At 43.6% G+C, this 72,089-nt stretch overlaps 1 long non-coding RNA gene across 1 annotated transcript; it reads right to left on the reverse strand.

The window, feature by feature from the left end:
- Positions 1–2,267: 2,267 nt before the first annotated feature.
- On the reverse strand, positions 2,268–13,456 carry LOC140691547 (uncharacterized). Its single transcript, XR_012067263.1, has 2 exons — positions 13,010–13,456; positions 2,268–2,983 (listed from the first exon to the last, which is right to left on the reverse strand). It is a non-coding gene; the product is annotated as an uncharacterized lncRNA (long non-coding RNA).
- Between the last annotated feature and the right edge of the window lie 58,633 nt (positions 13,457–72,089).

The following is a 72,089-nucleotide window of genomic DNA, read 5'->3' on the forward strand; positions in this document are numbered from 1 at the left end:
ATGGGGATTGGGTAAAATTACAGGACAAGGGTCGTCAAGCTCACATAATCTTGAAATGTTTACTAGATGACTGGAAGCTTAAAGGGCCACAGAAGCTCGGGTCTGGGTGATTTATGCCCAGTCCAAAGAGGCACATTTTAACTGAAGTTTACATGAGACAGTTTTCCTCCCAACACAGCATCTTCCTTTCCTTTCTAGTCTCCGTCCTGTCCTCTGTGGGTCTGGGAGAGAACGTTAAGTGCTCACAAACATTCAGTGCAAGACAATTCAAGCTTTTCTTCCCCATTTCCTGGCACTGGGATCCTAACTCTGAGTCTACGTGTGCAGGAGAGCTCGGCAATGTTCCAGGAATTGTAACGGTCATGTTCCTGTCTGCGTATCTGGGACAATTAAAAGCAGACTGAAAGCTCTTCTCAGACCAGTCTTTCTCCATTTCAGGGTTCCAGTATTTTTAGAGATTTTTAAATAAAATATCATTTGACGATGGGCTTTATAGATGATGAGAAATGTGTAATACTTTCAAAGTTACTGTGTCTTTAATAATAAATCTTACACTCTTTGCAAACTCATGTTTTGACTTACATAAATTAATGCCTTGCATTTTCCATAATGCTTCCTTCCAGAATTGCATTTACTACTCAATGACTAGGCTTACTTGAAGATTCAGCACTTCAGTGTGAGGACGACTGAATTTCTAAATGGAGTATCTGGCAGCTTTTCATGAAGTTCGCCTTGCCTGTGCTCGGGTGACCATGAATCAACCAGGATGTGATAATCGATAAAAAACAGATTTGCGACTAAAGTTTTATATCGAAGACTGTTTGGTTCTGTTGGAAACCCTGGAATATTACGTGGCCTTTGCTGAGAGGGAGTTGAGGTCCCAGCTCTGGAGTAAACTTTCTGGGGTGGAATCTCATCTCTGTGCCTAGAAGCCATGTGACTTTGGGGAAGTAACTTAATACTTACATCCCTCAGTATTTTCATCCGTAAAACTGAGATAATATTAGTATCGACCTTATTTAGTTCTCATGGGGCTGAAGGTGTAAATGTACACAAATCACCCGGATGCAGAATTTGACCCTGTGCACCATACTCCATCCCTAACTGCCATCAGTGGGTCTGGATGAGTTTTCACATCTTTCTTGGGGTCCTTCCCCAACTTGCCTCATGAGCAGAACTTCCTGGGGAACTTGTTACACATAGTGATTCCTGAATCTCTCATCTGCAGGTCTGGAATGTGGTGCTTCAGGATCTATATTTTTAATAAGCACCTCAGACATTTTAATGACTAGCTCAGTTGGAAAAATATTGGTCTAAAATAGGCATATTAATTAACGTACGGTCAGTATAGTCAGTTTCTGGGGTACAGCATCATGTTTCAGTCATACATGTACATATATATTCCTTTTCACTATAGGTTACTATAAGATATTGACTACAGTTCCCCTGATTTGTGGAAGCTAAAAACAATAAGACACAAATGAACGTATTTACAAAACAGAAAGACTCAGAGACATAGAAAATAAACTAATGGGAAGGGATAAACTGGGGCTTTGAGACTTGCAGGTACTAACCACTTTGTAAAAAGCCGGACGCACATTGAGTGACAGGCACTGAAGGCAGCGGGCTTTTAGCTGGAGCAGGTATGGTCATCGGGCTGTGGGGGCTGGGGCTGAGTGTGCCTGGGGAGCCGGACAGCTCCAGGGTCCTTGCTTCTGTCTCCGCTTTGGCGCTGGGCTTCCCTCATTCACCCCTTCCAGCTCCGTCAGGTGAAACGCGCTGTCAGTGCAGAGGAACCCTGCACTCTGGTGGGCACCCACGGGGAAGGACAAACAGGCTACAGTCTTCGGGCTAAATCTCGGGGTCCTGCAGGGCTGTGTCTCTGGGCTGTGACCTCCACACGCGTTTTTCCCTCAGTGGAGAATTTCCTCCCCCATCCTCCCCTCCCTTCTGGACTAGACCGTCTAGTTCCCTGACGCTCTAACCTCCTATGGTTTTGTTTTTGTTTTATCCCCTTGAGTGAGACGTAAATGTTAGAAGGGGTGGAGGAAAGACCGTCCCCCAGCCTAGCTGGGTGAGGCCAGCGAAGTCTCTTCTGGATTGACTGGTCTCCAGATCCCGGAGTGGCAGCGTGCCCTGCAGCCTCAGGTCTCTGGTGGGTCCAAGAAAGACATTTATTTTCAGTTTGTCCAGCTTTGTTGTTGTAAAAATGGGAGTAATAGCTTCTAAACTCATTACAGGTCGAAATTGAAACGAGGAGTCCTGCATTCATTTCTTACAGAAGTTTTATCAAAAGTCATTTACCTTTAAAGGAGCACAGGTTTGCCCGGGACGCCGCCTGAGCAGCGAATGCCGACAGGGACATTCTCAGGACTATGGGGACACGCAGCGGTGTGTTACATGACTAACGGCTAAAACAGCTCGGGGTGTTTATCCAGGGGGGAGAGGAAACGTGCAAAGGAAGGGCTGGAACATTCCAGCTGTCCTCGAATATCTGAGGGGCCCCTTGTGAAAGCACAGGCAGGTAGGTTTCTTTGATAAACGGATTAGCATCACGTGGCCAGCAGATCACCAAAGAGCACCCTGCTCTCCCAAGTTTATTTAGAACGACAAAGGTCAAGTGTGCGCACACACACAGTGCCCCTGCTCAGGCCGATACAGCACCCGGACCGCGCACACTCCTCTGTCAGCACTGCTGCCGGAGCTTCTCGGCTGACAAGCTCAGTCGGGGCTGCTCGGCGCCGGTGCACACCCGGCTCAGCTGGGACTTCAGGGTCACTGCCAACGCCTTCTGCATCTCTCTTCTCTACCGCGATGCTCCCTCTGTTTTCTGCAGGCAGCGTTTCGTTCCTGGGGAGTCAGCGTCTCTCACTTTATAGCCTTGACCACACATGTAGCTGCTTTGAGGGGGGGCTTGTCAGATGTGCAGTCACACGCAAAGGGCTGAGACGTTCCATCGAGAAGGTTCTGGCAGGGCTGAGACCTTGAGTGAACACAGGCGTAAATGTGAAACATCAGACATCAGAAGGGGATGTCAGATGCCCCCTAAGAGGAAACTGGGCTGCGGGGGAGTCAGAATATGTTCTCCTGACACACCATTTTCCCCTTTTCCAGCCTCGACACTGTCTAGTGGGACTCCCCCTCCGTGGCCCGCTGGACGCGCGGCCCTGAGTTTACTCCCCTTGGCTGTTGCCTGTCCCACACTGTGTTTCAGGAGGCAGCGCCTGAGCTGGGCGCCACCCCGATCAGGTGCATGCAGCTGGGCATCGACTGTGTCAAGCTGCGGCTCCACAGCCACCCTCCCTCCACGGAGTCTTCTGTTTAAAGATTGAGGTCAAGTTGATTTATAATTTTCTATTAGTCTCAGGTGTACAACATAGAGATTCAGTATTTTTATAGAATATACTCCATTTACAGTTATTATAACCTATTGACTACATTTCCTCGTGCTGGACGATATATCCTTGTAGCTTATTTATTGTACACAGAGTACTTTGTACCTGTTAACCCCCTACCCTGCCCTGCCCCTCCTTCCTTCCTTCTCCCGCTGGTAGCCACTGGTTTGTTCTCTGTTCTGTGCGTCTGTTTCTGTTTTGTTACATACATTTGTTTTATGGTTTAGATTCCACGGATAAGTGATAACGTAGAGTATTTGTCTTTCTCCGTCTGACTTACTTCACTTGGTACGACAATCTCCAGGCCCACCCGTGTTGTTACAAATGGCGTTACTTTATTCTTGTTTATGGCTGAATGGTATGTATATACACTACATCAGCGCCTCGGTAATGAGCCACATCGCCCACCTATCACTTTCCTTTCTTCTCGTGAACATTCTCAGCCGGGAGCATCGTTTGTCAGAAGCAAAAACAATCTTCGTATTGGGGTGAGTGCCGGAGAACGCTGTTCACAAAGAATGTCTTCCTTCCTGCTTCCTGTAGGGGGAGCTGGGTCCCCGAGCACACGGTACGTGTTTGCACACCTTCCACATTCCTGGGAAGGACGTCTTCAAAAGACAATACTCGTGTCTCCTTGTTTCTTTTTTTCTGTGAGGAGAGCTGCAATGCGCAAGACTTGGCGCTAAAGGGAAAAACGGTTTTTTAAGATGCGAGTCCTGCGTCTCCCTTGTCTTTGCAGGGAGCCTGTTTTCCATGAACAGTGGCCAGCCTGTTGTTACTATTTTATAGTTTGTCTAAGATCATGTCTGACTTCCGTATCCTGTAAAAATTAAACTGCGGAACTGCCCATGATCCATTGTCCTTTTCCACGGGTGTTCCCTGCGCACCGATCTCTCTCCCTGTGACCAAACGGCCGTGTGTGACAAATGGTGACGATGCTCAGTATTTCTCTCCATCAGCTGGTAAACGCTGCCTGTCTGTGGACAGTAGGATGCCCTTTATTACTTCCTCATGTGGCTTCTAAGGGACGTGAGGACACAATGTATCAGGGCAACAGGAAACTTAAAGAGAAAACAGAAAAAAACACTGTTTTGAAGGATCTGATTGTGTTGGTACCAAGTTGCTCACGGCACTGTATTTGTTTACTGATTCCCAAACCAGGAAGAGAAACTTTAAACCTTAAAAGGAAAAGAAAAAGCCAAATAATACTTAAAGGATTTTAAACATCAGTATTAATATAGAAAATATTTTTCTTAAGTGAATTTTCCTATGTCTTAGACGCTTTTAGTTTACCCAACAGGGCATGGAACACATTTTACTTTGTGAAATAAGAAAAAAAGGACCCTTCAAAAAGTCCTTACGATGTTTCACTATTCTTTCTGATTAGCTCCCAGATTTGTAGCTCGGATAAATCAGAGGCAGAAGAAAAATGAACCAATGATTTTTAATTATAACCTAAAATGTTATCTTGATCTTAAGACGTCATAATTATTTTGAATTTCCAGAAGGTGCCGACAGCAGAGTAAACGCCATGCCCCACATTTTTGAGCTGTGTGTTGGAATCTTTACCACTCTCATGTACGTTTTAATTCTATAAAGCTAAGACATTATCAATAACCAAGCATATTGCTTTTTTATTTGGGGTAATATGTGAGTTTGCAGATTGGGTTAATGTGGCTAATATATGAATTTTAAATTTATGCTTAAAATAGTTTTCAAAATATTGGAATACCCAATTTCATGCATCGGTTAGCATTCAGATATATTGTTTCCTGTGTTTTAGGGTTTAGAAGATTAAGGAAAAGAAAAGTTGGTACTAAGGAGGTGCATTCTGAAACTAGTGGTTCTCAAAACAGCGTCCAGGATTATTCCTTTAAAAATGATATAATTAAATTTCCCCAAAGTTTTATTTACTATGACACAAACTAGCCTTTGTTTTGATCTATTAGGAAGCTATTAAAGGCATATTCTTTTCTCACGTATTTTTTCTTAAGATTAAAACGAATGGAAAGCTAATAAAACAAATGGCTTTCCGGTCTGCACCCCCTTCCAAGTCTGCTTGTGATTTTATATTGATTTGCAAAAGAGACTCCATTAGGAAAACCTTCTGTAATTATCTAAATTCCCTGTGTTTAGGAAGCTTTTGAGACATCCAGGAATAAGCCAATTTCCCTAATGGTGAGAGAGAATTGTAGGGTGTCTGTCTACTCAGGCTTGTGCATGAGTAAGTATATGATTTACTAATTAAAAAAGAATGAAAATAGTGCTACCCTTGAGTTGTACTGCTGTTTCCTACATTAAACAACAAACAAACAAACCCCAAATTTGCTGTCAACGGTAATCTGTTTCCCTGTGAGAATGCTGGGGACCCACTGAACTGAGGATGGAGCTGAGACACCAAGGGCCGATATTTCATAGGATGGAGAAACTCACATTGACTTTACATGCTATAAAGTTTATGGAAAGATCCTTAACAAGTAAGCAGCAGACTGGATTCCAAAACACTGAAAGCACGCCAGTTGAGAGATTTGTAAAGGTCATCGCAGACATTATCTTTGCACAGGTATCAACAGTAGATTTACTTTGTGAAATGGGCTTCAGAGTTTGGGGCGGAGGACGGGGGGAGGTGCTGGTGAAAGGGTACACATTTCCACCTAAAATGTGCGTCAGTTCTGGGGACCCGATATCTAACAGGGCGATGAAAGTTACTTGAAAGCTGCTTGTGTAACTTGAAAGTTGTGTGTGTTGAAAGTTGCTTGGAAGTTGCTAAGAATTCCACTGTATTTATCCACCACAATTTCTTTATCCAATCATCTGTCGATGGGCATTTAGGGGATCACTGTGCTGTGCCCCAGAGACTAACACAACATTGTAAATCGACTCTACTTCAGTAAAAAAATTAAAAATAAAACGAGGTTGCTAAGAGAGTAAATATTAAATGTTCTCACCACACACAGACGGTAATTTTGTGATATGATGAAGGTGTGATGGAGGAGTCAGCTGTTGCTGAGGTGGTCATCATTCTGCAATAGTCAAGTGTATCAGATCATCACGTTACACTCCTTCAGCTCACACAATGTTATCTGTCAGTTATATCTCAATAAAGCTGGGGGGAAGAGACCATTTCTTTACAAAGGGAAAGAATAATTTGCACATAACTTCTTATGGGCTAGGTGTCTTCCAGTTGCTCACACTCAAGTCTGTTGTCTCCAGTCCTCCCCTGGCTTAAGGCCCTCTGCAAGGAAAAGGGACTAACTGAGTTAGGGTAATGGGTTTCCAGGGTCCTCTTGGCTGTTCCCTTATTAAATAAGGCATGGCTTGCGCAGTCACCAGTCGGATTCAATTATGTCCCTTCCTGACATTTTCATTCATTTGATCGCCCACGTTGGGAAAGATGAGGTCTGGGGCCAGGATGACTGCCCTTTGAAACCATCAGTGCTGATCAGATTTAAATATTCTTTCTCCCCCACCCCGCTGGCTCCCAACCCCGCCACCTCATCTGTGTCTAAGTCAATCACATATTTCCCCATAAAATGTATAAAAGCCTCCAAACAATCAAGCAGGGCACACATTCAAACCAGCTGGCTCAGCTCTAGGTGGAGAAAGGACATGCAGATTTCACTGGATTGTCTGGGCACAGAAAGGTCTTTACTAACTCAGGAAGCATGGAAGGCGGTCCCAGGAAGGAACCCGTCCTGAGCCTAAGGGACCCCTTACTGAATTTCTCTCCATCCCTGATCTATCTCTTGGTTCCATAACCTTCCTGCATTTTGCCACTGTCCCCAGGCAGAGGTGGGGTGGAAGGAAGAAAGGAAAAGATAAAGCAAATCACAGGGAATCGGGGTGCAGCCAGTCTGAATTGCAGAGCCCTGCTAACCCTGATAAGGTCACATAAGCATGTGAAAACCTTGGCTCATGTTTCTGAGCCTCTCTTACCTCACCTGTGCTGCGACCATATCACAGACTCATGGCTGTGAAGGAGCTCAAGGCAGTGAGGTCGACATTCCAGTGGGAGCCCCTGAATCTTTTAGAAAAACTCAGCCACGGACATGAATGGTGTTACTGGCCCTTCAAGAGCTGAATTGAACATAGGTTTTCCATTTTAAACTTGTTTTCATGCCGTGCGCTGTTAGTACCATCGTGTTGATCAGCGATTCTGGTAATTAGCTGCCCAATCACTTCCAGGCATTACAATATGATTATATAACATTTATAAAATTCGAAGATCACCTGGTCCTTCTTTCCAAGAGAGAGTCAGAACCTAAAGATGCCTGCTTGGTTACCACCTTCAGCGTGTGCAACGTGCCCCGAGGTAGCACGTGTGCAGTTTCAGTAATCCACAAGCGGATGACTTTTCTAAAAGAGGTTCTGAAAGCCTTATGTGAAGGGTGACACGGAGGAATGCAGTTAACTTTCTAAATACAAGGACCATGAAAATGTCACTGGAGCAACAGTCCCTCTTTGTTTACTCTAAAAGGGACAAATATTCTGGCCTCTCTAGCAACTTAATTAGAGCATCTTCAAAGGCCCTCTAGGCTGTTGAAAGAGACATAATTTCGGGAACTTGTAAGTGGTTAAAAATAGAAGATGTTTTATTTGTCCCTTTGATGATTCTACCCAAAGTACATTTCCCCCGCTAGGAGGCAATTGCTTTGTTCTTTGTTTATTAACAAATCCTTATTCATGGTTCCTTGGCGTCCAGTTGCCCCTTTCGGGGAGCTGCTCGCGTCCCTGTCCTTGGCACAGTGAAGCCACTTGGGTGTAAGACGCCTCAGGAGTGTCGCCCTGGAGGGACGTCCTACTGGGCTGCGGGGAGAAACAGCGCTCGGGGGTGGAAGCCACGGGGCCACATTATGTCCTAGCCTTTACGGAGTCCAGAGATGAGGAAGACGTTTCATTTAAAACACTCTGCAGTTAGAGTTCAGGTGCCCCACTGTTTATATCAACACCTCTGATCTAAACCTCTTGTTTTAAAATGTATGTGTCAGTGCCTCTTTGGAGAAACATGCAAAAATGTATAAATAAATGCTCACAACTTTCCTTGCGGACCATCATAACTGTCTTGGCACTTATCTCTACTTCTTGCAGAGAGCAGAAAACATCTTGAAGGCTTTTGGGGGCAACAGAGGGAAAAGGGACCGGTACCCTTTACAGCAGGAGCGGCAACCTCAGAACGACCAGCAGATGGCACAACAACCCGCTTTATAGACGGAGGAAGCCGTTCACGTCAGAAAACGACCTAAAATGACATTTTTCTCTCTCTGCTGACTAATTCTTAATGCATTAAACATATAATGACTTTACTGACAATACGTATGGAACTACAACCACAGAAGCTGTAATAATCGTGTTAGGGTAATGATAGGACTGTCACACGTAACGTCTGACTCTTGGAACAGAAAGGGGCCGAGACCTTTCTGGCCCAGTTTCTCTGTTTAATGGCAGAGGAGCCTGGGGTTCTTAACCCTGAGCAGATGACAGCAGCTGGGGAGGGTCTGGATGAGAACCCTGGTCGCACGGCTGGGTCCAGGACTCACTGACTCAGAAACACTGCTCTTCATCCAAACAGCATTTTTATTTACCCCAATAATCACATTTTGGTGGGGGAAGGTATGGGATTGTGGAAGTTCAGACTACTTTTCAGCTGATGTTTATCTGTAGCGTCTCCTCCGTGCTTTTGTAAGAACATTCATATCTTCCGAGAAATGGCATTTTCATGGAGAAACTGTTATCCATCTGTCCACCTCCACCTTTTTCCTAAAACATCTCTGTTTCTAGCTGGGGGAAAAAATGAGTTCTTTTACAGAACTCTTCAAAAATTATTTTAAAATATGGTTTCCTTTTGAGAGAATCTGGAAATCAAATCGCCTGGATCATTACACATTTAGCTAAGTTTCAGTTTGACAGGGGCTCTCCGTTGGGATATATTTTTCAGAAGCAAAATGAAATGAGTAAACACAGACAGAGCACCTTGCCCTTTGCCAGGCTCCAAACACTTGTTACTATCATTTTCAAATTTTCCATTACAAGGCAGCAAAATGACCATCCCATTTCCGGCTTACGCGGCTTCAGAGGGGAAGGATTTTTAGCAAAGAACTGAATGTCCTTTCACTTTTCAAAGTAAGTGGGCTCATCAGATGCTCTTTTGGAGACTTCCAAGGTTTAACATTTGGTGATATTACCATCTTATTCCAAATGAAGGAAGCAAAGAAGCCTCTCTGATTTTACAGGGAGAGCCCTGTATGAACAGCTGTGTATAACAATTTGATGACATTATGGAGAAATCTGGTAAAAGAAATTTTATTTGTAGTACCTATTTGAATTGGAGATGATCTCTGAGGACATGACTTCCCTGATGCTTATTCACTGGAAAATATCCTGAACTAAATGCTGGCAAACTATTCCCTTGGGAGGTAGATCTGCATCATTTAAAAGGTCTGACAAGGTATCTTCATACCCAGATTTACACTCTTCTGCATTTCACGTGTCTCCCCTTTGGTTCATGTTTAATTTAGGCTTCTTTTTTTAAACGAATAGAAGATTAACAAATAGAAAACCTACTGATCACTTTATATAAACCAAGAAGACAGTTCAAACCTAGTAATAATTATAACAAAATACTGCTTACTAATTATTACCTTCTTTCTTTTCATGTCCGCCCTTGCTGAAAAGTTGCCAAGCTTTCAAATTTGTGGATTGTGACACAGGAAAATATGGGAAACCTAGCTGTGTGAACCACCTGGGGCCTGAGGTTCCCTGTTCAGAGCAGAAGGAGTTGGGCTAAGGGAGACGTCAGCTCCTTTCCCGGGTCTAGACCTGGACGGTGGGTGACCAGGTGAACAGCCTGCAGGGAAGGTGGACAGCTCCGGTGCTGAAGCAGCCAGGAGGGCAGGTCCCCAAACACACTGGCTCTCACGTGTTTCAAAAGTCAGATTTGGTTTTTTTCCTTTTGATTTCAGAAGGGAAATACATGGCAGATATGGCGCGTTAGACAGTGTTCCCACCAAGCTCTGGGGCTGCTCTCCAGAGTCGAGTGTATTAAGGACCCTGGTGGTAAATGGGGGCTGTGAATAGCTTCTCCTCCATTCAGGCCCCTGTCGTGCCTGTCGTGACTAAAGGAGTTAAAAGATTAAAAAAAATTTTTTAATGCAATTTGCACTTTGAATTGTGGATACAAGATTGTGAACCTGGACACATGTGAAACCTACTAACTAAATACAGACACTGAGAGTGTAAAGCTTGTGGTGCCCCTTCCCACAGCTGGGCAGAGATCGGATATGACATGACAGGCACTGGGCTCCGCCCTTCATGGAAGCCCGTTTTCAAGTGACGTCGGAGGGAAGTTCATACCTGAGGAGGGCATGTGCTTGGGTTGAGGGCGGGACATTCCCGTCCGAATTTGCTTTATTGATTCTGTACAATTTTCACTATCTTTTTGGTGGCAATACAAATGTACAAACTAACTGGAAAAAAAAACAAACAAAAAAACCCTAACTTTGATTAATTTTGCAGTTCAGTAATTTAAGGATTTTTATTAGGGAACCATTGGCATACCACAATTCTGCTCTAACGAAGTACACTAAGCAAATAATTTGCTTAGCAGGTCCCGGGGGAGTTACTGAGAAAATGATGTACTAGTAAGAAGGGGGAAAGAACAGAAAGATGGAAAAAATAGATGGGCCCGTGAACTTCTGAGTCACTTGAACAAAATCAAATGCTAAGTATGAAAATTAGCCATTAGTCAAACGACTTGATTTATAGGATGAACAGTCCTCACAGCATCAACGCAATGATACGAGGGGGCAGGACGGCTGCACTGGAGGCGACTGACGGGAAGGAGGCCCTGCAGTGAGCGGAGTCAGCGGCCTGCTCTGCCCTGCTGTCAGCTTTCTCTGTTCAGAATATGTGTGTCCCCTCTCTCTCTCCCCTCCATGGATTATTAATATCCATATCACACACCACAATAGAACAAAATTACGACGTGAATATTACTCCTATATTTTGAATACTCCCCGAAGTGCCTTTTGGGTGATTAAAGTGATTTTTCATTTAGAACATGAAGATTCTGATTTTTAAAATGAAGAATTTGGAATATACGCAGCGCCTAAATGCATAATTTCATTTTACGTTTTTGTAAAGATGCTCATCTGAGGCTGCTCCCAAAGCCCATGACTAATTTAAGTTTACTTTTATCTGAAGGCATGGATACAGTGTAGCTCCGTATCAGAACTGTCAAGGGCTGTGAAGGGGCTAAGGTTTCACCCAACTTGCAAACAACAAGTTAGGCTGTCAGTTTCATGGGTGGTCTCTGAAGACATGAGACTCCCGGGTCAGAGACAAAGGACTTCATGACTCATGGTGCAGCAGGTGGCTTGAGCAAACGTTTGCTGAGTTTGCACTGCTTGTCTCCCAAGGCCTACAGGGAAACCTGTGTGTGCAGTGGGAGAGGAACCCTGAATTTGGAGAGATTCATCTGTTATCATGCAAGCAGGTCTCCCCTTTGCTCTGGAAGGAGACGTTCTATCTTCCATGCTGTTGGCGATTCAAATACCCTGGAAGGGTAGTCAGAGAGACCCTCTGCTGTAAGGATATACCAAAATCCCAGAGACGCATGGAGAATGATCTTTCAACCACATGGTGAGTTTGCTGGCAAGCGTACATTCCATTGGCCACTATGATTAATGTGATCAGCAGGGGCGGGGCAAAATCTGTTCCCCTTGTCTCTCATGACATGTAATTTAGGCTTCTATCAACAAGACCCCAGTCCACAGCACATGCCAATCCATCCAGAGAACCCAGATGGTGGGCCAGAACCAAGTTTGAATCCCTAGGACCCTTTTGGCCAGGCTCCTACCCAAAGGCATGCCAATCAGACGGGTCCAGTGTGGCTGCTAGGGGGAGAAGGAAAAAGTTTCAGCAAAACCAGCAACCTTTCACTTCTTTCAACAGTCTAATATATTGAACACTTGAAAATGATTTTGTTTATACTGGACGAATTCTCGTGGCTTTAGATAAAACCCAAAAGCCCACATATGGGGACGACATTTGAGAGGCACTTTGCCGTTCTGTGTCCCTTCTTTGCTCCATGTCAAGAAGGGGTGGACATGTCTTCAAGGAGACATGAAGCTCTAGTTGAGTTACATTAATGTAAAAATTTGTTGCATATATTCCTTGGGGGCAGAACTAAGAATTTGGATAAGGGTACCTAAAAATTTTTTTTTTCTATCAACTTATTTCCTAACTTGCTTTTTCTCTATACACAGGTTGAATCTCTTTGCTTTATAGATCGTGTCAGGAAGGTTACATTGCCTGAAAAATGAATAAATAAATAAATAAATAAAATTTTCTTTTCTGTTTTTATGATTGTGGGAAAATATACGTCACATAAAACTTAGCATTTTAACCACGTTTAGGTGTACAGTTCAGTGGCATTCAGTACATTCTTCTTGTGACACCATCACCACCATCCACCTCCAAAGCTCTTTTCTTCATCCCAAACTGAAATTCGGTACCCATGGCACCAAAATCCCTCCTCCCCTCCTCCCCCACCCCCCAGTCACCACTGTTTCGACTTTCCATCTTTGTGAACTGGCTACTCAAGGTACCGCACACACTTGGACTCACACCGCCTTCGTCCTCTTGTGTCTGGCTTTTTCTCTGAGTGTAGGAGCTTCCAGGTTCACTCGTGTTGCAGCGCGGGCCAGAATCGCCTTCCTTTGTAAAGATGACTGTTCCTGAAATATACCTTAACGTGCACAGTTTCCACGGCCACGTGCAAGTTTGTCACAGCGTATCGTCCGGGTTATTCACGTTCTTTGGAGTGACGTCTTCCTCGGACAGTCTGGGAACTCTTGAGAAGGCGAACGGGAGAGGAGCAAACTATCTGAGATGTGAACCAGGCCACAGACGAGGAGACGGCGTGTTAGGGAGAAGGAACCTGACTGTGCTGACGGGGACACCGAAGCCTGACCCTGTGAGCTCTTCCTTAGTAACGCCAGAGCCGGGCGCGGCGCCGTGGCAACGGCCACTCGCGGCCCAGCAGGGCGCGCCGGACCCTGACCCTGGAGGGAGGTGTCCCCGCAGGCGCGCGGGCTGTCACGCCCGGCGGCGCGCACGTGGGATTCGGGGCGCAGCGCGGCTGCGAACCCGCAACCCCGAGCGGCTGCGGCCGCGCGCTGAGCCTGCCTCGGGAGCAGCACGGCCGGCGCGGGCGCGGGTGTGGGCGCGGGCGCGGGCGCGGGGCCCGGGCTCGCCCCGTCCCCGGCCGTTGACTCCAGCCGCAGCACCATATGTAAAATTACAACGCACAATACATTATACATGAAATTCTAACGCACCGACCCGTCTTTGCAAGCGGGCACAGCGGCTTTCTGACAACCCGCTCTCCCAGCAGAGGCGCCGTCAGGCTCCCTGTCCAGGCGTGTGGCCACAGGGGGCGTTTGTCAGGACCCGCTCACTGTGCGTGCCAGGGCGGGTGACCGAGTCTTCTGCTGCAACAGTTTTGCAAAACAAACAAACAAACACTTCACAGCAGCATAAAACCAAAGAGCCTCCAGGCCTTCCTCGTGGACCACAGGGGGGTGGCAGCGCCCCTGGCTGAGCAGACCGGAAGCGCGGCCTCACCGCGTCATCCTTTCCCAGGACTTAGGGTGCGTTTGGTAGAGGAAGGAGTGCAGCGGCCCTTGTTTTAAAAAAAATTTGAAAAGGAAGATAGTTGTGTTTCAACACTAAGGTCTTTATTTTTAAATTTATTTCAAAATTAGAATGCCAAAATGAGCTCTTGATACAGTTGCACATAATAAAATGCAGGAAGTAGATTTAACCTTATTCCTCAAAATACAGAAATAATACATAGGATTTTCAAATGTTTAAAAAAATAGTAATTCATGCTCTCCATTTTTTTATTTTCTGCATGTTTTAAAATTAGAAATGTCAAGTTGAGTTGAGTTTTGCAATTCCTGCTAAAAATAAAAGTTCTAAACCAGTCTTCAGAGTTTAGAAGTAAATTGTATGACTATTTTATTAATGTTTAAATATTTCTAAAAAATTCGCTGTTTCTAGCTATTCTTTCACTTCTAAGAGACGAAATTTTATGTGATTATTATCCTGAGATAGATTTCTTGTTGTTTTAACAAACAACTCACTCTTAGACTACGATTCATTCTTAAACTAGCTGGAAAATGCCTTAGTTCAGATAATATATATATTATTTTATATTTTTTTAATGGGAGTTTTTATAGTATAAGCTAGCAATTCCAAAATATGTTTAAAAGTGTGTTTCAAATAAAGTATGCTATTTGTTGAATACAAGCAACAGTTCAATAAATCAAATCCTATCCTTATCTTCTCAGAGTAAAAGGCAGATTTATGCAAACACATTTAACAAACAGTAGATTTCAACATCTTTAACTCATTTTTGAAGAGCGATTCTATGTGATTCAAGGACAATAATTTTAATATGAAATACTTTCCTTAACAACTTACATGCTCTCATCCAAAGAGTATGTTTGACATTTTCATCTCTTTTTTTACATAAATATTAGGAATAGTTAAGTAGAATTTGGAAAGACTTTAATTTTCTCCTATGCTTTGGCTTAAAATAAATGAAAACTCACAGAATCTGTGCTTCTGGCGGGGAGCAGAGCGGAAGGGAGGGGATGTAGGACTTGGCGGGAAGGGACCACTTAATGAGAGCTACAACACTGCTCGCTCTTGGGAAGAGAAGTGGTTTTAACTTTACTCCCAAATTAAAAAAAAAAAGTTCTCCTACGGAAACTGTGCAGTTATGTAAATAATTAACAAATAATAAGACCTGAGTTTTCTTTTTCAGGAACAGAAGAACATTATCTTGGTTATTCAAATGTATTAGTCAATTATTTAGGTTCTGCTTTTCCAATATGTTAATCTTGAGACTTCACTAATGCTAGAGGTCTTAACTTATTGGTAATTTAATAATATATTCTATTTAGTCTGCAAAAGTGAATAACAGGTTATCAATACACAGAGCTTATTAATGGTATAATAACTTCCTAATAATTTATCAAATGTGGTACACTGGGTGCCGTCCTACGTGCTTTTACGCATTAATTGAGGAGACCGTTGTATGAGGTGACCTGTGTCCCACTCCCAAGCCCTCCTTCCAGGACCGTGGTGTTCACTCGCACGACTGTCAGGAGAATGAGTTTTGACTGATCACTGCTGAGTCTGTCTCTGTGAAGCGCCCACAGCCAGACAAAGCAGCCCTGTCCCCACTGAGGACGTCTCTGAAGGGTCATGGACCACCCCAGGTCCAGAGGCTCCAGACGTTAGCAGCTTGCTTAACTCTGGTGTTTATGTTGCACTTGTATTTCTATTGTTTGATAAACATATTCTGTATTTATGTTGCTTGATTAATTCTGTATCGATGAATAATCCCAATAAAAAACCAATCCAGGAGAAATGTTTAATCCCTCGAGTTTTATGGTCATATAAGTTTTGGCCCACATTTTTCCTGGAGTGAAAAAACATGATGATCCACAAAGCATTTTCAGGAATAAAAACATTTACACCAACGTTAAACTCAGTGGGAGAAACGGAGTGAAATTTACATTCAAGAAGAAAGAAAAATGTCATATAAAATAGCCAGCTGTTAGCTGAGCTTGTTCACATGTCCTTTTCAGTGGCTGATCCAGGCTATAAAGTCATTTATTTTAATTTGTATCCAAGATATAAAATCATTACAGTGTTTAAATTTCATTAGGTAAATTTAAAAACAGGTATCTAAATTTTAGTTGACTTATTTTTAAAACTCTAATTATTTACTGATCTGAAAATTATTCTCTTTACAGCTATTTCAGTTATGACAGAATTTTCTGAAGTAGCAACTTAACATGGTGTGAAGGGATATATAGTTTTTCAAAATTCTTTTGGGTGCTAAGTAGGCAAAAATTTCCGCCAAATTACATGACCCAACCTGTCTTTAGACTATAAATTCAATGGTACTTTTTTATCTTCTTTATGTGTGCGTCTGGTTTTTTTTGGGGGGGCAGTAATTAGGTTTATTTATTTATGTCAGTGGAGGTCCTAGGTTCAATCCCCAGGACCTCGTGCGTGCCAAGCGCCCGCTGTACCACTGAGCTGTACCCGCCCCCTTAACCTTCTCTTTTAGAGACAGTCTCATCCAGTCTTTTGTGGTGAGCCCCCCATCCACCGTGAAGAAAGAATTATTACCAGTGGAAGAGGAAACATTACGAGGAAGAACAAATCAGGAGGTAACCTGGGATGGTGTAATCTTTGAAAGAAAACTGAAAACAAACAAACAAACAAACAAAAAAAAAAAACTGAAAAAAAAACCCCAAAACTGAAGACAGAGAAGAAAAACACTGAGAAAGGTACTTTCCCCCATCTCCACACTGAGGCAGTTTAAATCAACTCGGAAGGCCAGCGCTGAGAGCAGGTTTCAGCTGGCCTCCCTGGAGGCAGAGGAGGCGGGAAGGGCTCCTGTTGTCCCCCACGCCCTCCGAGGACTGCCGTGAACGACTGAGACATGCGCTCCAGCAGATGGGAGCGCCCTGTCCAGTGGCTAAATCCCTAAGAGCCTGCACGAGGTAACCCTTCAGGTGCCCAAGCGTGCGATGCTCGTGGAAGCAGACAGCCTGGCGTCCCGCGTCCCCGGAGCCGACCCGCGTAGGCAGACGCGTGCCAGCCAGCGGCGCGGTGCTGGGGGCGCTGCAGCGAGCGCGCGGCGGCTCTTCGTGTTGGACCGTGTGCACTCGTGGTTCTAATCTGCTCCTCAATTACAGTGCAGTTATTATCAGGGTGAAAAAAACCATGACTTCTCATACAATTTTAGAAAGTTTCTTTAAAGTGAAGTATTTCAATTACCTCTGACATTAGATGGGATCTTTGTAACACAAATGTAACTGCATGATATATTCCCTGAATATATATTTAATGACTGAAAAAAAAAATAAATTTCTTCCGACTGAATGGGGAGTCATTCTAAGCAAGAATGCAGCAGAGATCTAGTCAGGGATAAAGAAAGAGGCAGAGAGGAAAGGGAGGTGAAAAATAATTCCCTTCCTCTGCAGGACGATTGGAATGGGGACTTCAGGTGTCTTCCCAGTCATTCTGTGGTCCGCCTGGAGAAACTGCTTTCTTCCCCGGCAGGACCATCATTGCGGAAGGGGACTCATCCCTTTGCCCACCCCAGGAAGTCCACTCACGGCTAGTGGAGGGACCGTGACACACCGACAAACTGGCAGGACTGTAGAATTCTATGGATTGACTGTTCTTTGTGGCCCTAAGCACTTAAAACAGTACCACTAGACTATTTACAGCCCTTATGGATTTCCTACACTTTCAGACTACCACGTGTCTGTCCATCCCAGCTCTGTGATTCTGTAAGGCCGAATAGTAGAGCCAAAAAGATGTGATGTTTCCCTTCCCTCTTCTCCAGCTGAAACGATTACAGGAGTTTTACTCAGATGCCAGCATTTAAGTTGGCACCTTCATCTTGTCGAGAGAGACGCATAACAAGAATTTCACCAGAACAACAGGAAGGGCAATGACTCATATTTAATAATGAAGATTTTCTATTAAGAGTTAGTCAGTATACGCACGCACGCAGAGCTGAGCGGGCTGGTGGATGTGACACGGCTGTAGGACCACCGTCCGTCTCTGAGAGAGACACACCTCCCTTTCTTTAGGAGAAGATGGATGGTCTCTGGGTTACCCAGGCGGACCTAGAAACAGACTACACTAGCATTGAGATCAAACCCATGGCAACAAACAGGGTAAACATGACCAACATGAAAGTGTTAGTGCAGCGAGTCAGCTGACCACCAGAGCGTAGGGGAAATGAATGAACTCACACTGATAAAAATACTGTTTGCTCTTTAACTGCCTTACCGAAATAAAAATGAGTTCAATTGTAGATGTTTCCAAAAGTTCAGAAAGCAAGCCCTTACATTACCTGGGTGAAGATATTACTACAAACCAATTAAAATGTGGTCTGGCTTCTTTAAGGAGCTTCTATTTATTTTTTCATTTTTTTTCATTTTTTAATTGAAGTGTAGTCGATTGACAGTGTTTCCAGGTGTAGATCAAAGTGATTCAATTATACATATATATATATATAAATCTATTCTTTATCAGATTCTTTTTGGTTATAGGTTATTGTAAGATACTGAATATAGTTCCTTGTGCTATACTGTAGGCCCTTGTTAATCTATTTTATATCTGTTAATCCCAAACTCCTAATTTATCCCTCCCCCCTTTCTCCTTTGGTAACCATAAATTTGTTTACTACATCTGTGAGTCTGTTTCTGTTTTGTAAATAAGTTCATTTGTATCATTTTGTTTTAGATTCCACATATAAGTGATATCATATGATATTTGTCTTTCTCTGTCTGACTTACTGCACTTAATATAATCATCTCTAGGTCCCTCCATGTTGCTCAAAATGACATGATTTCATTCCTTTTAATGGCTGAATAATATTCCACGGTGTAGATATGTATATATATGCCACATCTTCTTTATCCATTCATCTGTCAATGGGCATTATTTAAAACAGAGGGGTTGGAATTATGTACTGAGCATAATCAGAATTTACCTTAGTTAAGGCCAGATTTGAATGTGTTGTTTTATTTGGGAAGGTCACAAAACAGGAACTTCCCTCACTCTCTGTTAGAAAGTGCCCATCGGCCTTGCTTTAAAACAGAAGCTGATGCCTTTAGCAAGTCCTGTAGAAAAACATCTGGGAGTTTTTCATAGTTATTCAAATTGACCAAAGTAAAGATTCATCTCTGTATAAGATATTCCACTTTTCCTAGCAAACATGAATTATAACATTTTCCAAAAACTAATTATACTACTAGATACGGCCATAAATAACCCCAGGTCATAGGGTTGGATACACAACACACACGAGATTTTCTTGTTGCTGTCCATTTTTCTTTTTAAATTGCTAAAATCAGTGATAAATTACTAGTGTACTAAATAATGAACTAGAATGATTTCTTTAGAAGTGGAATCCTCAGTTTGTCAAAGTTTTCAAAATAGCACATTGTGCAAGAGAGAAGCAAGCCCTGGAAACACTCGCTGTTATGCAATTTCCCACCATTACTGGCAAGGCTTAAGCAAAGCAAATTTCAATGAGAATTCACTCTTGCAAAATGACTTCAAATTATAATATACAAAAGACCACACCTTTTCCCACATATTTTTCCTGCCAAATACATAATATCAACACCCAAACCAGTTGCCCATTGGCAATATAAAAATACAAAACTGCCTTTGCTGACGCGAGGGATGGATCGGTCCTCCTCCCCGGTGCCCGCTCTGAGGAGGGCTTGGTCTGTCTCCTCCACGCACCTGCACCCACCCAACCCACGGAAAACTCCTCAGTTGCCCGTATCTAAGAAGATCTGTTTTCAAGCTCCTCTTTCCATGCCACACAATTAACACCTGGTCAATATGGCAGCTAATTTACCAATTATTTTTACAACGTGATTTAGTACTTGATAATGAACTATTTTGTTCTCTGATTTTCTTGAATATGGTACTTGGCACTCAGCAAAAACATTTGGAAATAATTAGAGGCCATAGAAAGATGAGTTTAGGTGAGATGAAATTATGGAAGAGACATCTGTGACGTGCAAGAGCTTTGAGTACGACACAGAGGAGACAGAGGTGGAAACGTCTCGCAGATGATTGGACTGGAGATTCCTCGCAATCCTCTTTACACAAAACACTTTCATCTTAAATAAAGGGTGCTGTCCAACTCTCTCTCTCCTCACTAAACTGAGACACACCTGTTTGAAGACGCCCTGCTCTCTGCTTGAAGTGTCTATTTCATTTAACTTCTGTACAACACACAGGCACACACCCCTGCAGACGCTCGTGGCCAGAACACCCCCTCTTGGCCACGCAGTTCCTGACACGTGGTGGTGATTCCAACACGCCTTCTGCCTTCTCTTCTGCAGCCCTTGGCAGAAACGGAGGAGAAGGAGGAAGTTCAAGATATTCTGCCACACAAAACGGTGTTCAAAACCATTTGTATACCAGGAAAAGAGTGTTATTCAGGACAAAAACTGATTTCAGCTGATCCTGAGGGCCCAGAATAAGGTCACAATTCCTTCCACAAGCCAGGAAGGTGACTTTTTGTTGGGAAAATTTCTACTTTTGACCTTGGAATTTTATAGGACTATCTTCCTCCTAAATTAAATAGTAAAGCCAGGGAAAGTTTTCACTTCTTGTAGCCAGGGCAGAAGAAAGGGGGTGGAGGGTAAAAGTAGAAAAGACGACGTTTGAGGAGCAGTGGGGTGTGAGGGACCCCCAAATGTATAAAAAACTTTGCTTCCTGAGGAAGAAACTTCATCAGTAAAAAACACTGTGAAATGATCCAGGAACTTCAGGAACAGAACCAAATAACAAACCAGCTGAAGCTGACAGTTACGCCATGGAGTCAGCTGTTTCATGATGCAAATTTTTGTAAAATTATGCAGTATGCAAAATACCCTCACGTTTTTGGTTTGTGGGAAATCATAAGAAAGTTGCTACCTCTTAAGTTTGGGTTTACTTGTTACAAAGAGGTGCCATGGGCCACAATATAGGGAGTCAGATAATTCAGCTGCAAAAAAAAAAATGGAGACAAATGCGCCCACGAGAATCTTCATGGTCTGTGCTGGATTTTCCATAGAATGTAGGGGCTGATGCAGGCGTGTGTGTGCGTGTGCACACGTGTGTGCGCATGCGTGTATGGGTGTGCGCGTGTGCGTGCACATGCGATATTAAAGAGCAAAATCCGAAACAGATCAAAGGACTCAGAGACCCACTAAAATTGGTAAGCTAAAATTCTGTACTAAAATTTAAAAGCATGGTCTTCAGCTCTGGTAGTCGCTTCATTTATTAGTCCGCTTATTTATAGGAATAGTAGTTAGGTGCAATGTTAGGTGACTGGGGACAAAGATGTTCATAAAATAGTTTTTACCCTGGGGGCTATTTTCCAAAGGGATGGAAATTTAGAGAACGTTAAAGCAATTTCTAAAGTAAAGGGTTGATTTACAACCAATGAGTCAAGAAAGGAAGTGAAGGAAGTCTTAAATGTGGCACGAACACTGTGAGCAAGAGTACAGTGGGTGAAGCTTCATAATATTTATAACGGTGGCCAAAAAAAAAAAAAGCCCAGAAATATAAACCATTTTGAGTACATAGAATGTAATTCTATCTGGAAACAGTAACTTTCCATCATTTAGTAATAAAATGTCATTCAGAGCTATCAAAAATGTCACAGTCAGAATGCACTGTTTCCCCTGCACGTCTGAATACCACCACCATCCTTACAGCCTGCATTTGGCGTAGGAAGTTATCACCTTCACAGAGAGTGGCTGAAAAGATGTCACTAAATGGAAACATTGTCAGTAAATGGAAAAGGTCTGGGGAGACTAGAGGGGAGCAAACAAGAGATCCAGAAGCGTGCAGAGGCTGAGAACGGCAGGAAGCTGTTTCCACGCTGGTGCCTAATGGGGAAAAGAAGGGGAAAGTGGTTGCTGCAGCCCCGGAAAGGGCTCTTGTGGAAGACCGTCCTCAGACAGGTGACGTGCCCTCTGTCACGTGGACCTCCAAACCCCGAGCCCTAGGTCCTGGGAGTGAGATGCAACATTATATATGAATAAACGGCTGGTTTCCACTGGATTTTCCTTCACTTTATGTTTCCAAGAGGAAAAAATCTGTTTACTTACAGACTTAAAAACTTGAGTAGCCTGCCTCGATGCTAATTGTTTTTCCCTAGCAAAACCACTTCTAATTTAAAAAAAAATTAAAACGTTTACCTCTTAGTCCAAACTCTTACATGTTTTTTTCTTATATTGTTATATACCAACCACACATATAGACAACTACACAGTAATATGCTAACTATATCCTAACTGGAAACCTTTCCACAACAGTATTAGTCTAGTAATTATGTTTAGTTTATAAATATGATTATTTAACAAAAATGCTTTTGAGTATAGACTTCTACTTCAAAGATAGCAAGGCAACAAAATAGTTTTTTCTTCTTTCTAACATTCCAGGACCCCTTGGTGTATAACTCTGTATCCTAAGAAATGTGTTGTTACTGACAGGGTTGAGACTGTAACGGGCATCTTCAGATGGTCATATTTCCATTTGTTTGAGTGAATATTTGCTGACTGTCATCTAAGTGCTGTTAACTTTGCAAGGGACTGGCACACAGGGGCAACCAGACACACTTATGTCTATTAAGTATACAGTTTTTGTCTCATGAAAATCTAACCCTGAATGTGCCTGTGGTCTGCTGTCCTTGGGTCCATCACAACTACTTGTAAATGCCATCTGCCATTGTCAACATGGGGCAGATCATGAACTGCATCCACATTTAGTGTTGACTCTTATCAATGGGTACAAAGAAGTAGCTCCTCGAAATGTTGTGTTCAGTCATTACATTGTCTGTACACTCTTATTGTATCATGGATGTCTTATCACTTCCATTTTCCATACTGGTGCATATGGTCTGTAAAAATATAGTCAAGGTCAAGCCACTGAAGGCACTTGATAATTGTGATCCGCTAGCCTGTTAGTTTCATGAAGGCAAAATTCATAATATATATATTTTTAATTCTCTAAGTTGATAAATATTTTTTCCATTATTCCTGCAGCCAGTGAGCTCTGTAATTGCATATAAAATGGAGACTTCAAACCAGTACTTATGAAAAATCCGTAATATCGCGAAATCACCCAAAGAAGTACAAAACTGAGAAACACGGTCAGCTTGTTATGCCATTAGAAGCAATTTCAACAATCAGCACACTTGAAGTAATTTCCTGGCACTGTTGGCTAACTGACTCAATTATCCCTCTCATTCCTGTACAGATATATTACTGGGATCAGCGTTTACAAGCAATGAGCAATGTGAAAAATACAGAAAGCAAGGAAGTGAATCTATAATGCTTTTAGGACAGACAATGAATCATACTGAACCTGAAATGAATGATGATTGGGATTTAGGCGTGTGCTGCCCAGTACAGTAGCCACTGGCTTCCTGTGACTACGAGCACTTAAAATGTAACTACGCTATTTGAGATAAGCTTCCAGTGTAAAACACACACCAGATTTCAAAGACATGCCGGGAATAAAAGAATGCACTATATTTCATTCATAATTTTTATATTGATTGTGCATTGAAATGATAATTCTTGAATATATTAGTTTAAATAATGTATGGTAATGTTAATATAGCTTGTTTTCACTTTTGTAATGTGGTTCCTAAGAAATTTGCAGTTACCTGTGTGTCCTCATTCGATCTCTGTTGGGCAGCACGGATATTCCAGTTGCCTAACTGGACAATGCAATGTGTAGACTTAAAATAATCCACACATCTCTATAAAAGGATTGCTTGTAAAACATCAATAATCTATCTGGAATTAATTTTTTTATGTTATTAGTGTGTTATCCAATTAACTTAGCTTTTTGATTTAGTCAACAGGATTAACGTCTAACTTTGTTGGTAATGGCATAGTATAACTATTTATTTAAACAGCTTAAATTTTTTCAGCATCTATTCTTTCTCAATAAAAAACAACATATATTTTAATTTATTTTATTTTGGCATTTGGGATGATTATTCTTTGATAAATATTAGGAACTTGCCCTTGAAGCGTGCTGGCGTGAAAATGTGAAGAAAATTTTAAGTGTTTGAATCACTTAAGACCACATGGCACCAGATGACAGACAGGTAGGTCTATAAAATCTGCAAAGTGTATCTGACATCAAAAGTGCTGTTCTGTTTGGAGCTTTTAGGGCTTTCTATATATAGTATCATATCCTCTGCATATAGTGACAGATTTACCTCTTCTCTTCGAATTTAGATCCTTTTTATTTCTTTTTCTTGATATCAGTCATATGTGGAATTGAAAAAAAAAAGAAAAAGAAAAACAGAGGACACTAATGAACTCATATACAAAACAGAAGACTCACAGACATAGTAAACAATCTTACGGTTACCAGGGGAAAGGGGGTGGGAAGAGATAAATTTGGGAGTTTGAGATTTGCAAATATTAACTACTATATATAAAAATAGATTAAAAAAACAAATTTCTTCTGCAGAGCACAGGGAACTATACTCAATATCTTGTAATAACCTTTAATGAAAAAGAATATGAAAATGAATATATGGCTGGATATGCACGACAGGGACATTGTGCTGTGCACCAGAAATCGACAATTTGTACTTCAATTTAAAAAATTTGATTAAATTTAATTAAAAAAACTGCTGCCCTAATGATGCTCTGTTCTATGGCCCTTCCCTGACCGCACTCACAATAATAAGCACAGCTCTGAGAAGTGACTGGGACAACCGACGTGATGAAGCAGTTTGTGTGGACGTCATAACAGATGCAGATGTCACTGTGTATCTCGCCTCCAGGTAACACACACACAGTGTAGCAGTGACCTGCTCAGATATACTGCTTTAATAATAACACAGAAGATTTATGACATAACACAGGTATGGCATATTTGGTTTAAGACTGACCTTTGGAATCCCCTTAATTAAATAACAGCCATAATTAATCCACCCCGTTTTGGTCCTTTCTATATAAAATTTATGGTGCTATCAGTGTTTTTCTGTCGTTTTTAAGATTCCCCCTCATTCTTTGCGTTGTGAAGGTCTTATTCAGCCCGGAAAAAAACGAGAGGGAAAGCCTTTGGGCTTTGCTATTATTTAAATAATTTTTTAAATAACTAAAATAAATTTGATATATTTGAACATGAGTTATAGGTGTATATATTCGTTACATGAATGATGTTTATATGTATAAACAGAAATAAATAAAACATGTATGTGTGTGCCACATGTAAACAGGTAGAAAAACGTTCCCAAGTTCGTATGGACTCGAATCGAACAGAACGAAGGTTCGAGCCCAAGCGCTCGGATTCTAGAGCCCAGGCTTGGCGGGGCCCTGTTGCTCTGCGCTCTTAACCAGCCCCAGGAGCAAAGCCCGACAGAGAAATGGGACGAGAAACCAGCAAGCCCGTACGCTTTCGTTCGTTACCACGGCGTTGAAAGCCTGGCAGATTTTCACCACGTCTGCAGAGCATGTTCGGGGCGACCTGCCTCAGAGGCCACGTGGCGAGCGAGCGTCCACGCCCGACCCGCGAGGGGCGCGGGGAGCGAGCTCAGGAGACCGCGTCCCGGACGGGCTGTCCCCAAGCCGGGAAGGCGAGGTCCGGGGCCGGACTACACGCCGCGGGTGCAGGGGCCTCGGGGCAGCCCTGGGAAGGAGGGGATCCGCGCCCTCCGTCGGGGCGGCCCGGCGGGCCCGCAGAGCCCGCCTGTCGAGACAGATGGCCCCTCGCGCAGCGGCACAGCCGTCCTGCCCGCCCCGGGGGGTCCGCGGACGCCTGCGCGGCGAGCGCCCCGCCGGCCCGCGGAGGAGGCGGCACCGGGGAAACCGGCCGCAGGCGCAGTAGCAGGTGCCTGCTTACCGGGGCGGCGCAGGGGTGCAGCTGGGCCGGAGGCCAGACTGGAGGGCGGCGACATCCATCCTCGGGCCCCTGCGCACCGACAGCGTGGCTGGAGGCGCACAGACTCGTCCCCGCTCCTCGGCGCCTGCCCACGCCTGCCAGCTGGGCCTCCTGGGTGGAGACGGCTGGGACCCTCACCGGCGTGCGGTCGGGGCTGGGTCCCCGGCCTCGATCTTGTGTCCCTGCGAAGCGAAGAACCTGCAGGAGGTGTGGCTGCACCTGCGCTGCTGACTGGGAACCATCAGCCTGACTCTGCCATTGCTACCTTAGGGGCCGTGGGGGCCTGTGGGGGGCCAGCTCCCTGTCTGGGATGTCAGGCTGCAGGGGAGAGACTTGGCCAAGCCAGCCTTGACCTCTGATAGTGTCTTCATGCACGGGCTCCATTTTGACCATCAGAAGGCCAAAGGCTTGGGAACAAGGACGTGGATTTGCTCCGTGTCACGTGGTAACTCCACGTGGCACTTTGCAGCCTGAGTGCAAGCTGGACTTTACTCACCAATGGGAACTTGACCAAGTACGGATCAAAACGTTCCCTTTAAACAGCCTTTCGTAGGAGTAGAATACCGGACATTTTCGAAGTTCCGTAAAGACTCTTCTAGAATGCTTTGTTACAAATTTCCTTAGCTTAAAGTTATGCTTCCAGTTTCAAGGGTTAAACATACCTTGGACCAAATGTACCACTACCTGCTTGACGCGACCACACGAGTTCTTAGGAGTGAAACTGACTGTGACACATTGTTTGAAAATTTACAAGACGTTTATAGTTTTGTTAAGTAGCTCAGAAAAAAGAGAAACATACTTGAGTATCTACCTAAGTATAAAAGGAACGTTTTCAGCTGAAACACACTACAGTTGTCCTTAAATAGATACATAAATATCTTTTAGAATCAACAAAATATGTTCACTTTCAACATTAAGAAACACCAAGAATTTTTAATAAAAGATGATCCTGATAAATTCATTAATATCTTTATCTTTAAGACCCACATCCTGTGTTTGAAGCATCAGCTTTTAGATTGGATTGAAGTATATAGTTAAGTTCAGTGACAACAATGTTGTCAAATGTTAAACCTTCATCTAAATTAGTACCTCATAGATTTTTTTCTCTCCAAATCTTTCTCTGATGATTGGGGATTCATTTCAAATATGTTAAGAAAAATAAAGTGTCATATTTTATATTGTATATACAACAAATATGAATGTGGAATTGTAAAATTAAATTGAAAATTCAGAGATTTTCCCATGCATAAAAATGTAAAATTTTGGAAATTTATTTTAAAAGTAACATATAATTTACTGAAAATCAATACCCAATAAAACTTAATGTTGGCTGCCACTTACAAAGTGTAAACTATTGCTCTTGCCATCAACCACACTTGGAATAATGGCTAGATTTAATGTATCTCAAAAGTCTCAAAACCTGTGGGTACTGGGGCATTGGGCTTTTGAACTTGGGAGATAAGATAGTTGAAAAATAAATAGATATACTTTTTACTTCCCTAATCTAGAGTAGATATAATTCCATGACTATCTGAGGATATCATGTACGAAAAATGCCACACTGAAGCAAGATCTTTTGAAAATACAGTGTATTAGGGGATTTCTCTTCCCTTGAGTCCAGCTACTCACTATCTGGGAATGTTACACGCAATGCTCATGTGGTCACCTTTGTGAGTCACTGTTATGGTGAAATAGGTATAAAGGCTACAGTGTGATCTGATACCAGGATGAGTCATCATGGAAATTAGGTAGTCAAAGCAAACAGTGAAAAAACACAAAGCAACAGAGCAGAGAGAAATGATGACATGCTGCTGAGTGATTAGACCCTGATCTTCAAAATAAATACCTCCTAGAAATTATCCAAGGGCAAAGACAGGCAGGCAGAGCCACTCGCCTCTAACAAGAGCTCTTTGTGGACGCTGAACGCAGTTACCGTCATGTGACTTACAGACAGCTCTCAACTGGCTGCGAGTTTTTATTTCTCTGTGGTCTGGATGTTCAATGCTGTTACCTATTTGGATAAAGTACCATTTCAGGCTTCGGGTTTTTCGTCAAATTTTTGTTAATTGCTGTTTGAAACTCAAAAACTTACCACATAGAACCTGACGACCACTATATTCTTATTGGTTAATTCTCTCACGTTGCTTCAAAAAGAGTTTTTGATCTGAATCCTCTATAAGTAAAGAAGCCTAGCCCAGAACTGACTTCTGTTAAAAAACAAAACAAAAACCCAAACCCACTGTACTTAGTCAACAGAGTTTATAGTACAATTATCATGTGTATTTTACTTAATAAGAATATTCAAATATAAAGTTAATCAATGGATGTATGGACTTGGGGAGAAAAATGACAAGAAATAATTACAGGATGTACGGTACAAAAAGGAGAATTTTTTATGTGTCCAAGAAAATACATATTAGGAGGATTGTTTTGGATTCTCTAAAAAGGTTTTAAAAATAAATACCAAGTGGATGGAATGGATCAAGGAAAATATTTGTGGGCCAGTATTCAAAGTCAAACCTTTCAGTGAAATAGATATGCACTTTTTAATAAATCTGAAAAAAAAACCCCACATTGTATCAAACCGGTTTTATTACCTTTCTGCCCTTCCTAAATATGTGGACATATTTCAACAGACTTTATCAGAGAAATGCAAAAAATAAAGGTTGCCTACCTTAATGACTTAACATATGATATACAAAAACATGGATAGATATATGAAGGACAGCAATGGTTAAGAGTATTTGAACAAAGGAGAGTGACGTGACACCTTTTGTCACTAGATATTAAAGCACCCTTAACCTCTGATGATGACATTGATTTATTAGTGTTGATCTGGGGAAAGAACGTCAGGCGTTTCAGCCTAAGGCTGAGACCCCAGACCACCTGTGGGAAGGTACATGATTACGCTGCACTACAGAGCACGGCGAAGGACTCACACCCTGGCCTCACGTTACACACTCCAGAAGGTCCGGGTGCATCAGACAAAAATACGATAAGTAAATGAGTGGAGACGAACGAAGAGGCATAGGAGGAGCTTTCAGAGAGGAAGGATTAAGTGGTTAGAGTCAAATTCACGAATACAGGTGATGGGTTTAGTCGACTTAAAAGGTAAAGGCAAAACTGCGAACACAAACATCTCACGTTGGACGGCATAAATTGTGAAGGCTTCTGGATGTTAAAAACCTAACAATCAAGACAAAAGGCAGACAGCAGGAAACAAACACACACATGCCAACGAGGACGCACCCCTGCGTGAAAGCATGCACCCACCCCATTGAAAATGGGCAGAGAACACCAGCTGATGATGAAAGAGGAAATGTCGATGGATAAGATGCCTGAAGGAAAGCCAGTCCTCGCTGGTGATCAGAGAACTACAGATGCTGAGATACTACAGGCGACTCTTTTCTTTTCATAAATTTCAAAAGGTGTAATGGGCTTGGATGAACTTCTCGGTGTCACTTTTGGGGTATGGAAAGCATGACAACCTGACAAGTAGCCTAAAAACATGTATGTGTAGCAAGGGCCTTAGACATGTCCATGGCCCCTGACTCACTGGTTGTCAGCTGCGGGGCTGGTTTGGTGTTATTCAAGATTTCTACCTTTGGAAATCGATCTTAAAATATGAATCTTAGCTTAAAATATATGTAGAAATTGTCTTCAGCACAAAGATTCCTAAGTCAGGGAACTGTCGAGTAAACTGGTGATGGACAGTGTGCTGTCTTTTCAAAGCTATTTCCAGTCAGGTTTTAATGAATGACCCAAAGACAGCAGCTTTGGTGAAGGGGGGCTTCAGTTCCTGCAGATCAAGAGTGACAACTCAGAGAAGTATTTTGGCCATTTCATTTCCAACTCTAGTCTTAAGGTGGCTAAATACGCAAGATTATTTGTCCTCCAGTAAAGAGATAAATGTTTCAAATCGCCAGACTGACCATGTCTTCTGGGAAACGGTTTTTTCCTTTTGTTACTTATTCATTCATTCATTCATTCATTTACTCACTCAAATATCTCAGCGTTCACTGCCAGGAAGACACAAAGGATATATAAAAACACATAAAGCATAATAATGACCTTTAGAGCCTAGAAGAAATGCACGTATTCGCCTCCTACTTAAGTCTGTTCTTCTCCGTAATATTTTTTTGCATCGTGTTGACGCAGCACCGAAGGGCCGCGGCTTCCTAGTGCACCGGCTGGTACGTGCACCTCGTGCACCTCGCTGTATACAGCAGGGGGCCACGGGTGGGGGTGATTTTCTTTCAAATCTGTTTATATCTCATTAAAAAATAATTTGTGGTAGCATCTTAAAATAGAACTATTCACAATCTGCCCTTCGTGTTTTCTTTAAGGTGCACAGGACTTGGCGACTGTCACCTGTGGATGCCCAAAGTGTATCCCACTGTCCCCAGCTGTCCACGGGTCTGTGAGTGCCCGCCTAACACTATCTGGCAGAAATAATAACCTTTGGTGTCTTTGTAACAGCCTTAAAGTGATAAATGGTCAAAAAATAAACTCTAAAAGACAGATGTTTATGCCTCCCAAATTCAGCTCCGGCATCACCTCCTTTCAGCCAGATCATGGATCACTGAGGGCAAAAGCCATTTCCTGTTAGTAGCTCTGTACCAGCCAGATGTATAGTTGGCCACACATATTGCTTAAGGCAAAAAAAAAAAACAAACAACAACACATGATTGAATTGTAATGGTAAACCCGAGTCCCAATAAAAGAACAGGAAAAATAAAACCGGTGATTTGAAGGGCCCGCATCGTCAAAGCTTCGCAGCAGTCCGTATGGTGAGGAGTGTTTCTCATAGGTTTGTGTCTTTAGATTTTAAGACCAATGGGTAGGAGCCAGCATTGCTGTGCTTAGAGTAAAGCAATGTTGTGTGGGTGCCAACCTCTTGACTGAGAAACACCAGAAGTCTTTCCAAAGGGCCCCTCCTCATTTTTTATCTTGCTGTCTGCTGCTGTGGATTTCTACTCCTCATTCTGGAGAAAGCAAAAAAGGCAGGTTTTCAAAAGCCGGGCAGTTGCCTACATGTTATATCCAGGAGAGACCTTGTGTCCTAGCTCAGTTCAGTTTCCGGACGTAACAGAGAATCAGCTCGACTCTCACCAAGGAGGGCGGTGGAAGTCAGGAAAGACAGCCAAGCCCCTCGCTCACGCTGCAGGAACCCTTGGGTAGCGCTCCTGACCTGGGGTGGGCTTCACCCTGTGGACCACCTTCCTCCTAAAAACCCACCTTCTCCTTTAAAGACTTGATTTCACGACGTTAGTGCAGACAGAGAAGTTCTGTTTTCCTGGGCGGGTAAGACAGCTCCAAGAAAAGTATTTTTTTCGTCTTCAAATGGGGTTGCTTTTTTGCTGAACAAGCCTTCCGTGTGTAGGAATTTTACGCTACAATATGAATAATGAATCTGGAAAATCATGCTTCCTAGCGCAGATGTAGGTACTGCATACTTTCCCCCCGCTACTCAGTAATGATTATTTTCATTACACAGACTAGTTCCTAGATAAGTGAAACAATAAAAAATTATGTCAAAGAAACGCTAAAAATGCTTTACTGGGTATTAGACAATTCTGAAACAAATAATTTAATTTTTTTCTTTGTACTGAACAATGCAGAGGAAAGTAATTCTAATTCCATTCATCAATTAATTCAATGAACATCACTGTACATCTTCCACAGGCCACGTAGAGCACCTGCATCCATTTGTAGGCGCACCATCTGGCTGGAGAGAGCCTGCCTTGTGGGCGGGGAGGCTGGGTGTGAGGGCGCCTCTGCCTGATTCTGGGGTCGGTACCGGGAAGCCGTCTCACCCCAAGGTAAGGCGCTTACCCCACTGTCGGCCTAATTAAGACTAATAGTTTGGTCTCTTATGGGCTTGCTGTCTTGTTCTGTTTAGTTTCTCAGCCAGCTCAAGGGCTGGGCGTGGAGGGAAATTACTGAAAATGCTATCCACCCGGCCCCTCGCGTCCCACTAAGCACAGGTTGGGTTCCCGCTAAAGCTGATCTCGTGGGACTTGATTCCGGGCTGGGGCAGAGCAAGAGACTTAGCAACAGCGGGGTCTAGGTTCTGGTCCCGCGGCCCCAGCTCAGCGTGCTCCTCTGTAGAGATGGGCAGTACTCCTCTACGGGGCTGGCCAGTGCCCTCCATTTCTCCCCCTGGAACAAAAGGTGCCAGCGCTCCCAAATTTTAACCTCAGAAGGAAAGGAACTTGTCAATGAATCATTTGTAGAGCTCGCTCCCTTTTACCGTCTCTCAATAATGGATGAGTAGCAGAATCAGTAAAAGCATCCACGCAGCACAGAGTAATTACAGCCACTCAGGCAGCGCGTGGCTTGTGCCAGCCTGTCCACCCTCACGGTCTACGTTCTGCTGACCCGGCTGGCCCGCCTCCCGCACATGCACACCTTACTACGTCTCATGGTATGCAGCACGCCTCCGCTGCCAGCCTCATTTCCGTCTGTGTCCCAGACTTGGCCCAGGGACCGTTTCCCTGGGGGCTTTCCCTGATTCCCATAGAAGCTCTTCTGCATGTCCTCTGTACCCTGTGGTTAGGGCACCAGGGCCATAATTTCAGTTACCACAATGCAGCAGGACAGTCCATTTATACGCCTGTCTTTTCCCAGCGGGCTAAAAGCATGCAAGTATCTTATTTATTTTTTAAATCCCCAAACTCCAGCACAGAGCTTGGCAAAGAAGAATATCTTTATAAATAATTTTTTGAATGGAGCAGAGGGCATTTTAACATGCGTTTACTTATGTTCTCATACTTTTTCTAAGGGGCTCAGAATAAAACAGATAAAAATGTCTTAAAAGTGGGTATCTGTTGGGTCACCTTTCATACCAACTTTCAGAAAAGTCATTCCACGCCTCGGTCACTTTGCTTGTGAAATTAAAGATGATGCAGATTACTGCTAAGCAAGACTGATAAAAAGATCCTTGATTGGAACGTTTCATAACTGCCTGCTGGCACATCATGATTTCAGGCACATTTTTCAAAGTTCTGATAATCATATTCATGATCAAGGGCAGAAAGGATGTGTTTGCAATTTGACAGTTTGGTATTTCTAGCTCTCTGATCAAGCTCTCTGTGTTAAATATTCTGGTCAATTTTAAGCCACGCCTCTTTGTTTCCAAATTATTCAACTATGTCGAGGAAAATAATATTTGCTTGATTCCATCAGTCGATCGTAAGCTGACAGACTTCAAAACTGATGGTTCTTTATTTCAGCACACTGTATTTAAATCATCATTGTAGTCCTTGTCTCCTTACTGGGTGGTAATTTGGTTTGCTGCTGTCAATGTGAATCTTATGTTTTTTGACCCTTTATTCAAAATTGCTCCTATCATGCTTTCCACAAATAAAATACAGCCGGAGACAGTGTAATAGTAAAGGGAAATGTCTAAGGAATACAAATAATCCTGGAAAACGGTCAAAGCAACCTGGAGGCGAACACTGAAATTTGCGGGCTTGCCTCATGTTAAGCTCTGTATCACATTTTCTGGTGTTAAAAGTTTAGCTTGGACCTTTAATTTATCATGTAACCTTGGTGGCATCTTCTTTTTTCCACGTTTTAGCAGGCATAGAATTTCAATGTGCACGTCTACACAGAAAAGCTCTGACTCGCTGCATCCGAGTCCACACTCCCGCCACGTGTGTTCTCAGCTGAGTGCTTTATTATTTCGGCACACAACTGCCCAACCAGAGATTCTTATTGAAAACTGTCCTGTGATCCTGCTTTTCAATCTCCTTTCCATTTCCTCATCCGTCCATTCATCCAACATCACTTTTATTGCATCGCTTTCTGGCCAGACTTCCTCAGTGCTCGGGGTTGCCGCTACCAGACCCAGTTTGGCCCTTCGGTCCTGGTCCCTCTGAGTGTCACCACTAGTCCCAAACACTGACTGCCTGTCCGTCTCCCACTGGCATGCTAATGTCCCAGTAGCCTCCTGCACCTCCTCCTGGGACCACGCCTCTTCACCAGGCGCCTGCCCTCCTGACCGCCCGTCCAGGTGACCGTGTCCGCCATTAATAAGCCCCTTAATCTCTGGGGCACATTGGCTCTGCTTTTGTTTTATCTGCTTTGGCCATGGGCGCAAAGTGGGAAATAAAATATAATTCCCTTACAGTCCTGAGTATGGTTTCCTCATACAGCTACCAAAATGCCCCAATGCAGAGCTGGAAATGGGGTGAAAGTCAGGTGAGTCAGGGAGCGCATTTACTGGTTTCCTGGCTGGGGAAGCACGCCAGGTGCCAAGGAAACCATGACCTCACGTGTTCGTCTCCAAGCCCGCAGGGGACTGAGACCACAGTGGGACACAGAAGCCCAGACTGGACCCAGCAGTGAACTCTTGAAACACTCCCCGTCCTGCTCAGGACCGAGGACACAGGTCAGGGCATGGGTGGCCGGTGTCCAGCGAAGGTTTCAACAGCTCAATACATTTTGTTAATGTTCTTGCTGCTGCTGCTGAGATTGTAAAATCAACATAATAAAAATCAAGGCTATTTCAGCTTTCAAAATGTGCTCAACCTTTTTGTGCGTGGTGGTTTCAGGAGCAACTCGCGTTCATTAGTATTAATCCATCAGCGAGAAAGAGATGCCTCTTCTAACCATGTGGCAACATTTCCTGAGGACGGAGCTACCCCACGGCAGCTCTTCCTGCTAAATACCCACTGGTTCTCTCCTTACAGAATACGCCCCAAGTTCCAAGTTCCAAGTTCCAGGCGTTGCATCATTAGTTACATTGTAATAAATAACGGCTTTTGGCCAGAAAAGATTAAAAAAAAATCAATTGTCTCACTTGTGTCCAAACTCCCCTTGGGAAATGTTTTCAGAGCTTTTTCCTGACTCTGGGGGGCAAAGGCTGCAATTCAAGGAACAAGGTGAATTCTTCTCAGTCAGTAAGTCTTCAAAAGGCAATAAACACCTTCCTTTCCCAAAGCAACAGATGAGTCACACTCTCCGCCCCTCCTCCACCTCCAGGCTAGGTGTGGTTTTGTTTGCTTATTCATATATGTACGTATGTACTTAGTTGTTTCTATTATTACCTTTAGAGGCCTTAGTATATTGTAATGCTGGGGCCTGTAATTTAACTTACATGCTCTAAGCTCATGAAGCACTTTACAGTTTTTCCAACTGAGTTCATTTAATAGGCGATTTGTCCTGTCAGCACTTGGAAGTGCTCGGACGTGAAAGGATGACAGCACCTGCTTCATTCAGGAGCTGACCAAGCCTGAGGCCTGGCCAGTGACTCACCACATCCACCCGTTCCTCTGAGTCAGCACTCTTTCTTCTGTTCATCCCCCCTCCGCTGTCTCCGCCGGCTGCCTCTTTGAGGAACCCTTGCTTCTGGGTGCTGGGGTCCCCTTTCTTCTTCATCATGAGTAGGGAGCGGAATGCTCCAGACTCTGACTGAGGGAAGAGCGAGCAAAGGAGATGGCGGGTGGACATCCAGTTTGTCTTCCAGAATCCTGGAGGTAAAACATCTAATCCCACTTCGTTTTTTATTACCCTGTTCTGGGCTGGATGTAATCAGGAACGGCAGAAAGATGGAGAGGAATTCCTGTGACTGGGTTTCTGTGATGTTTCAGGAATACTAGATTTCTATTCTCTTTGCACTGTCTCTGGGCAGTTTACAAAGCAGACATCGCTTTTCCCCAGTTTCCTTTTGAGGAAATAGCCTTCAGAGTTGTTGAGCCACTGACCCGAAGTCGCACATCGGTGAATGGCAGAGCTCATTTACCGTACATTCGTTCTTCCCAGGACGCGAGGCTGGGTCAGCCCTGCTGACGCTGACCGCGACCCTCCCTCATCGTCAACCCGCCTGCTCTCTGCGCTTCAGCAAAAGTGACTAGAACGCTTAGAACGTTCCCTTTAGCAGAGTGGATGCGATCAGCGCTCCTGCTCGTCGCAAACCTCTGAGCTCCTTGGACGTGGGGCAGCAAAGGGTTGTCCTTCACCTACGATTTGGACTTTTCATGAGATTCCCAGTAGGGAGAACGGGTGTGTTGATGTTTCGCCTTCTGAAATCGTGCAGTTTTCTACCTTGTGCACCACTGGCCTCTCCAACACCCACGTCTGCTTTAGAAACCTGATCAGACAAGTGGTCGTTACGTTCAGAGGAGCTCAGGAGAAGGTCTACATCCAGCGATGGCAGGCGCCTGGGGTGACTCTCCCACCGACAGCAACTAAAAATGCTGGATGAAACATGAGAGGAGAAGACGGTGAGGAGAAAAGAAAAACACAAGAGAGCAGGTAACGGGAAAGAGGAAGAGGAGACGTGAAATGAAAAGAGAACTGGCAAAGATTTTGAGGCAAATAAACTTTAAGATGATTGAAGAATTAGATATCCTAAGTTAAATAGTCTTCCTCTCCCGAAACAACAAAAATAAAACAAAATAAAGAAACCCCTCTCACAACAGGCCGCGTGAGCTTGGCTGCCCAGATGCCAGGTCGAGTCCGTGCCGTCAGCCCTTCTCTGAGTTTCAGTGACGAGCACTAGAATTCCTTCCTGAAAACGTACGGGTTCATTCAGCTTGTTACTGTGGGAAATTTCAAAGACAACACAAGGGTGTGCCGTAGAGCATCTCCCGGATCCATCACGCTGTATGACCGTCACGGAACTCCTGGACGTACCCCGGGCCTGCAGCGGCGCCAGCTCACGGCCAATTTCGCCTCATCTGAAGCCCCTCCGCTCTCCTCCCCAGGTCATCCTGAAGCAATTCCGGACACCACAGCCACCGTAATCATGCTTACCGCTAAAGAGGAGAGGTTTTACAAAACATAACCCCGAGCCTGTTATCACACCTAACATTCTGTAATAATCTCTAACATCGTCAAATATCCAGTTGGATCACATCCCCCCGACGGTCTCAAAAGTTTTAAAACATTTCATTTTCACACGCCAGGGCTGAGCTCAGTTGCAGTCGTTGGTTACGATGTAAACAATATGCCTTCGGTTTCTAGGTCTTTTTTCAGCATCTCCGCGGAGACGCCTGAGCCATCTTTCCAAGGCCTTTACTGCTTAATTATCTTCACCCTGTGGTTCACAGCAAAACTCACAGGAGATAGTTTGGCCCTAATGTGCCAGGGACTGGTCACGTCCCAGAGGTAAGCTTTGAGAAGAGGGGATGGTTACCGTCAGACGACCACGCCAGCTCAACCCCACGTTGCGTTTACGGATCAATGTGTGTGATTGTGCATAAACCCAGCTTCCTCCCGATCCACTGCCTCAGCCTTGCTGATTGTGTTTTGAAGACGTTAACCTCCTCTTGAAAGTAAACACCCTTAATCTATTCACAGGCCACTTGGCAGCATTTGCATCTATTCCCCAACTTACTCCACACGCGGATATCTGTGTCATTTCAGACCATTTATGACATTCTTTTGTACCAACAGTATAGGGCCGCCCTAAGTGGAACAAGAGTGTGCAAAACTGTTATGCCCAGACTTGAATCACAGGAAATGACTCAACAGGGACAAGGAAGTAACAGGAGCTGTTTGGATGAGCTCTTGCAAAAACACTTAGCCATGGCTGTTTCTTTTTCTTTTTTTTAAATCGATAATCTTAAAACTCTAAAAATCCTAAAATCTTCTGATTTTCCCAGAGGTCCTGGTAACGATGAGAATCATCATCATAATAATGAGTCTATTAAATTCTGCAGTCAAGGCTAACCTGGAGGCGAGTGTGTGGGGAGTTGTGCGTCTATAAGCCGTGGCCTTTGGGCGTTTGTAATAATTGGCCAAACAGTCCTGAAATTCAAACAAGCAAGACAACTGGCAAATACACATTTAGGAAGGTTTCTGAAGCAATTCATGAAAAAGGTAGAGAAAAACTCACGGAAGCAGGCAAATGCCACGATCCTTAACTCTGCATGAGATTTGCCCACAAAATGTCCATTATTTCTTAAACTGTAAGCTGGGAAAGCAACCTGCTTGTCAGAGAAATGGGCTGCGCCCACCCGATGGAATGGACGCCGTTTCCCTCCCGTCTCTGCCCGCCTCATGAGCTCTCAGGTGTGAGCTACTTGGTGGGCTTGGTCTCAACTTAAAGGCAGGAAGCACTTCGCAGGCATTGAGCAAGGCAGTCGTTTTCACTTTAAGCTGTTGTGGAGATGAAATATTAATACGAAGCCCATTAACAGAAGATGGAGCTGATTCTAGATCATTAGGAGTGAGCAATTAAAGTCCCCTCCCTTGGAGGTGCTTCAGAGTCCACGGCTGGTTTCTTATTCGGAGTTGCAGTTAGAATGGGATGTAATTCTGAATGTCTGCTGATTCAGATGCTCCGCAGTGGAAACCTGGATATGGAAATAGTTGGAAATAGCGTACCATGTGCGAAATACACACAGTCGTCAGGTCTTCTCAGACGTGAGTTGGTTTAAATCAGTTTTTTAAAAATATTACTTGTCTTTAAAGAAACTTTCAAAGTGAACAAATTCTTTTCCCGAGAAATCACGTAAAAGGTCATTGTGGCAAACGACATTTGAAAAGAGAGATAACAATTACATCACACTGAAAATCACAATGTTTTTCTTGAATTACTTTAGTAAAGGATAGATTTGTGGGTTTTTGCTTTTTTCATTATTGTACATCATTTTAATGTAATTTTAAATTTATGGACAATAAAATTCACTTTTCTTTTGTGTACAGTTTTAGACTTTTGACAGATGTATAGAGGCCCGTTGTCATCACCATAATCAAGAAATAAGAGTTCTCAGCCCCCAGGAAAACCCCTGGTGATGACGTTTGTAGTCAGACCCTCTACAATATCAACATTGGGACAGCTTTCAGACACAGCCTCAGAGTGGAAAGAGTTGTCGGAAAAGGAGATGGTATCAAGCCGGGTTGCATCTGAGATAAGGAAAGAGGCAGAATGCATTTTCATTCTCAAGAAGAGTGAAATCACTTCTCGCTGCGTTTTTCTTTCCTTTGCATCTCAAGCCTGAACGCCATGAAAGCACCTTCCAGTGATTTTACCTGAGTTCCAGTCAACCCCCAGTGATGGGGGAATTCAGGCGGCTTGGGGGGCACGGCCATGTGGCCAGTCCGAGTTTTAAATATCATAGTTTCCCTCTACATTTCATATCTTGTACCCAAACTCTAAAAAGTGATGGGGCCATAAAAATTCCAATTTTCCCCTAAGCAGAAAAAGTTTTTTCTTACTTTTTCTTGGTAGTTAGAAGAGTACAAAGGATTATTATACATTGCTTGATCTGTTTGGGTGACTTTGATATAAGACGTACATTTGCTTGTAAGTTGTGCAATATTTAGAGATAATGAATGCTCACTATTTCAGGGAATGTATCAAATAAATATTGATTCCTCAACTCCTCCTTCATTTATTTCTTTTATGACTTTCCTTGTCTCGATTTCTTGGCACCAGGCATACCATAGAATGTGTTGGTTTCAAATTAAACGTCCACGGTGTAAATACTGAAATCAGTGGGCTTATATTTTTCCTTGAACTTAAAGACATTATAAAATTCACAAGCTTTCTTGTAGTAATGGGAACGAAAGAAGAGCGTGAAGCTCTTTTTCTTTGTTTTTAAAATTCAAGTCACACAGACATCACTCAAAGGCTGGAACAACACAGTGTATTGGTGCAAATCTGGACATCCTGGGTGAGCGGACCTACACGACAGCGGGGTGGTCCCTGATCAGCTTCTCCTCTGTCCGTTTTCCTCTCCTTTAGACTCTGCTCCACATCCTGGCAAAGTGCCCCCAGCAGCTCCACGTGGCACAACCCCCAGTCCTCACACTCTCAGGTGGGGATGGACTCTGCCCTGAGCGATGTCCTTATTAAACCTCACATGCATTGGTTTCCTGAAGCCAGACTTTCAGTTTGGACCACGGAAGGGAAAAACTCATCGGCCTTGGCTACACCCACCCTGTGCTGAGTAAACCTGGATGTCCTGCATGAGGGTGGGAGTCCTCAGGGCAAAGGGGATTGAAGAGGGAAAGGATGCCTGGCAAAAAAAAAAAAAAAAAGATGGAATTTCAGAAGCAAAATGATTTTGCAAAATACTCTGCTCTAACCATCTCATCTCATACACGAGAAACCTGAAGCATCTGGAGAATTCTTTGACTTTGTAAATAGTGACCCCAGCAAGAAAAGTGCAGTTCTTTCTAGTGATCATTCTTAAACCCTGGAAATCCATCTGAAAATGACGTAGATGGAGCATTTTAAAAAGGAAAAGAAACAACTGTACTCTTTGCCCACTGGGTTTATAGTTACCTTTCTCTATGTGACGCTTTTTTTTCAACCTTATATGGTCACCCCAGCCCAAGGTTTAACCTATAAATCTACATGTATATATATGTGTGTGTGTGTGTGTGTGTGTTACGTATATGTGTATATGTAGACAGATTAATCTACATGGTGATTCATTTCTTTAACGCCACCACGGATAAAACAATTATTAAAATTTGCACCCAGAGCTTAAAATTAATGGCCCTTGCCAGCAAGTAGTTTATTTTCTTTGTCTAAATTATTTTCCATCAGTACACACACACCCATGGAAACATTTCTCAATGCGAGAATGAGTTCAAAGTAGATCCTGACCACCAGCTCCACTCCCCTCCTGCCCTGCCATTTTTGCAAAGGCAGGTTTGCATTACTGGATGGACCACCAGTTGATGTGAAGATCCTTGTACCGAGCTTCCACTTTCCCCCATGACTAGTACCCTTCAGTGCTAACCCTTGGGCTGTGTGGGCTGACAAGGTGCGTGGTACAACGTGCAGTCGGCCTTTGGTCTCTGCCTGACAAGCCCTTCGTCACCGAGCCACCTAAGTGACGAGGAGGACAAGTTCACGACCAAATGCTGAAGAAATACACCAAGATTGTTTCAAATAACTGAACATTTTCCCAGGGAAGTCTCTGATCCTTTCAAGGCCAGACCCCACATGAAGAGACAAATAACGCTTCAAGGCACACGTGCCAGCGTCTCAGCTGTGCGCACCGAGGAGCACGGAAACTCGGAGCTCTGAACGTGCCTTCCAGACGTCAGACGGACATGACGATACTCGACGGCGTCGTTTGACTTTGCTGTCACAAACTTACAGGGTTTCCATACCTAATAATAGAAACACATGGGACTATAAACACGTGCGCACGTATGTAAGTAAATTACATGTGCACACACGCATGTGTTCATATGTGTGCATGGCAAAGTGCGTAAATATGACACATATTCAGGGAGGCTTGTTCTCTTTGGGGGATGTGACCTCAGACAGCTAGGTTGCGATGCCTTCCTGACGCAGGGCTTCCTGTCCCTCCACGGTGCTTCTGCCCATCTGACCGTGACTCAGTGCCCTGCTTCAGTGGCCAGGCAGCACAGGATTCCCTGCGAAGTCAGAGGATGGAACAGAGTGGCAGTCATTATGACAGCCACCCGGGGCCTCATTACTGTGAATGGAAATGGATAAACAAGGGCCTGCTGTACAGCACAGGGAACTACATTCGTTTTTTCGCAATAACATATAATAGAAGAGGATTCTGAAGAGAAAAAAAATATATGTATGTCTATGTATAACTGATTCACTTTGCTGTACATCTATAACATTGTAAATCAACTACACTTCCATAAAAATTTTTAAAAATCAAATCAAATCAAATCACAACGTAACTTCAATAATAAAAAAAAAGAGTGTGAGGTTTTCCACATCTCCATTTGTTTCCTGTTTAATGTGTGATTTCGACATGTTGATGAAGAAATGTAATTTCAAAGTTGTCTAAATATGTTTCATGACAAATATCATGTGGTTTGAAAGCACATCACTCTGAGTGACATACGTCTTGTGTGCTACTTCCTGGTAAGCCCAGATCTTTTTCTGTAACAGTTTTCTCTCAGTGGAAAATATTATAATGTTTCTGAATAACTAGCAGCAATATATACTATAGGAGCTTTGTAGTACAGAAAGCACATGGTATAGGAACTAACTATCACAAGTTTGCGGCCTGCAGATTTATGCAAAATTAATAATGGACTTAGACAAACAAATAAGCAACAAGGATTTACTGCATCGCACAAGAAACTATATCCAATACCTTATAATAACCTTTAATGAAAAATAATATGAAAACGAACATATGTCTGTATATGCATGACTGGGACACTGTGCTGTGCACCAGAAACTGACACATTGTAACTGACTGTACTTCAGTTAAAAAATAGCACCTAATGATAATCTAATTTTCTTTTTCTTACAGGTCACTTGCTGTTTTTACCTATTTCAAAGGATTTTTTTTTCCTCTATAAAATTTAGTCAACAACAATAACAACCCCCCCCCCTTTTTTTTTTAAACCCTTCTCTTCAGGACGGGTTTCCCTCAGAATTTCCGAGTCTCTTTGCTTTGTCATTTTCAGTCCTTCCCTCTAGTTGTCTTAACCATCAGAGGTTATCCTTCCAATGAAAAAATCACTTAATAGTGATTTCTGTGAAACAATTTCCAGCACACTATAAATAGTCACAGCTGGCTCCGACTCCCCATTCCTGCTCTTTTGTTTTCCTGCATTCTTTTTACGGAAATGTTAAAAAAAAAAAAACCCAGCACATGGAGAGATGTTATTGCTTACATGAAAAGAATATAGAATGTCTTTATGGAATACCCGGAAATCCTAAAATTAAAATTAGATGATTGTATTCATTCATTCACTCAGCAAACATTTACTGTGTCTCTGACATGAGTCGTGCGCCGTGCTAAGTGCTGACGCTTACAGATGGATCAGATGCAGTTCCCATCATAAAGCAAACCATTGTCTGAGTGTGGCTGGGACTGTGTCCTGAGTTTCCTCTCTCCTGCCAGGACGCAGGCAGAGCAGGTTCAGAGACACAGCCATCATGAAGTCTGCCTCCCTTCTTCTTCTGGGCCCCCTTCAACCACGTGACTACTTTTCATGTGCTACCTCCCTGTACCTCCCTGTAACTTTAGATTTTGTCTTTTTTTTTTTTTTCGCCCAGTTCATTAGTGACTTACACTTCTTCAAAGTCCCCCAGAACCCTCCTTTCAACCATCTGTTAAGGCCACAAAGCAATCCAATAACTCTTTTATGTGTACTGGTCAGAGATGACTGTGCTGAATGCACACCTGTGGGGTACGACAGACCTCTCGTGGGGCAATGCTGAGCCCCATGTGGTGCAATTTTAGTGATGGAAAACTGGGGGCTTCTGGAAGACTGTCAAAATATTTCAGATGAGGGGAGCCACTGCATTTTCAAAGTGAGAAAACATCTCCCTTGCGTTGTCAGGACACTGGTGCTTACGTTCAAAGTGGGCTGATGCCCATCAGTCCTTGGAAGTATGTTAGCCAAATGATGGCCACGACCTCCATGTGGACGACATGCGTCTCGTCATACGTCATTCCACTGAGATGAGGTTTAACCCTCATGCACGCTGACGATGATCTGATAAAAGTTTAATGGCACATTAGAGTAGATGGGTTAGATTTCTTCCTCCAAATACCAGAGAAAGCCTTGGTTGGACAGTCTGTCTGCTATCTTGTGGGGGACTTAGAGCATTTTTCATTCCTTATGTTGTTACTTCTGTGTTTTTGTGGTTATCAGAGAAAAGCAGTTTTCCACTGGCATTTATTACTTGTATTTGTTGTTGGTTTTAAAAATATTTTATTTATTCACATTAGGGTACAAACAGATAAATGTTTGACTGCTGAACTGTAATTATTCACGACTGTTCTAAAAAGGTTTGATGGCTTGTACTAAAGTGTCATTCCACTCACCACTGTTTAATTGAATATGAAACAAACAATGCTTTATACCCAGACATTATCTTTCATGACTCAGTCCAAAGTTATCGCATCCTCTCCTTGACTGTTTTTACATCCTTCCCTAAAACAAACATTTTAAATAGCTTTCTGAACTCTTTATTACAATCATGATTGAAATAACTAAAATAATGAAATTATCCCCTAAGGACTGCCTGACATTGAACAGAAGTGTAACCCACAGTATCTGTGTCTTTATGACCCGTCTTGTGCTGGACATGGAATCATAATGATGGTCAGCGTGGCCTGGCACGGGGGGAAATTGCAGCTCATCTGACAATTGTTTGTTGATATTTTGCTGGGATAGTTTCTGTGGGTGCACACGACCGCAGATTTTCAATAATGTGTAGTGCGCACCATGTGAAGGCAATGAGGGGTGGGAAGAGACACGCATGAGGAACGTCTCTTGATTCTGTAAATTATATCTTTCACCAAATTGAGAATTTTTCAGCCATCCTTTCAATAATGTTTTATGTCTCGTTTTCTCTCTCCTCTGCTTGTGGAAAGCCCATGAGGTGTCCGCTGGAACTTGAGATACTGTTTCACGCGTCCACGAGGCTTTGTTTTATTCTATTGATTTATCCCCACATTGGCCGACTCCGTCCTTCGTCAGCTCCATGCAGGTATTAAGTCCAATCAGTGCATGTTTATTTCATACATTGCTTTCCTCCATCCTTGAGTTTCCATTTGTGATTTTTTTCATAGTTTCTAAATTTTGAGGAATCTTCTTGTATTTTTATTCATTGAGAGCATATTTTTCTTTATGACACTGAGAATAGTAAATATAGTTAAAATAAAATTTCATCTGCTTTTTCCCATATATATTCATTTTGGGGTTGGTTTCCAATCTTTTCTCTTAAGAATGGGTTAAATTGTCCTCTCTCTCTTTTTTTTTTTTAACCTGTTGGCTGAATTTGTATTGTTTCCGGAATATTCCAAGGTGCAGAGACTAGAATTCTCCTGTTTACCCAAGTAGAATGCTGATTGTCTACATTTAGCAGGCAGTTACCTAGGGTTCATAAAGATCAGCTCAGAGTTCATTTCAAAATGATCTGAGTTTCCCCTGTGTGGGCGTGGTTCAAAATCAGCCAGTAAAATGGCGATTTTTTTACACAGGATTCGAAGCTCTACCTGGTCTCTCGTCCTTTTGGAAACTCCCCTTCACTTTCTGGTGGCAGTGATTATTCCGTACTCCATCCTCCGGTTCTGTAGGCCAGAAAAAGTATGGATTTTCCATCAAAGTTTTCCCTCCTCAGGGCTGATTCCAGCCTGCTCTCGGGCTTAAGTCATTAAAAAACAGGAAAATCGCTCCGTGCCTTTCTTTCTTCCAAACAGATTCTCTGCTATAATCTTCCTGCTTTTGTTCACTCTGTGCTAACTCCAGGCAGTTACCAAAAAAAACTATCCAAGTTTATAACTGGTTTTTTTTTTTTTTTTTTTTGGTGGGAAAGTTGGTCTGGCAGGAGCTTCCCTGGCCACGCCTAAAGTGGAACACATAAAAAAGTGACATTGCATTTTTGTTGGCTGGAGCTACCAATGTTTCATCTTCCCAAAATATGTTTTCTCTTAATTTACCAGCTTAAGATTTCCACAACCCTTTGATAATATGAGTTTGGTCTGGATAGCTGTGTGAAAGTCAAAGTAGGATTTAATTTCTCACAGAAAGTATTTCCTCCCCTAAATTAGAGTCCCATTGCAGATGGCTAGTTGCCTTTTAGTATTTCTGGCCCTCTCTGGGGCATGTTCCTAGCGCTATTATTATGAATAGTATTCTTTCAATGTTTTGCAAATACCTATTGGAAGTTCCCAATCTTGCATAAAGTAAGACGTTGACTATTCTGTTCTCTTCCCATGTGGGTGTTAAAACACCAACATTAATACCCACTTTTTCTTTTCATATCAAGGAAATTATCTTACCCTTGCTAGATAGCTACCATCTTTAAGGACTGAAAGTAATAGAAACCTGTAAAAATAGTTACCAAGGTAACTACCTTCCATAGAGACATCTTGATGAGCAAGCAGGAAAGACTGTCCCATGCGTGGTGAAACCACTTAGAAACTGATAAATGGACTCCTTTCCGAGTCAACCAGGACAAAGCGGTTTCTCGATCTGGTAGAAAGACAAGCCTCAATCACGCAGAGTTTATGGATCTTGCAAAAATAACAGGACACGTACGATGGCAGAGTCACTACCCTACGCCTAAGTCAGAAAACAGACAGTCTAAGCCAGAATGTCAGCCGAAACGTGTGTTATGACTGTTTAGTTCATGGGAAAGAGAGAATACTCCTTGTTACATATCTGGATTTTGTCCAAAGAGAACTGCAACATAATTTTTATGTAATAATAAAAAACATAAAATGATGTCAATTTGTTTGCAAAATCAAAATCCCTATAAGAAAGCATTGTAACATTAAGAAGAAAGTTATTCTGAGACAATGACTCATGAAAAAGTGTTAAGCGCCAGATGCTTAAAAGCTGAGAGCATTCCAAGAAAATCTCAGTGGTTTGCAACATTATTTTTATTACTGATTTAGCGATATTTTTGAAAATCCAAATATGTAATTAAAATGGCAAGAAGAAATACATTACAATGATAAGCAGTTTAGGCATTTATTGTGAACAAGCTATGTTTTGATAAAAATGCCTGCCAGTCTATTAACTTCCTACAAACTCTAAGCAATTCTAACACTCATTTGTGATTTGTGTTTTCCTGATAACATTGCGTCTTTGTTAAGCTATATACTCTGTGGCCTTCAGAACAAAGATTTTGCCCCTGGCAGTTATCTGAAAAGGCAACTAGATAAATATTATCTATATAGTCTTACTTGGAGAAATCCCTTAAAGTATTTTAAATTTCATGGAAGTTCAGATTACGGAAGATGTATTTATCATTAATGTTATTTTCAAAATCAAAATCTAATAAAAAGGAAAATGAACAGATTGATTTTCTAAGCCTTCTTCTATCATGTGTGGGCTGTACAACTTTGGGCTTCTTATTTAAGATCTTCATTTTGTAATTTGCAAAATAGGAATGCTTTCCATTCTTCAGAAGATTGTTGGAAGTCAATTATATGACGTGTGAAAATGCTAGCACGGCACCTACAACATGACAGTCGATGTTCTAGAAATGTCAGGGTGTTGTGGGTTTTTTTTTAAACCCTCTTACCCTATATTCACAGTTTATAAGTTTTAAATACATTATATTTTTCAAAATAAACCATGGAATTTTATAATACATTTGACTACATTTTAAATGGATTTTTAACAACAAGTTTGAACAATGCAGTTTATTAAGATAAATGATCATAATAAAAGACTAACAAAATATTTGTTTGAAATTTAAAACATTATTGTGAAATGCACTAGCAACAAAATCAAAGAACAGAGAGAATTCTACTGTGAGGAGCGACAAGTCCACGTTACTTTGGTTTAAGTGACATCTGGAAGGGGAAGAGATTAGACCACTCTCTATTGACGAGTAAATAATTTATCCTGCAGGATAAATTATACGTTGACAATGAAGCCAGGAGTAGCTTGCTCTGCTTATCATCAGCAGAGCAATGGAGATGACTGCCAAAAAGTGCAGCTTTCCCAAGGTTAAAAATGGAGCTTGCTTCTTTAGCGTATTTCCAGAATAATGCATGTGCTACTTAGTCAAATTAAGGGCTTCGCATCTCAAGGCTATTTTCTCTGATTCTGATGAATTCAAATAAGGAAATGATCAGTCTGAAGAGATATGGCCGTGGGATGTCAGGGGTGTTAACAGAGCAAGGGCTCCTGAAAGTCCTCTGCTTTATAAAAGCAACCAGAACATTGGCAAAAATGATCAGGATAGACTTTTCTAGATCTCAGGAAATTAACCAAAGACAACAATCCAGGGAGTGTTTATTCAGGAAAAACCGCTTAATCTTGGGAAGAAGTGCCGTGCTGTGGGGCTTTAACGTAACTTTTCCCGTCTCTCTTCCTCCCCTCCCAGCTCCCTGGTTGTCCTGGAAACAACACACATCTTGGGGAAAGCCAGCAGCTTGGCAGCCACTGACGGTACAAGCCCAATTTCCAGAGAATAGTCATTATTTTAAATGTCTATGGGTCCCAGAAAACCACACTTATCAGCTTTGCCTTTATTTGACCTGACTCAGAGCTCACTCAGAGCAAGAGCCTTTTTGCAGGGTATTTGCTGAAAACAGTCTGGCAATATTTTAATCATCCAATGGCTCCAGCTGGTGAGTTACAGTAGAGAAAACAACAGGCAAACCAAAAAAGGCTAAAAGGAAAAGCTGGAGGAAAAGATAACTTGAGGGAGATTTACAAAACTCTGACATATCTGGGCATCTAGGAAGCCATGTGCATGCATGGAGCTGTGCACACGCCTGGGGCTGCGCTCGTGTGTCGGGGAAGCCCTACACCAAAAGTTCTCACCTCTGGCTGACCTTGAAACTGCCCATGTAGAAAGTGAGGGATGAGGCAGAGTTTTCAAATGCCTGGCTGAGTCCTGAAGGCACACCCAAACACCAACACAGAACGCATCAGGTAGGACTGGGAGACTCATTGTGTCCAGGCATTTAAGGAAAATTCTCTTGAATCATTAACTGACCGCCTAGCTAACCAAGCAGGGACTTCAGCACCACATGCGACAAAGGGTCCGTATTCTTTACAGAACTGGGTCTGAAAATTCGTTAGCAAAGAACAGCAAACTCTGTGAGGGGAAAGAATCTGATTTCCAGTGTTGATGTGTTATGTTATTTAAAATTTTCATTTTCAACAAAAAAACTGCTATACATGCAAAGAAATAGGGAGACATGACCTAGACAAAGGAAAGAAAGCAGTGGAGAGGAATCATTCCTGAGGAAGCCCAGACATTGTACTCACAGAAACAACTGTTATACACATGCTTGCACTGGGCTCAATAACGCCCCTCCACGCCTAAATCCACACCTGCCCAGAACCTCAAAGTGTGAACTTATTTGAAGATAGAATCTTTAGAGGCATAATCATTTAATTTATGGTGAAGTCATACTGGATTAGGATGGGCTTTGGCTAAAGGGATTATAGAATTCTCTGTTCAATAAGAACAGAATGCACATGGAATATTTATGAGAATAGATTATAAGATATGCTGATCAATGATTGTTCATAAAGGTAAAGGCAATTCAACAGGAAAAGAATAGTCTTTTCAACAAATAGGAGCAGTGCAAATGGATACCAACACACAAAAGAGTGAAGTTGGACTCCTACCTCACACCGTATACAAAAGTGAACTCAAAAGGTAAATGTCACGATGATAAAACTCAGAAAAAATTAAACGTTCGTCATCATGACTTCGCTACAAGCAATATTTTTAAAGATATAACAGCAAAAGCACAAGTGAAAAAAGAAAAATTAGATCATTTGGGTTCATCACACTGAAGAAGGTTTGTGCACCAAAGGACTCTATCAAGAGAGTGAAATCCAGAGAATATGAGAATATGTTTGGATGCCAGACATCTGGTAATGGAGTTGTATTCAGGATGTAAAAGAACCTGCAACTCAACAATGAAAGGACAATTTAAAAAATGGATGAAGGATCTTCATAACATTTCTCCGCAGAAGGCAGAGAAACAGTCAATTAACACATACAAAGGTGTTCCAGGTCGTCAGTCGTTAAGACAGTTCCATCCACGTCTCAGTGAGACACCCCTGCCCGGTGTCTCATAGCGGGGACGGCTATGGTGAAAAAGCCTCACAGTAAGTGTTCCCAAGGTGGAGAAATCAGAGCCTCACGCGCTGTTGATGGCAATGTAAAATGTTGCAGCCACTTTGGAAAGCAGTCTGGCAGCCGGTGAAATTGTTAACGTAGAGTTACCATATTATCCAGCAGTTCCACTCCTGGATATATATCCAAGAGAGATGAAAACATGTGCCAAACAAAACCTGTACATGAACATTCATAGCAACATTTTAACAGAGGAGTCCCAAAGTGGGGAGAAATCCCAAATGTCCACCCAGTAATGGCTGGATAAGCACAACACTGCACAGCCATGAAAAATGAATGCCTCTCTGGACTATCTGAAAACATGGATGTACCCCGTAAACTATGCTGAGACAGAAGTCAGAAACATTCATACAAAATGTCCAGTAAAGGCAAATTCACAGAGAGAGAAACTAGATCGGTATTTGCCAGGGGCTGAGGGGAGGGGGACAGAAGAGTGACTGCTAATTGGTGTGGGATTTCTTCTCTTTTTTCTCCTTTTCTGGCTTGAAAATATATGGGAAATACACAGTGGTGGTAAACGCACAATATTGTGACTATACTGAGAATCGATGAAGTGCACACTCTAAAAATGTGAAACTCATGGTGTGTTTAATCTCATTTTAAAAATGTGTAGGAAAAGGAAACAGACCTACTGCATAGCGCAGGGAACTATATTCAATTTATTGTAATAACATGGAATGGAAAAGACTCAAAAGAAGAGTATCTCTATCTGTGTAACTGAGTTACTTTGTTGTACACTTGAAACTAACATAAATCAACTACACTTCAATAAAAAATTTAAAAAGAATAAACAGGTACACACATCAAACTTCAAGGCAAAAACTAAAAGAGAGAAAAGAAGACATAGCCATGCAATGGAGAACCAGACTTTATCACTATGTACATATTATATACTTAAAAAGGAGTGCTCATGGCTAGAAATGGACATATCTGGGCACAGACTTCCTTTTTATAGGAAAAGTACAAGCACTCATTTCCTGTATCTCAAGCGACTTTAATATTGTAACAAAACCCACAGTGACATTTGCCGTGTAATCGTCGTCTGAGAGGCTCTGACTCAGGGAAGCCAGTGCATCGTCAGCGCCCGTTTATCTATGCAGTCCTCATGAGATCTCATCAAAGGACGGTAAGCCTTCACCATCACAGGAGTTGGCAGGTTTGGGCGATTCTCTCTATATTTTTTGTGCCACCTCGTTTCAGACTTTCAATAACTTTTCACTTAGACTCAGGCTCTCTTGTTCTCATGTTATGTATGAGGAGCTAAAAAAACCAGAGCACTTCAGGGTCATTTTCGAGACACAGTAAATCAGCAGCGGCAGTACCCGTCTCCTGACCCCCACTCTTAAATGATTTCTAAAACGCATGGAAGAGAGAACTTGCACAAAGTAAAGTGCCCACTAATTTAAACAACTGGTGAGCACATTTTCCCTGCTGACTTAAAAACAGTTCCAGCCACTCTGCAGTTTCCTTGCTCTGAATGAACTGTCTTCTTTTAAAGCCTTCCTCCGATGGACTGTGTGAAGCGCGCTCAGGAACCATCAGTTCCCAGCGTGAAACAGAGTGTCCCCGGCGTTCTGTCACCCTCTTACAAAGACATTTTGACTCCGGGTGGTTTACAGACTGAAACATGTTAACGTGCAGGACGTTCACCTGTTTACAGAAAGTACCAAGGCAGACGGCGAAGTCATTGTGAATAAAAATAGGTCCAGTTCTCACACAGATTCCTTAGGAGTCACTTAAAAATCCACAAGGGAACTGAGAGCACCCGTGAAACCTGGCCCAGGGAAGTGACACCCTGTCCCGAGCTGGCGAACGGGGTGTCGCCAGGGCAGCCTGCGTCAGCCGGGAGCGCGTCCACACACACCCGCGGTGGTTTCTCTCATCGGCAGCTTTCGCTGGGCCACCTACACTTACTTGGCTGTGTCACCGGAATCTCTGACTGGAGCCTGAATGGACCCGGCGCTTGTTTGCTGGGGCTGGGTCAGCGGACATCCGCCGGCGCCGCACCCGAGCCGGGCTGGAGGCTCCCCGGGGACCGGCCCCCCTGACTCGGCCGCGCTGCCTGCGGACAGCCCGGGGGCGAGCGCCCGGCGCGCCGTCACTCCCGGCGGCGGCCCCTTATTTTGCCTTATTTTGGTTGGGGCCAAAAAAACCCAACCAAAACCAGAGAACACACTGTGACCAAGGCCTGGCCCTTTCTCCTGAAAGTGCGGCCCTGTGGGGAGTCACGTGCCGCCTCCTGGGCCGGCCGGGGACTGGCTTTTGCGGGGAATGTTTACAGGGAAGGTGGCGATCACGATCCTCCAGGCAACGGAGGTAGAAGACAGGACTGTGACGGAGGGGGAAGCAACAGCCAGGCCGGCTGGGCTGGCGTGTGGGGCGGCTAACATGCTTGTTGTCAGATCGTGTTTGTGCCATTCTTAAATAGAAGGTGTTTTGTATGAAGTCAAATGATTTTATCTAAGCTTTTTCTAAAGAGGGCTGTTTGCTTCTGGTTAACTTTTTTTTTTTTTTAAGATTTTATCTTTTTCAGAGCAGTTTTAGTTTCACAGAAAAATTGAGAGGAAGGTCCAGATTCCCATCTGCCCCCTGCCCCGCCAGCCTCCCCGGTGTCCACACCCCCCGCCCGGTGGGACACCTGTAACAACCGGCGAGCCCGCACAGACCCGTCGCCGTCTCAGAGTCCATGCCGGCAGCAGGGCTCACGCCTGGCGGCGCACGTTCTGTGGCCTGGACACGTGCATCCTGACATGTGTCCACCATTAGAGTGTCACACAGAGACACTTCAACTGTCCTGAAAGACCCCGCACTCCTTCTGCCCTTTCTGTTCCCACCCCCTGGCGTCCCCTGACGCCTTTACTGTCGCCGTAGTCTTGCCTTTTCCAGAATGTCCCAGAGTCAGAATCATGCCTACATAGCCTTTTCAGACTGGCTTCTCAGGTTTTCCTTTGGACGTTTTCAGTTATTAAAACTCTTATGTGAAAAATACAGGAACTGTTGCTGTAAAAATGCAATAAAGAGCCTTTCCACACTCTAGCACCTTATGATAGTACGACTACACTTCGTCTGGATGACCGGTTCTTGTAAGCTCTGGGGGTCGTGACAGAGAACCGCAGGATGGACATCACGCATCTACCCGAATGCACGCGTGTGTCCACACGCGGTCTATGGAGAGAAACAGAGAGTGAGTTGAAGGGGAGAAGTTAAGGAAGGGGATGGGGTGCTAAATTGCTCCCCAGGAACTCAAATATCAAGACTTTGCAGACACTGGGTCCTGGCCCAGCTGGGCTCTCCGCACCAGCTCTGTCTCAGAGCAGCACACACTTGAATTTGCTTTATGTGCTGGAGTGCAAAGTCGCCGAGTGAACACGAGAGACAGTCTACGTGCCATTCAGCGACAGGTGAGAGGGATGGGGCTGTGAGCTGAAAATGGGGCCCTTGACACAAGCAGGCCCTGGACAGGAGGAGAACGGCTGGAAACAACGTGAAGGGAAGGAACACTTAGCAGGTTGGATTGTTCTGAGTCTGTGAGACACGGGCTCAGAGCTAAAGGAAAACACAGGACGTGTGGCCCTCTCGCCCATTGCTGTGGTCAGAGTGGCTCCTGCAGGACCAGCCGCTGGAGGTGGCCTGGGAGAGGAGGCCAGGAAGGGGCTGGGAGGTGACCCGGTACGCGGGTCATGGAGCCTCCCAATTTCACATGCTCGGTCCTTCCACGGGCACGCCAAAGGCTCATTTTTAATTTTTTTTTTAAGAGAAATTAGAGAAAAGGGAAAACAGAAAGACTGGACCAAAGCGGTAGGCAACAGCCCTGCCTGCTGCCTCCTACTTCCTCGGCCAAGTCAGCTCATCCACCCGTCGGCCGCAGAGTCAGAGGGACCCGTGCTAAGATGATCAATTCACGTTAAAATTACGATTTGCAGAACCCCTGTCAGATGGAGTGTGAGGTGACTTTCCACACACACGTCCGCCTGGCACACGCCGCCTGCAGCCAGTTCTCTGACGGGAGATACTGCACAGCTGTGTTCTTGGCCACTTGGCAAAACCTTGTGTTCCCTTCCGAGTTACAACAGTGAAATCTGGTGGTTTTTCATCACAGACAGACATTTCATTAAATGATACGACTTTTGTACATTGGGTCATTTATTCCCCTTTGACATTGGACCCCAAAGTTTGGCTCCTAGGCTGACTTCAGCCACCCCCGTGCCTGCCCCAACCCGGTCACGTGGGTCTGTTAATAAACTGAGCCCAGCCTCGTGCGCCCCAGTCCTCCACGGTCCCCCATGGTTCAGAGGGACTGGGGGGAGTGGGAGGGAAGGCGCAAGAGTAGGCAGGGAGAGAGAGAAAAGGGAGGGGGGGCAGAATGTAACTGTCATCGGAGGAAAGGATACATATCTTTCCTCAATTTAACAGCAGTGAGAAGATAATAGCGCCAGATGTAACGCTTCCGTCATATCATGATCTGTCACATGGTTTACCTCTTTTGGTCCTCACGTTGTCCCATAACTAGATAGAGCATTACTCCAGGACAAATACAGCTTACTAGGTCCTAGAAGGGGCTGGGGGGGCCCTCACAGTAGCTCTGCACACTCTGCGAGGGACAGACGGTTTAAATACTAGGCAGGTGTTACATGAAAAAGAGTAAATGCTTCTGCTGAAAATGACAAGTTCCTGCTTGTAAGTATCATGAACCCTGATCCAACCTATTTCTGAATCTTATGTTTTTATATATCTATATATAGACTCATTTTTAAAGCAATTATCCCAGGTTTTTAAAGCAGATTTAAGAATATGGCATTTAAAAACCTGGATTAAGTTGCAATATTTACTGACGAAATCTCATAAAACTGCACAACAGTCACTGAAGTATTAGTGCTTGATTCAGGTACGCCTCACGGGTCAGAACCCGCCCTCAGGAAACACGGCGTAAGCAGCTTGCTTTCACGCTGACTCCTTCTCGTTTTCTTTTCCGTCCATTTGATTCCCTAACTGCAGCGTGGATGCGGCTGTTTTAATTTGGTCACAGCGAAGGCAGGACTGTATTTATCACATCGCCCACATTTTCCCTTCAAACCAGTGCCTGTAACTGAAGTCAATGGGCGCTGCTGAAAGCGCGTCTAAGAAAGGCATTTGGCTTCAGAAGTCTTTTACTGGCTGTAAATAAACTGCTTGTGGGACTGCAGATCTGAAGGCTTTATTATATCAGAACTGGCTCCGAGGAAATGCTGAATTTCATAAATAATAACAACAACAACGAAAAACTTGGACGTGTCAACTTCTAAACCAAGCTGCAGCGTCAAGTGACTCCCAAAGGAAGAAACGCTTTTAGCAGCTGTGGAGTCAAAACGCAGGTGTTAGCACATGGTGGGCTCTTCCTTAAAAATAAAACCCTGACGAACACAAAATCACTTGTAAAAGTACGTGTGTGTTAATACTATATATATACCATATGTATTCTACATATGCACATCATTATATCATACCTATGCATATATAAAACTACATGGATATGAATACATACGCGAACATATACGTACATTTTAAAGGTATGTATACTATAAAATGTATATGTACAAAGCATGTAAAGTATATAAAATACATACAGTATATTAAAATACTTATATACCATGACAAATATACAGTATATATAAAGTAGTATTAATATACCAATATTAAAACATTAATACGTTAGTATTATTAATGTTAATAGTGTGTACTAAACATACAGACTAATTTTTCAACATATACTATATTAATATATACTCTTCTGATATACACTATACTATATACAAATGTGTTTTTTAAAAACTGAAAGAAACCTGGTTTCCTTTCTGTTTGTGTTCCTATGTGCGACGTCTATGTTTTCCCTGGTCTGTCTCATCAGCTGTGATCAGGATTTCCCTGAATTCTGAGTCTATGTTCCTCAGTGTAGTCTGAGGGTCCCCGGAGGAGGGAGCTCAGGATTTTGCGATCTCCCTGGAGATCCCTCCTAACCGCAGGCTGAGGATCATGGATACTTACAGAGGATGGACAGTAGGGGGCAGAGGTGTCCACACTGCTCTGTTTTGGACGCACTGCTTCCCGCCCCCGGGGAATCTGACTTCAGATACTTAACTGCCCTTAGAACTTTGAGATGAAGACTTGTTGCCTGTTCAATTACTTTCCAGCTTTAAAACAAAGAACTTTTTAATCATTGTGAAGTGAATACAAATTCTTTGAACAAAATGTGGAAAACTCTTAAGGTGTAACAACAGGAAGAAAACCAGAAATGATCACTGAAATTTTCATCACCAAGGAATAAATATTCTGTCTTATTTGCCCGTATACTTTTGTGTGTCTATATATGCATATACACAAAATACATTATTAAATGCATATAATACATACAACTATATTGTATCATATTTATATCATATATATTATAGTCATTCACACATACACAGTTTTCAAAAATGCAGACTGCTTTGAAATTATATTCTGTTCCTTTTCTCACTTAAATTATACTTTTCCTGAGTTTCGGTGGTGAGCAGATAAAGTTCCTTACAAAATATACCAGGCTTAAGCACTCTACAAAAGGGCGTTAGTATTGTGCTGACCGTAGGCTATGTGAAGGAAAAAAGGTGTATCTCTCATTTCCTTCAGCACCTCTGGGCCCGAGACCCAGGCGTGAGTTCGTGACAAACTCATGTTCTACCGAAGAGCCTTACCCAGTGCAAGAGCTTCAAAGTCTTAGCCTATCCCTTTGTCTACAAGCTCTGGTTTTACATGCACTTACCTACTATGAATTTTGTGCCTTAGAGATTTCCGTCTTGTGAGGTTCAAGCCTTCTGAAGGCATTTTTTTTTCTTCAGTATTTACTTAGAATATTTTCAATCGTTTTTTGTTCTCTATCGGGTAACTTGGAAAGCCAGACAAATATCATCTTTCAGACTGCCAAGAACTAACAGTCAGAAACGAAAGCAGCTAGGTTTACGCTTTCTCTTAATAAATATTTCGAGGTCCTACTGCAGTCTGATTCATGGGCCAATGGTAAACAAGGCAGAGTTGGCCAACTTCCTGGCCGCTGCCTAAAATGCCACTCTCGGCAGCAGAGATGCTTTTCTCCATAAGCTGTATGTTCACTAAGAGGACCCTTACTTTGAGCGTTACTGAGTCAGGCACACAGCCCTAGAGATGCTGCGGGCCTGCAGTCAGCCCCAGGGTACCTGCTAAAAGCACCCCCCTGCACCCCTGGGGCCCACTGACCACTTGCAAGGCTTCCCGAATCCACTGGGCCAATTAATTTAATCAAAGCCAACTTTATTTGACATCAGGTTCTGCTAGATAATTGGTTAGATACTCTTGTGGATTAAAAAAAAAAAGATTTGCTTCTCATTCAATAAATATTACTGGAAATCAGATATCCATGTGGAAACAGTAGACGACATTAAAAAATAAGTTTTACCTAATGTGGAACGACATATAAAGAGCAAATCTTTAAAAATGTAGAGGAAAACATAGAAAAGTATCTTTATGTCTACAAGGAAGAGAAGAATTACACCAAATCATAAAGGAAAAGCACAAATCGTGAATACAATCAATTAATCACTCAATAAAATTTGACATATTAAATATTTGATTAAATGTTCCATATAAAAATAGCAAACAAGCCACAGATGAGAAGAATAAACATACTCTTTTTTTTCAATTTTTTTTTGGTGGGGGGAGGTAATTAAGCTTATTTATTTATTTATTCTTAGAGGAGGTACTGGGGATTGAACCCAGGGCCTCATACATGCTAAGCATGCGCTCTGCCACTTGAGCTACACCCTCCCCTCTAAGAATAAATGTATTGACAGTGCACATCAACTACAAAAGACTAGCAATCCAATAGTTAGAGTTCCCTAACATATCTCCAAGAAGAAGACTAAGAAAGGAAAACAAAAGGCATAAGAAGAGTATTCACAGAAGATGAATTTTTATTGGTCAACAGAGTGACACGGCGGTGCTAAGTTAGTGGGGAAAAAAAAATAAACTGAACGTCTGTTAGCAGAATAGGCGAGTGTCGTTTTGTATAGTTATAAACCGGAACACATTATTGCCTGGATTTTTGTATTCCTGGAATTTCTTATTACAGTAGTCTTGGTCTCTCTTTTCAACAATTTAGACGGAGCCACGGAATGGATCTGCTGCCCTTCATTTAAGGTAAATTGTACGTGCCAGCGGACAGAAGTGGATTCAGCATAACTTTGTTCACGTTTTCTCAGAGCAATGTGTTTTTAAGAACTAAAGCACGGCACTAAACGAACTAAATTTGTGCAAAAGAAATAGCTGCCTTTGCTAAATGGCTCTTGTGCCTGAAATGAAGCAGGAGGCACCTAAGTGGAAATTAAGGTGTTGTCCAACTGTGAATTGTGAAGGAAAGCTTATCTCAGATGAGTGGTGAGCTCATGAGCATTAAGATCTGAAGGAAGATAATTCCCAGACCAAAACTACGAGCCAGAATGAAGGGGTCTAATGATATCAATGCTCCGGTCTGGGAGGTGAGCAAATGGTCAAGTTTAAGAGCTGTAAGGAAGGTGCTCAGGGAAGGTGCTCAGACTGCTGAGTGTAGAAGAAAAAAGGAAAAGGCCACCCTTCTAAGGATGGCACCATTTTCCAAAAAGATGGATCTGATCTCATTCCTACTTAATAGCTTTGAACATCTCCCAGTTGTCTGTATTTTTGGTTTTGTACCCTTTCTGGAGCAAAGGTAGTAGGATCGAAAAGCTATCACTGTAATTCCAAAGCTTCTGCTTGGATCTTTCTGAAGACTCTGTCCCTCACCTCCTCTCCGGACAGTTCTCCTGCTGTTCCAGGCACCCACAGAGCAGAAAGATGGCACCGTCAACAGCTCTAAGATTTAGTTTAAATTTAAAATAAGCCCTTGCAATTAACTCATGGGTAAATCCTTTAATACCCTAAAATACATATGGAAGATTCGGATCTCGGGTCCTGTGGATGACTCAGCGCTGGGCAAAGCCTCAAGCCTCAGGGTGGGTCCGGCGAGGCACCCCATATCCGTGAGGACGGGTGGAACTTCCTCATCTTTTAATTACTGGTTGGGGAGCAAACCGGTGGCTGAAAGGAGCGGTTTATGATTTTACAATGCCATTGCGTCTGCGAGCAACTATCTCAGTGAGCTTCACAGCCTTTCTGGTGGTGGTTGTGACGCTGCGGAGGTTGCTTTCCAAGATCATTTTGTCAAGTTTATTTATTCATTTGTTTCAATGATGTTGGTGGCATGGAAGGATTATTCAGTGCCGTTTAGCAGTAGGCTGTGTTCCACTGAAACGCTTTCCTGTTACAGGCAAATCCTATAAAAATGGAACATCTTACCAGTCTATGAACAGACGTTGAGTGAGTTCTGACTCTAACACTTAACAAAGTTCAGAATCAAAATGTATTAAACCTGTTTGAAAACAGACATGTGTGTATTAAGCGAGGTGTGAGAATGTTTACATCTAGCTGTAAAGCTTCTTTTCCATTTTCTTTACTTTTTATTAATGAAGAACCCTTCACCTTCAATTTTAGGTCTGCATTTTTACATAATTCCTAAGAGGAACCTATCAAATAAAAACTGATGGAAGCAATACCATTATTTCTCCCCAGCAAATCCTGGTCTCCGGGGAGCAGTCAGCGTCCCTTGGGTCACAAAGACCAAGCTCGGAGCATCGCATTTTACTGGTATGAGAGACCCTCAGATAATTTTGTTTTCGAATCTGCATCGTTATGCAAACAGAAGACTAGACAATGAAAGTTACGAAGACAGATTTCTGGCTGTGGAAAGTAGTAAAAGCTGTCTGTCCAGAGAAAGAAGACAAGCAAAAGATTTCAGAGCAGAGGTGAGCGGCGCTGTGGGCTGGGAAGTGGGCATTCACAGGACGGGGACACCAGGCACTCGGTCAGGGGGCATCCGTGTGTCAGCGTTTCAGTACTGGCCTACATCCTGACTTTTTACACGCAAGATCACCTTCTCAGGGGGAGGGTATAGCTCAGTGGTAGAGTACATGCTTAGCATGCATGAGGCCTTGGGTTCAATCCCCAGTACCTCCATCAAAAAACTAACTAAATAAAACTAATTACCTCCCTCTGCAGGGAAAAAAAAAAAGATCACCTTCTCAATAAACAGGCTGCTTCAGCCCTGGATGGTCACGTGGGTCTGGAAGGTGTTCGGGCAGTGGGGGACGTACAGCACTGAATACTTACCCATAGCATTGACTTTGAAACCCAGATGGGCATTTAGAGTTTTAGAACACCCAAAAGCACCGCACTGTGCTCTCCATCTTAAAAGGATGCCTAAAAGAAGTAGCGTTACCCAAGACCTTACAGTCAATTTCCCCAGGTACTCCAGTTTGTTTTAAAAGATTTTATTTTTTTCAGAGCAATTTTAGAGTCACAGCAAAACTGAGGGGGACGGTCCAGAGATCTCCATATGCCCCTGGCCCCACTCATGCCTAGCCTCCCCCATTATCAATATAGCTCACCAGAATAGAAGAGTCATTTTTTAAACCAAGGATGAACTGCATTGACATGTCATCATCACCGGAAGTCCATAGTCTACCTTAGATTTCACGCCCGGTGTAGTGCAGCCTGTGGGTTAGGATAAGCGTGTATGAAGGAAGCTGCTATAAATGTCCACGGGCAGGTTCGTGTATAGACAGAACTTCCCCACTCCTTTGCATAAATACCGAGGAGCAGTCACTCCAGTTTTAATCAAGGAGCGACAGAGGTCCTGGGAAGTCGGGGGTGGGTGAGGCAAAACAAAATGAAAACAGAAACTGAAATGGAGCGCTTGCGTTGCGTAGTAGGCTCAGAACCCCAGACGGTGGAGGAGGGTGGTAATCCGGAGAGCGCCTCACCCACGAAATGAATAGTTTGTGAGCAGGTTAACCTCCATCTATTGAGTCAGAACCTGGATTTGTCACACATGTCAGGTGACAGACTTGTCAAAACAGCCTCACGATGAACCAAAGGGTGTGTCGCCTGGCAAGGCAAATTCAAACATTGAAACAAACATCTTCCAGAACACACCTTCTTTCCCCCCGAGGAACCTTCTGCGTCATGTGCCACCTGGAGCACGATGCTGGAGCTGGAAATACACGCCGTGCCTGCCGCACTGTATTTTCATTTCAGGGGACTCTGACAGTGATGGAGAGGTTCATAACTTGTCACGTTTCCCAGCATAAAAGCCACATTTCTCCTAACATCATTTAATACTTCATTCCTAGAATTCTCAACGACGTCAAAAATCTGAATCCTTCTGCTTTTTTGTTGTATAAGCCAGAAAAGGAAAACATTCATGTGCACAGTCATCGTGCAGATGTCACTTAAAATCAAGTAGCAGATAATAAAGTCTGGCAGCCACCGTAATGCTCAGGATTCTTTATGATTCAGAAAACATCACAATCAGATTAAACAAATACTGTTTTTTATTAAATGTCACTCAGTCCCAGGGCTGCTCATTCATCTGTGTCCCACTCAAAGACTCAGAGAATGTAGTTACAATCAAAAGACAGCTCGAGCTGGAACCCACCAAGTCCTGTCAGTCATACTCTGCAAGGAAAAGAATTTTAAAAAATAGGAAGAATTGGGCGTTGAGGGGGTTGCGGGGGGACAGGAAATGGTCTGATGAGGTGGCAGATGGAAACCTTTCTGCTGTGCCTTTACGTAAAGCAGGTACTTTCTAAAGCTTAGAATCCGATGGCAAAGAAACGTATGAGTCCCACTGGGTCTTTTGTTTCAGAGTCCATGCAGTTTTCTACATAAAGAAGAATACAGGCGTACCTCGTTTTATTGGGTTTCACAGGCACTGCATTTTTTTAAAGACAAACTGTAGGTTTGTGGCAACCCTGCGTCCGGCAAGTATGCAGGCACCATTTTCCCAAAAGCATCTGCTCACTTTGTGTCTGTGGCGTTTTGATAATTCTCACAGCATTTCAAACCTTTCTGTTGCTATTGTATTTGTTACAGTGAACTGGAATCTGGGATGTTTTGTCATTGTTTTGGGGGGCTGTGAGCCAAGCCCATATAAGATGGTGAACTTAACAGACTGTTGACATGACAACAAGTGATCTGGAATATTGCATAAGCGTAGCTGATAGAACAGCGTCCTCTGGCAGTCCCTGGGTAAGCGGGACCTTGCCAGTCCGGGAGTCGGCATTTTAAGCTGAGACACTGTTGTCGGTGAGATCTCCCTGGCCCACAAGCCATGCCGGCTTTACCACCCCGCCAGCACATACAGCCTTCGGATCATCAACTCGCTGGTCTCCATTACCAGACCGTCTGCTCCTGGTCTGCCATCCAGGGACGCTCAGTGAACAACCCTTGAATGAGTGGCAGTCAACAGTCAGTGGAGAATTTTATATTTATATGGACATGGTTTAACTTGCTGGGCACGCAGTGGGAAAATTTAAATGAACATAGTTGTGGCGTAATTTTCCCGAGTCACAGATACCAATGCGGTAAAGAGAAGTGGTCAGTGGTTACAGATCAACGAGCAATTACGAGATTTTCTTCCTAATAAAGATTCGGTTTGTGTCTGGTTTTTTCCAGTTTGGGAGAATATTCAGGGTAGGGATGGGGATCTGTGATTTTGAATTTCTGTATTTGAAATACATGCAGTACCTCCATCAAATTTGTTGCAGGGGATCCAAATCTGGGCGGTTCTTGATAAATTTTAAATGATATTTGAGTGGTTCTTCTGACTCGGGCCCACGCCTGATTTCTGGCTGACCGAGGGGATGGTGACCATGTCCTTCTCGGGGCTCAGGGAGGAGGCGGGACACCTGCTGTCCCTCACCGCTGCCGAGAGTCACACGCGCCATCTGTCCCCTCAAGCCTGCGTCAACAGCTGCCTGCGTGAATTATTCTGGCTAAGAGATAGCAGAGCTGGAATGTTTGAAAACGGATGGAAAATCTTCCTTGTACCAAGCCTTAAATGGCCGTGATTCTGCCACTGAGGAAACTCCAGGAACCCACCTGGGGTGAAACAAAGCGCTGGGAAGTGTCCGTGGGACGGCGCCCGTGTGCTGAGCTACGGTTCCGCGTCCCAGCGTTCTCCGCCCTTTCACGCCGCTCTTCGCCTCTGCCGGGCCGCCGCTGAGATGAGCCGGCCGATTCTTTGACTGTCTTTCCGTCAAGAGACGAATCGAGGTCCCTTCTTGAATATGGTCTGGGCTTCGGGGTGAAAAGAGTGAGGTTGAGATGATGCTGTGTGACTTCTGAAGCCAGACTCCAGGCAGCAGGCTCGCTCTCTCCCATCTCTTCCTGTCTCCCAGGGTGCTTGCTCTTGGAGCCAGACCGCTGCCCACTGGGCAGCCCCAGCCAATGTGGCGTGGACGAGGGTGGCATTAATATTGCATCTAGCAGTAACATTAATACTATGTGATTGGTTCTGGCAATAAAACAGAGGTGGGGTGGGTGTGTCTCCTTTCTGGGTCAGGCACTGGAAGCCCCATGTTTCTCTCCTTTTCTACAGCAAAGAGGGGTGCAGCTGGGGAGCTACGAGATGGTGTTGGTCCCACCTATCTGGGGTCCTGAAAGAGTAGCAAGCAAACATATGCGAGGCCTTGGCTCTTTAGGCCCCAGTGATTAGACTTTTAATGGAAAGGCATGAAAATGTGTAGGAATGTATGCAAATAAGAAATGCAGCCAGAGTTCAGAATAAAAGATCTAGAGCTTTTCTTCCTGCTGGTGTCAACTGGCCACACCCTTCTTATTTTCTGAGACAACTTGCTGGAAAAATGTGGCACTGAAAGCCATCCAAGAAATTGATTTTCCTTCATGAGCAAATTTTTCTTTTCATATTTTCTTTTCATTTTTAAGTCTATACAGAAGATAAATTACCCGTGAGACAGGTTTTCCATCTTTGGGTTCATCTAAGTTGAGGATAAAAACATTGAAGAATTGGCGTGTCTTTCGGTTGCCGGGAATGGAATGCATTAACATTTAAGAGTCACTAATTCTATTGATCGGCTGCGGGAGGACGTGGCTTAGGTTGTTCTGCCTCTGACGTGGGGGCGAGTGGGACGCAAACCGAAGCAGGAGGGGAGCTCGACGCTCTGTGTGTTTAGGATGGAAGAAAGTGGGCAACACCAGTCGCCTCTTTTCTTTTGTTCTAACTTCTTCCTTTTCCTTCGCTCTTCTCCTTTTGTCTTTCTAAGGAACGGCCTGTTCTAACCACCCCCCATCCTGCTCGCAGCGTGCTCTGCCGTGGGGACGGCTCCCTCGCTCTCGGCGGCATTCCTGCCGGGAGAGTCCAGACACGTCTCACGTGGCTTCTGATTTCTATGGGGCTCACTTTTCAGCTCCAGGAAGACTGATGACAAAAGATCTATTTTCGGTGCCTCTGTGAAAGAGAAGCGCGGCCTCCTGTCATTTCCCGTAGTCCTGCTGTTTGGGGAGAGCGGTGCCCACAAAGCCACTCTGCAACACACAGCGCTCAGTTCTCCCGCCTCCGTGGGTCGGTTCGTTATCCACTCGGCCAAAGTGCATCACATCAAGGTGAACTAGCGCCGTGGGTTCTCTCGTCCTTGTTAAAGGGACCGAGGGTGAGCTGCGCCTTTTGTTAAGCCCTGGATTACGCATTCTCACAACACTGGGTTTTAAATCTTCAGATGTTGAACAAGGATGTCATTTTAGTATCTCATCATGGGAGGTAATTTGGAAATGTTGCTCCCTCTATTTCCTCAGTCTCTGCTCCCACAAATACAGAACACCCTTACATATTCAAATTAAGGTTTGGCTAATGTCACCAAGTGGTGAGAACCCCTGCGATGCCAGAGCGGCAAGGTTCTCAGGGTCTCTCTGCAGATCCATAATTCAACAGCGTGCATCTGATAACAGGAGAGGGCACAGCCTGTGTCAGTGCTTAATGAAGACTATTCAAGAGAGGGAATGCCTGGGCACAGTAACCTGGCGAAGGAAAGCAGGTTGATGAGAGGAGTTAGGGAGAAGAGGGTGAACTTGCGCACAGTCCCCAGCACGGTTCTCCGAGGTGAGTGGGAGGGACCCGTGGGGATGCAATCAAGATAATTTGGGGAATCATACATGTCATTTTTGAGAACAGAAATCAAAATAACCACAAGGCTTGAAACTCAGATGAGTAATAGAATGAGGTGCCTTCACATTAAAAAGAAAAAGGCCACTAGGAAGAGATTTAGAAAGACACAGGGTAGGTAAAGGAAAATGGGATATGTTAGATCGAGGAAGAGAAAATGGGGATAGTGAATAAAAACAGTGTTCGAGATAGCTGAACGGTGTGTGGAGAGGATGGTCAAGGTTAGTGGGTACTTTATGTGTGTTTCTATAGAAGAAGGACCTAAGAAGAATCATAAGCATTAAAGACTATGGATCAAAATGTTGAAATAAACAGGTCTGTTCTGTCCCAACAATGAATTGGGAAACCTTGGTAAGTAGAGGCCACACATGATGTTCGGGTTTGAGGTTCACGGTCCCGGGCGGCGTGCGGGGCATTCTTGCTTAGGGTGGGGAGCATGTAGCACCCTTAACTCCTCCCAGCACCTCCTTCCTGTCACTCAACGCCCACACCCCATGTGTGAGTGGACGCCCCATGAATTCTGTATGGTTATATATTAGACTCACGTTTACTATGGGCTGCGCACAGAGCCAGGTACTTGGATTATACTGGTGAAAACCACACAGAGAGGTGGTTCCTGTTTTCACGGACGTACGCCGTAGCGGTAGATGGAGAGCGACTTTCTGGTGCCTACTGGATGTATGGCCCTGCGAGCCTTCATGGTCTTCACCTGGCAAAATTCTGTTTATTTGTCCCTCCTAAAATTTCTCTTCAGATTAACTTAAGAAAGCTTGCCTACTCACCTGCTTTGTCAAACACTTTGAAAGCAGCATTGTGTGCCACTTGCTCCTGAGTAGCCTAAGCTGAACTGGTTTTGCCACGTGGTAGCTGCTCCTTTCTCACTGTAAGCCAGGGTTCATTACAATGACAACGTACTAATGCATTCTATAAGTCTAATGTTACGGGTGTGGGATTATGGGTAATTTTTCTTAAGTTTAACTTATTTGTATTAGCCAAATAATTTATCTAGCTTTAATGAAGACTCATTTTGTCAGTTTTTGTCAGGATCATTTGGGCTCTGTTACAAGCTGGAATGCACTTTCTGTACCTATATTCTGTTTTTCACCCTAGCTAGCACATTCTTAATAGCATTTAATTACTTACATTACCCAAACACTGGTCTGGCCAGACCATCTCATTCTCCACTTTAGTAACATCAAAACAGATTATATGTGGTTGGACCAAAAATGGGGGTACATTTTGAATATTAGTTTTTCAGAGCACACCAAGCATATATTTTTGTGGCTTTTAAAAAATAATATTAAGCCAAATTTGACCTCAGAAATTTAAATGATACTAACAGCAAAGCACATAAACTTTAGGTATATTTGAGTTTCCCTGTGTTACCAATTTTGCAACCATTTCAGCAACAGTTGGTAGAAAGGTCTAGAAATAGACTAGGCAAAAAATGAAAGCAAATTCATTTTTGTCATGCAGTGAACTTATAATCCAAATTTCCTATCTGTAATTTCCGGTGCTCTTAGTCCATGGCTCTCCACAGGCTTATTGTCTGTGAAATGATAACAAGGCATAAAACAGCATTTCCCACTGAGACAAAGGACTCTCACTGAGTAACTGAAAGGTGACGTCTCCCCTGAAGTTTATTATAAATATATATACCTGGTGGGTTTTTTCTCCCTCTCTCTGTAAGCCCTGCTTTTCATGGGATGACATATCTGAAGCCCTTAGGCATTTAGTCTTACCAGCACGGGTTCAAGTGCATTAGAAACTCAGGCCCTACCATAGGGTGTGCACACAGCAGGGGCTTTATAAATAGACAGACACACATCCTGTTCTGTATTTATATAGACACATTGTTTGTCGCTTTTGTGTCCTGACTGAGTTGCCTCAATCCTTTAAATATATAAACTGATTTATCCAAGAAGTTATTCTGTCCTTAATATTTATGCTTATATTTATGTTTATTTAAAAAACACTTCAGTTTTTCTTGGGCAGTTTTAGGTTTACAGTAAAAATTGAGAGGGAGGTACAGAGACTCCCCACTCACCCCTGGCCCCACACATACATAAGCTCCACCATCGTCAGCTCCCCTGTGGAGCTGATGGTTACGGCTGATGGACCGTCGATGACATGCCACCGTCACCCAAAGCCCGTCAGTGACAGTGGGGCTCACTCCTGGTGTTGTGCGTTCTGTGGGTTTGGACAAGTGTATGATGGCATGTGTTCACCATCATGGTATTTTAAAGAGTGTTTTCATTGTCCTCAAAATCCTCTGTGCTCTGCCTGTCCACCCGCCCCCTAAGCCCTTGCCAGCCACTGACCTGTTTATTTCCTCCACAGTGTTGCCTTTTCCAAAACATCATATGGTTGGAATGCAGCCTTTCCAGGCTGACATCTTTCGCTTAGTAACATGCATTTAAGTTCCTTCCATGTCTTTTCATGGCTTGATGGTGCCTTTGTTTTTAGCACTGGATAATATTCCACTGTCTGGATGGACCCCAGTTTATTTACCCATTACCTACTGAAGGATGTTGGTTGCTTCTAAGTTTTGGAAATTATCGATAGTTGCTGTAAATATTTGTGTGCAGGTTTTTGTGTAGACGTAAGTGCTCGGCTCCCTTGGGTCAGTTTTAGTGCTGTCTTGGTTCCCTTCCATTCTGAAGTCAGTTTAGACGTTTTCTCCTCTATTTAAGGTACACTAAGAACTTTCAAAGCATTTCATTTTTCCCTTGTCAGCCAAGTTTCTTCGTGTTTCCTGCCAGCAGAGAACTCTAACAGACAGGCCCTCGAGTTGGGCCGGAGCCCACCGGCATGATTTACAGAAAGCTCTGTAAACAAACTAACTCCGCTGTGCAATTTCAAGCCCAGAGCTGCACTTGGACCGCGCTGTAGCGGCCTGGGAGGCTGGCAGTGATACACGCAGGGAACCTGGTCTTGTCCGAGCGCGTGGTATCAACGCTGCGGGCTCTCTTTGCACCTGGTGCGATGGTCCTGCTGCATGGGCCATGCGGATGACCTGCAGCTGTACTTAGCGATGTCCCCCCGACACCCGCCCGTGTTACGTGCCTGCACGAAGAACTAACGCTTCAGGTTTGACACATATTTTATATCATATGCGGACTTGGAGGGAGAAAGTTGATCTTCCAGAACACACAATGTGCTGTTGGTTTTCCAGACGTTGTCTTGTGCATCACCGTACTTGCTGGTGGTGATGTGGGGGTCTGGAAGCTTGAACTTCTGTTCCAGGTAAACACTGATGACTCTGACCGTTGTCCATGCCGACTCTGCTGACTTCTGTGTCCTTTAGATGACAGTCGCTGACTGGTTTACCCAGGAGCTCACTGGACCTGGGTCCTCAGTTGGCCCGAGCCAGTTCCAGTGGCTGAGAGTCACAGACTCAATGTTTACATGTTGCCCTAAGTCCTGCTTTCATAACTTTAAGTTATTACAACATTTGCACGTAGTGGTCTGCTTATTGGGAAGAAATAATTCAAATGTTTAAACTTGAAAGAGGGGCTCTTCCCACATCTGCTGCTGTTGATTTGATTGTTTATTTTTGTTTTTCAATAGAGTTAGTTTCTAGAAGAATTGGCTTCTAAATATAGCCTTTCACGTGGCCTTGTGACCTTGAACGTTCAAGCTCAGATAGATATTGTTTAAATCAACACTGTTGTGTTAACTTGCTGAGTTGTTGTGGAAATTGAATGATACAGGATCTATGATTTCTGGGCATGGATGCAAATTCAGACTATCACAATCCAAATATTTTCAACATATGGATGTAAAATTGACGTTCACATAGTGTCATTAAATTGCCAGGATTATGCAGCTAACTAAAAACCCTGTAAAAACTATGACGTATTTTCAAAATGTAATGTGTAAAATAGACAAACAGAACCCCCCAGAGACTGTAATGTGATAGAAAAAGGGAGATAATATGCTTATTATTATTTCCTGGAACCATTTTTTTCCCAATTTGATGCACAAGATGGAAGACTACAAGTAAAATATAAGGTATTTATTTGTTTGGGTAAGAGCCACACTGTGAGTCCGTTCCGACAGGACTGTATGAATGGGGAGAAGACGGTTGGTGCGCCGTTTGCCTCTGCCGCCACTCACTTACTTCCCTCCTTCTCTGTAAAATAACAGCATCTGCTGAAGTCAGAGTAGTGAGAAAGAGAAGGGACTTCTGGGCAAACGTGGGAGTTTTTACATTTGTTTTTATCTTCAGTTCCTCCTGGGAGGGAAAATATGAAATAGATTGCCTAATGTGTCTGACCTTATTAAGAGATGCTTTGCATTTATATTGAAGTTTGAAAAGAACTAGAGATCGATGCTTAGAGAACCAAGGGCCCTCACTCGTATTTCAGTCCTTCCCTCAGCTGATACTGGTCAAGTTTCTGCACCAGGCGTTGTTCTTGATGCTGGAGATGCGGGAGTGACCAGAAGACAATGGTGGGGGGTGGGCAAGGATGCAGTGGTGTTTTGAGGAACAAGAAGGAGGCCAGAAGCTGGGGAGAAGGACCAAGGGGGAAGCTTGTAGGAATGAGGTTGAGAGTGGGAAACCCCATAAAAAGACCAGCAGGACCCCAGGCAGGGTCACTGCTCTCCTGCTGGCACCATCCGGTTCCCTGGCCCAGAGGCTCTAGCTCACTTTTTGCCTCTGAAATGTCTTACTTACCCCTAAAATTCTATTGGTTCCCTGAGCTCACTCCTGATTGGTTATTTTTTCTCACTCCTGATTGGTCTATTTCTACAAAGCTTATTCCTGGTTGGTCAACTTCTGTTGTACTTTATTTGCATATGACGTTGCAAAGTGTAAACTGGCAGCCTATAAAAGCCTGTGTAAACCTACAGACGGGGTCCAGAGCGTGGAGTGTTTACTCCCCCGGGCCCACTGGCGTAGTAAACCTGAGTTCTCCACCTCTCCCAGTGCTGCTTGGTCTCTCGCCCGAATCCAGGTTGCTGTCACACTGAGCTGTAACACGTTTTTTTCTGCCACAAAAGGAGTTGCGAGGGTAAGAGATGGGCAGAGGGGCTGGCCGTCAGCCACTGAAGAGCGTGGCTTTCCCGCCAATGGAGAAGAGAAGCCTTTTCATGGTTTTGAGCAGAGACTGACATGCCAACAGAATCGAGCTGGCTGCTGTGCTGAGAACAGAATGAAGGGGACAAGCAGAGATGTAATGTGACTGGCTAGGAGGATTATTTGTGAAGTTCAGGTGTGGATTGTGTGTGTCATGGGTATAAATGGGAGCCCAGTGTGTGGTGAGATGAGGCCGGCTGTGGACTCAGCCTGATGGCAGACCTGGTAGGACTGGCCCTTGGCTTGGATAGTGGATAAAGAATGAGTTAAAGGAGAATTCAAGCATCTTGGCCTGAGCAATGAGAAGGATGGAGTTCTCACTTACAAATATGGAAAAATTTTGTGCAAGGAGGCATTTTGAGACCTGAACTGGGGCAATGGAGGTGGTATAAAATTGGGAGTTTTGTTTTGGGCATAGTCATTGTAAGTGTCTACTGGACATCCAAGTAGAGATACAGATGGTCCAATATACAAGCTGGGGGCCCAAGCAGAGGACTGGCCCAGGGACTGAGCTCCACGGTGCTCTGACATTTAGCAGGTGGAGAGGCAAGATGTAATCAGCGAAGGAAATGACAGCAGCAGCTAGTGAGGTCCAGGGAAAGGTCTGTGTGGTGTTTGAAACCAGATGAAGTGGTTTCCATAAAGGGCAAATGACCAACTGTGCCAAGTGCTGTTGTAAAAGGAAGAGGAAAAATGACCACAGGATGTCGTCAGCTTGGGGGAAAGGCTCGTCTGAGTTGGCGCAAGAGAAAGCGGGAACGCGGCAAGTGTAGTTATGTACTTCTTTTGAGAAGATTTTCTGAAGAGAGGACCAGAGACGTGGAATGATGGAGGTGGAGTGGGGTCAGGAGGGGTTCGTTTGTTTGTTTATTTTTGGTGTGTTTACATACTAAGCCGAATGGTCTAGTAAGAAGAAAAGGGGGGAAAAAAGGATGATTAAAAAAAAAAAATCATTGTGCCTAATCAGTTTCCTAATTAGTTTTCTCCAAGTTAATTTTCTCTTTGTAGGACTGGAAAGTTTCTAGGCCCCATCAGTCGTCAGACAAAGTTACACGTCCATAGATAACAAGGCCCGAAGGTGGGTGTCTGGGGGCTGCTCTAGCTGGACGCCGCTCCACATGCCGGGCTTCCTTCAGGCAATGCTCTCGCCCCACGTTTCGTAAGCTTACAGAGGCATCGCATTAGGAAATCGTCAGTGTGCCCACGTTCCCAGTAAAGGACGCTAAGCATCATTTGATAAATTGCAGATAATCAGTTATGTTTAAAAATCAACCATTAAACATCTAACAATTACTTAAATGAAGTCTACCATTATTAGAGGGGACTTTCTGGAATAGAAGGGGCCAGTGCAGTCTGGCTTTTTGTTTTTGTTTCACAGAACAAGCCCTGCTCACCATCATGATGGCTCCAACGTTGGATTTTACGTGCTTACAATTTATTTAAAATTCTTCTGCATCAATAATCATAAGTGGGATTAATGCGAGGCTTTTCTTAGTACAGTTTTTTGGTAAGGTTTTCAGATCAATGTTTCACCTCATGATCTGGCAGAAAGGAAGTGGGGTGCTTCTGTAAATACAATGTCAGTGTGCCCTTAGGGGGGCTGGGACTCAGACCACTGGGCAGATCAGCGTCAGCTCCTTCTTCCTTCATCCTCAGGCTTAAAAGCCAGAGCCCCACAAACCACAGTGGCCCGCGCGGGAGCCCCCACGCCCCCCACACACGCGGGAGCGAGGCTGCCGGTCAGTGGTGAGTCTCAGTGCTTGCGACCCCTCGTCCTGGGCGGGGGTGCAGCTCTCCGCGGGCGGCGGCAGAAAACGCAGGGATGTGAGACCCCCTCGTGGCTACTGCCTCCAGGGGTGGGGCTCGGGGTTCCTTTCTCAGCGGATGGGTCACGTTACCAGGCTGTTTACTGACATGAATGAGTGTCTTTCACGGAGTTGCGTCTGTTAAAATATAAAATATTTGCCCCCCCAAACATTAAAATTTAAGGCAATTTCTGTTCTTTTCCTAAACGTCATTCCTAACCCAGGTCAGGGCATGTTCGGGATGGGCTGGGCGTGAACGGAGGAAGGAAAGTAGCCACAGTGTGACGCTGGGTGAAGTTCACGTGCGGCCGCGTTTTCCGGCTGACGCAATTGTACGAAACACATTCTTAACGTCTACTGCCGTGTCTCTATGGGACGAGTGAAATCTTAAATTTTACTTACTTACAAGCTAGTTTTTCCTACAGATTTCTTTTTAATGCAATTTACTTAACATTAAAGGAAATTTGTTTAACTGAGGCTCTATCTGCCGTCTCTGGGAAGTAAAACGTGTCTGTGGATTTTTAACAAAGACCAAGTGGACTTCTACCCTCCTACTTATTTACATTTTCACACTGAAGGCTAAACAGGTAACAAATTGTATGCAAAATGTTTGCCAGAGACAGTTACCTTAGGTCATTTATAACTAGCATGTATTTGG

This window comes from Vicugna pacos, chromosome 35, assembly GCF_048564905.1.
Source record: "Vicugna pacos chromosome 35, VicPac4, whole genome shotgun sequence".
NCBI lineage: Eukaryota > Metazoa > Chordata > Mammalia > Artiodactyla > Camelidae > Vicugna > Vicugna pacos.